A 70,295-nucleotide genomic window follows, 5' to 3' on the forward strand; every position below is an offset into this window, starting at 1 on the left:
GCCGTCGCGACCAGGGTTTACAAAACCGGTGGAACCGGTTCGGTCAAACCGGTCCGGTTCGGTTCTGGTTTGGGCCGGTATCAAACCGGCCCAAATTCAAAATTCAAATTTGAAATAAAGAAATGAAAAATTTTCAAAAAAATTCTAAAAATACTTCAAGGTGCGACGAATCTAATGGTGTCAAATTTCCTCAAAAATTCAGTCGTTTAACATACTTTTCGGGCATTTAAAGTTAAATCAAAAAAGAAAAAAAAATGAGACGGCCCATTAAGGCCCACTTGGTAAACCGGTCAAACCGGCCGTTATACCATTCCAAACCGGTTACACATGTGATTTTGAATTTGAATTTGAATTTGAATTTAAATCGGTCAAACCGGCCAGTAAACCGGCCGGTATACCGGTACGAACCGGTTGAACTGAGTTTTTTGAATTCAAATTCGAATTCGGCCGGTACCGACCGATTTCCGACCAAACCGGATCAGTATACCGGTACCGGATCCCGGCGGTTTGTCTGGTCCGGTAAATTAAACCCTAAATTAAACCCTGGTCGCGACTCGCGCGCTCATCCGCCTCCTAATTTTGGCGGTGGGGTCTCTGCGCGCCTCTCCCCGCCTCTTCGCCGCTCGCTTCCCCAATCTCTCTCCATGACTCCATCTCCACCCACCAACTCGTCCCGCCAGCCCGATCCGCTCCCCTCGCCCCCCCCCCCACCACCACCACCACCGGAACGCTCTCAACCGCGGGCGTGGCGATGCAACCCGGGGACCAGACCTCCGGCGGCGACGCGGCCGCCGAGGCGGAGGCTTTCGTCCCGCTCGGCGGCCTCCACGGCCTGCGCCGGCGCACCGGGCCGGTCTCGCTCGACTCCAGTCCCCGCAGCGGCCGTGCGGGCGACGGGAGGCGGTCCACCTTCCGGGAGGACGTCGGCCACGCCGCCGCCGAGACGTACCTCGTCACGGGCCTCGCCTTCACCCTGCTCGGATACCTCGGGTGATCTGCGTTTACCAATTACTGGCGATTAGCGATTCCCGCTTTCTCTGAATTTAGCTGACTCCGGTCTCTGCTGAAATTTCGGATGCTGCGATCACGTGGTAGTTATCGAGTTGGATGCTTCGATCTGCTTCTATGCGTTGCTTCAGTGTTAAAATTCGTTTACCGTTTCCTTGATCGACAGTGGGTTACCGTTTGAAGAATCGCACATACACTCCTCTCCGGTAAAATCATTATGGGAACCGTTAGAGCAACTCCAACAGATTGATCTCCCCCTTTCCCCTTTCTCACTGTATAGGGAAATCCACTTTTTTAATTTCAACATATATGGAAGAAGTGCTCCAGCAGATTGATTTTCCCTCCTTTTATATGGAAAGGGAGATGTGATGTCTCCCCTTTCTATTGGGGATTGGAGAGAAATTATTGGGGATTGAGAAAAAATAAAGGGGAAAGGGAGATGGAAAATCAATCTGCTGGAGTAGTTTTTTTCAACATCAATCCCCTATATTGAGAAAAAGGGGAAAGGGGAAAGGGGAAGATCAATCTGTTAGGATGCAAGTGGGAGTAGTTAGTTTTGCTGGGTCACTCCCTTCATTTTATTTCCGCCTTTTCTGTTTTGGAACATGAATTTGGATGAGTTTTGGGCTGGCCAGGGTCCAGAGGGGAAAAATTTACATACCTGTGTACAGTTGATGTCTACTGTACGTGGAATGTCAAGGGTAATAATTTACAAGGACCTGCATGGCTGCATCCCTATTTTTTAAGATGATAAGAACCTGTATTATTGGGAGCAAGTTATGAAACATTGCTTTGCCTTTTTTTTACTATTTAAGGGGGATACCATTGCATCTTTTACATGCGTGTACCAAAATGTTAATTTATGTTGCTAGCTAGAGATTCATATTACAGTATATAAAGTTTCTTGTCCTTTCACCACAAATCCACAATGCACAAATGCATAGCTCCATGATCAAATTTTTTACACGCTTTCTGATTTTTCAGGGTAGGCTATCGGTGGATATCGCAGCTTATTGCGCTCCTTCTCTATGCAGTTCTACTCATGCCTGGTTTCATAAAAGGTGCACAATAAGTAATTTAGCTTTTGGCTGTTCTTGTCCTGTCCATGTTGAAAAATTACGGTTACGTATTCTTTGCCTCTTTGCTGTTTAATAATTCTTGCATCTGCAACCTTGTTTCTTTATTCTATTGATATATAGATGACACTGAAGTATGGTTGGCATAACATATTCTAACAATTGTGTTCTAGAAAAAATATTCTAACAATCAATATTTATCCCTTTTTTCCTTTGTTTTCAGTTGGGTACTATTATTTCTTTTCAAGTCAGGTTTGTAGAAGTGTAGTCTATGGAGAACAACCAAGAAACAGGTAAGTTATGTGCTATATAAATGCAACGAATTTTGTTGTACTAGGATGGATTTACTGAGGATTTTAGTATGCAGGTTGGATCTGTACATACCCAGAGATCACAGCAAATCTTGTCCAGTTGTGGCATTTGTAACTGGTGGAGCTTGGATCATTGGGTAAATGACAGTCTCCTCACAATACATTGTAAGGTTCCTTCATGGCGACGTTGATGATCTCTCTTATATTTAGTTACAAGGCATGGGGTGCTCTCCTTGGAAGGCGGTTGGCAGAGCGAGGAATTATAGTAGCTTGTATTGATTACAGGTGCTGATGCCTTACAAGGCTTTTGTGATGTAGTTCACTATGTACCTGTCATTCATATTATGTTTTTGACCTTTATTTTTTAATTGGTGAGTATTAAATGATTGATTTATCTTCACTTGCTTGGTGAAAATATGAATATGTCTTGCAGAAATTTCCCTCAAGGAACAATAAGTGACATGGTCACTGATGCTTCTGAGGGGATATCATTTGTTTGTAATAATGCTGCTAGCTTTGGAGGGGATCCTAATAAGTAAGTGATACTTCGCCATTTGTTTGCTAGTACTTGCAGTTATCTCTTTTGAGCTTTACAGCCTGCTTTAGATCCATTCAATTGTACTTTTAATAAATCAAATTATGACAAATCTGCAGAATATACTTGATGGGTCAATCAGCAGGAGCACATATTGCGGCTTGCGCTCTCTTAGACCAAGCAATCAAAGAATCTAAGGGAGAGCATACTTCTTGGAATATGGCTCAAGTAAAAGCATATTTTGGTTTATCTGGAGGGTGAGAACTTGAATTCCTAGGCTAGGCTGCTGTTTTTATTATAATAGTAAATGCATATTAAGAATACTAGCACTTTTTAAATATTGTATCATTAATCACTTCTTAAGAGTACTAGCACAGAAAGTTATTTGTCCAATGCAAACACTAAAAACGTTTGCACCATGCTAGAATGATGAACCCCAATGTGAACCTGTATCTAGCCCCTCGCTTGACTTTTGGCCATCTGAAATTTCCATTTAGCGCAAAAGAATGTACAATAATCTATTGGATAAACAGTATTACAACCACTCTGTTTTCGTTGGTCTCAAACTGAGACACTAATATGGTGTTACCAATTCTACATGACATATATGCTTATTTATGCTTCGTAGATACAACATCCAAAATTTGGTCGATCACTTCCATGAACGTGGGCTTTATCGTTCAATATTTCTCAGGTAAACAATGTGTTATACTTGTGTTGTAGATGTTTTCGTTCTTTACTAGTACTAATTGAATAAAAGTATATTTCAGCATAATGGAGGGAGAGGAATCGTTGCCACATTTCTCTCCTGAAATTGTCACCAAGAAATCAAGTGCTGAAGCGATAGCTCTACTACCCGAAATTGTACTAATGCATGGTACAGCAGATTACTCCATACCATCATCTGCCAGGTTTGATTGTTTTTCCTTCTGGGCTGCTCATTTTAATTGTGTTATTTATACTTGAACCGGTTACATATTTCTATTCCTTTATCAGGCTTTCATTTTTTATCTAAAATTCAAATTGAATACATAAACAAAGCTGAAGGCACACTTCAGCAGTTATTCTCGATTGGAATTCTACTTCCAGATAGGGAACAGTATACCAATTTAGACTCTGGTTTTTAATATCATTTGGAATACTTCATAATAATGGCTAATTGGCAAATGCTTCAAGTTCCAGAAATGCTTAGACTTTCCAGCTGTATCGTTGTTTGCAAACACTCTTGTGCTGCTTGTAGCCTTTTTTTAATGAAAATTAGTTTGTGCGTTTTTCTTTTCTGAAACCAACTTTAGAACTGTATTATTAGTTGGGCAATCTATGTCTTTCTATTCAATACAATCATTTCCTGCTCCATCTTCAAGCTGTGAATAACTCTGTTTATTTTCTGTGCAGTGAAACTTTTGCGGATGTCCTTAAACAAGCTGGTGGGAAAGTAAAGCTACAGTTGTATGAAGGGAAAACACATACAGATGTATTTTTACAGGTATGTTATCTTGAATGTCCGAATATTATTAGTGCTGAAGTAGACATGTCACTTTGGTTCATACGCTTGATCAACATGCTGCTATGTGAATTGCTTTTGTGAAATTTCATGAATTGGTTGTATAACTCAAACGAGAACGATTTCAGAACAATGCTCATTTTTACATATATTACTGCATTGAACTTCATCATGTCTTTTTCCAAAGGAACAAAAAAATTTCAACATGTGCCTGAGCTCATGATATTTGTAGTTCTGAGTGTCGTCCCTTTACTGAAATCTTAAGCCAAAAATGATTTGACTGAAAATTATCTATATTCTTTAAGTGAGCATGCTTGAACTCTTCAAGAAACCGCTGTAAAACACTGAAGACCTATTTGAATGCTGGCATTTTACAGGAGTTCTGCACAAAATTCATTGGAAAAATTCTGCCATCTAAAACTTCAAATACTTAACCTTTTAACTTGCCAAAATCCACCGATCCAAAATACATAAGAAAAGGATAACTTTGTTCTTAGTCTTGACTTCATGCTCCATTGTAGGATCCACTTAGAGGTGGCAGAGACCAACTGGTTGAAGATGTTATTTCTGTTATCCATGCTGATGATGCACATGCGCGTGAGAAGGATGCTTTGGCACCTACCCCTGAGCGTCTGGTTTATGAGTGGCAAATAAAGTTGGCACGCCAAATTAGCCCCTTCTAACAGGTTTTGTTTTATTTCAAATCAATACTCTGCAGTCAGATTGATCTTTGTGGTTCCGCTTAGGTTTTCCTGTTCCTCTTCCGTTGTTTGTGATCTGTGCTCTTTTCCTCTTTCGTTGTCTGTGATCTGTGTGCTTTTGTGCGCTGCTGAGATATTTTAGTTTATTTTGTGATAGGTCTGCACGCAGAAAGGGGTTTCTCCAAGACATTTGCTCGTTGATACTATTTAGCAATTAGCAATTTATCATGCATGCAGAAGAAAGGTATGCGTCTGTGAATGTGTGCCAACTTGGGGTTTCAGAATCTGGGCCAAGCGAACGGAGCTTCAACTTCAGTCCTTGCTTAGGGGCGCCAGGTGGTCACTGATTGAAGAAAGTTTTTAGGGATCTCTAGGCTGTAGGCAATGCTCTACTGCATACTTACTTTCTTATGCTTTACACGTATTTTTTCTGTTTCTTTTGACAAATGCGTACAAAGTATATAGAATGACTATACGACCTGTAAATACAATAGGATGTATCATAAGAATGTCACCAATTCATGGGAAAAATTGTTAGATGTAGAAACGCACTGCAACAGATTTACAGATAATGACATTCCATTTAAACAAAGTTAACAACAGAATTTTTTGCAGCAGAAAATACCCTACAGGAGCAATATATCTGTTGCCATTGAGCTCAGACATTTTTGTAGTACATAGCCTGCCACTGTCCTTTGTTTGGTCGAGCAGCGCACGGTGTCGGCAACCGCCGTGCCCGCGTGCCGGGAGGTCGGCGCCGCCTCCACGCCGTGTCGCCAGGCAGTGGCCTCTTCTCCCGGCCGCAACCTCTTGTAGGAGGAGAGGAGCAGCTCGTGTCGTGCGATGGTCGCGCTCCTGTCACCCCCCTTCCTGTGGACTCTCACCGTGCATTCAAGCATGTTAGGTGATAGCCCTGCTAATGGTGCAAAATCCACCCCTAACCCACCCCAACCCGCAGTTGTCCGGGCAATTCCTCAACCCGCCCCAACCCTCCCCCGACGCAGCTACCGCCCGCCCCAACCCACCCCTACGCCGCCGGCCAGCGGCCACCCTCCCGATTCGGGAGTCGTCCCCATCCCCGACCGCCCCGTCTGCCAGGGGGCCAGCGGCCAGCGCCCCGTCCGCCAGCGCGCCCCATCCCCGAGACCTTGACGCGCCTCCGCCAGGCCGCCTCCCGTCCCCGACGCACCTCCGCTCGGCCGGCGGTGGCGACGCGAGTCCGTGGCGGCGGTGCCGGCGGATGCCAACATCGGATGCCGGCGGCGGCCGTGCCGATCCGATTCGATCCGCCGTATCCGTCTCTGACGAAATCTCGTCCAAAGGATTCTTGTTCGCCGTATGGTCGGTATGGCTAGCTGCATCGCATCACGTCTGCACAACTCATTAGGTCACCTAATTGCAAGCACGCCTTCGTGTCAGGGAGTCAAATCTTGCTCCTGATGACACATGTAATCCTTGTCACCAGGAGATTAGGCCTCATTTAGTTGCGGGTGTAAAGTTTTTGAAATGAAATATTTTCACATTTGAAGTACTAAATATAGACTAATCACAAAAATTAATTACAGAGCTCGTTTGTAAACTACGAGATGAATTTAATGGGCCTAATTAATTTGTCATTAGCGCATAGTTACTGTATCAATTTAGTGTCTAATCATGACCTAATTAGGCCAGTCTTAGTGGAAGGGTCATAAAAGTGTCATGGATATTAAATTTGATAACATGTACCAATAATATGAGGAGAGAGAAGAGAGGAGTGTCATCACTATGACCCTCCACTGGCACAGTTCTTAATATTCCAGTCTAGGTAACTGTGTCGATGACACTCCCACTGAGACTGGCCTTAGACCCATTAGATTTGTCTTGTAATTTACAAACAAATTATGCAATTAGTTGTTTACTTCGTCTAAATTTAATATTTCATACATATAAAATTCCCGTTCGATGTGATAGATTTGAAATTTTGAATTTTGCAAGTAAACAAGGCTTAGTTCCCTTCAAAATTCCAAAACTTTACAAGACCCCCATCACATCGAATATTTCAACATATGCATGAAGTATTAAATGTAGTTAAACAAAATAACTAATTTTTTTAGAGGAGAGGGTTGCCCCCTGTTTCATTCAAAAGAAGGAAACTGGTTTGAAACATGAGGGTTCAGAGCGTATTCGAAGGCGCGCCCGCCACTAGTTCAGAGCTAACATGTAACACTGCAGAGCTTAATATGCTAGCTAAAGAGTCACTGAGATGAATGCCAGAAACTAATGAACTTTCCACATTCTCCTGGTGAAGCATCTCCCAGCTTGCTAGTTGGGTTACATCCTGCAACGAGTGATCTTCCCACATGATCGACAAAGGTCTTCCCACATGATCGACAAAGGTCTTCTGCAACTTGCTTCCAAATGGGCGATGACCTCCTCCAGATGGTGTGCGTTTCCTTCCTTGGTGAGGCAGGTCCACCGTCTGAGCATTCTTGCCACCTTTCTCTTTAACATCCTCTCGTCCTTCCAGCATCTCTCCTGAAAACAAAATTCATTCCTCGGTTTCCAAATAGACCACAACGTAGCAGAGGTACACATATTCAAAACAGCGTGATTGTTCCTACTGATCCACCACTTAGCCACACACTTAAACCCACCAGTGAGCTGAGTATCGAACAACTCAGAGAAGAAAGACCAAACAGGGAGAACAACACAACAATAAAAAATGATATGACCAATAGACTCATCATCAGACCATAACAAGCAAGTTTTGTCAAAAACTTCCCTTCTCTTGGACAGGTTATCTCTTGTCAGGAGTTTATTATTGCTGAGAAGCCAAAGGAAAACCTGGACCCGTGGAGGGATATATAAACCCCAAATAGCACTAGGGTACACTGGCTTGACCCCACGGAAATTCACCACTGCATAAAGGGACTGAACTGAGTAAATGCCGTTGGAATTGAAAGACCAAACTGGAGTATCTGGTTCATCAGTGAATTCAATAGACTCCGCAATGCTAACTACTTCCCACCAGACATCCATCAGAGCCGGTGGAAAGGTTCTCCTAAAGGAGAATTTCAGTACAGAGCCATCCCAGGCATCTTTGATAGTCTTACCTTTCTCATTCACTAGAACATAAACATGCCAGAATTGAATTGCCAAACTGGAGTTTCCAAACCACCTGTCTTCCCAGAACCTAACTTTGTTACCATCCCCCACGTTCCAAGCATACCCCATCTGAGCAGCTTGCATAGCCCAGAGGACCCCCTTCCAAAAGGGAGAAACACCTTTGTCTGGGCAACAGAAAAGATTAGGAGCATCTGATTTATATTTATGATCAATGATTTTTCTCCACATAGACTGATTATTCAAATGATAGCGAGCAATCCAGGAAGCTAACAGACACATATTCATTTGTTGCATGTCAGGGATACCTAAGCCCCCATATTCCTGTTTTTGGGACACTGAGTGCCAATTAGCCAAATGGTATTTATGTTTCTCCTCCTCTAGATTATTCCAAAGGAAATGAGCCATCTGGGAGTTAATTAACTCGAAACCCCACTTGGGAAACTTAATGATAGACATGAGATAAGTAGGAATACTAGCAAGGCAAGACTTAAGCAGGGTCAGCCTTCCTCCATAAGAGAGGAGTTTACCCTTCCAACCAGCAATCCTCTTAATAACCTTGTCTACCACAGGTTGGATGTCCACTCTCCTAAATTTAGCATGATGGAGGGGGATTCCCAGGTAGGTAAAAGGAAAGCAGTCGATTTGGCAGCCAAAGAGTCTAGCAAAGAGCTTACATCTCCCTTCATCCAAGCCCAGCATGAGGACATTACTTTTATCAAAGTTAACTTTCATTCCAGACAACTTCTCAAAACAGGCCAAAAGCCATTTAAAATTCCTAGCCTTATCAAGGTCATTTTGAAGGAATAGTAGAGTATCATCTGCGTATTGCAGACTAATGATTCCCCCAGGGAAGGCTTCAGACATCAGGCCTGTTATCAGACCATGACCAGCTGCTTTAATCAGCATTCTGGTGAAAACATCAGCTACTAGATTGAACAAGAGGGGTGACAAAGGATCTCCTTGTCTCAAGCCTTTCCCAGTCTTGAAATAGGAGCTATCCTCATCATTGATCCTTACACATATAGAGCTATCCCTAACTACACTATTAATCTAACACCTCCATTTGGTTCCAAAACCCCTGGTGGAGAGCATTTCCTCAAGGAAGTTCCAGTCCACCCTATCATAGGCTTTTTCATAGTCCAGCTTTAGGATAATTCCTTCTTGTTTTTTCCTGGCAACCTCATGAATAAGTTCATGAGTTGTGATCACACTTTCCAGGATGAATCTACCTTTAATGAAGGCAGATTGGTTAGGAGCAATGAATCTATGGATGATCCTGGTCAGTCTATTATTCAGGGCTTTAGAGAAGATTTTAAAGCTGCAGTTCAGAAGACTAATAGGTCTGAATTTTTTAAGGGATTTTGCGTCAGGTTCCTTAGGGATCAAAACCACAGTTGCATAGTTGAGTCTTGCAAGGTTCAACTCTCCTTTATCAAAGGCATTGAAAAGACCCGTAAGATCCATCTTAATCAACTCCCAGAACCTCTGATAAAAGAGAAAAGAGAGGCCATTAGGTCCAGGGGCTCCTTCAGCATAGGAACCAAAGACAGCCTCTTTTACTTCTTCTGAAAAGTCTGCTTCCAGAAGAGAATTCTCTTCCTCAGAGACTTTTTCCTCCTCTTTCCAAAAGGAGTCACCTAGTTTAAAGCCTAGACTTGGTTCAAAACCAAAGAGTTTACCATAATACTCAAGTGCAAGCTTAAGCATGCTAGATGTGTCTTCTACTAAGCCATCAGGACCCTCAAGAACATTAATGGCTTTCTTCCTTCTTCTTTGGTTGGCTACAACATGGAAGTAGGCTGTATTTCTATCACCCTCTTTAACATCCCTATCTCTTGATCTCTGTCTAGTCTTAATTTCCTCCATCCTCCAAATGTCATCAAGTTGGTCCAGAGTTCTTGCCATTTCCTCTCTTTCTAAGTTAGAAATGGAGCCATCCTCATATTTTTTTATCCAAGAGATCATATTTCTCTTTGAGCTTCTTCTTCTCTTTCTTGATGTCAGCATCTATGTTCTTGGCCCAACCTCTCAGCTTCTTCCTCAAAAGTCTAACCTTAAACTGCCAGACATTCATAGGGTTGTCAAGGCAGCAAGGGGTATTCCAGATCCTCCCAACCATCTCAGGAAAGTCAGGTTGGAGGAGCCACCAATTCTCAAATCTAAAGGGGCTCTGTTTAGGAGTACTGTTAATGCCAAAGTTAATGACCAGGGGTACATGGTCACTTCCAGCTCTAGAGACACCTTTAGCACTAGCTAGGGGATATAACAGATCAAAGGAGGTATTCACCAGGATTCTATCAAGAGTAGCCATAATGGGGTTATCCTGGTTGTTAAACCAGGTAAAGCTTCTAGAAGGATTTCTAATTTCTAAGAGGCCATAAGCATTAATCCAATTATTGAAGGCATGACCAGTAGTGGTCTACCATACCATTACTTTTTTCCTTCTGATTTCTAACTAAATTGAATTCACCACCTATGATCATAGGGCCATCCCAATTATTAGAGATGGTATTTAGTTCATCAATGAACTCCTGTTTCCCTTCCTCATAAGGAGAGCCATAAACCACTCCTAGTCTCCAAACTTTTTTGTCAACCACATTTCTAATTACAGAAGTAGAACAGAACTTGAAGTTTTGACAACCTACAAACTCTAAAAGGCTTTCCTTAATACCAATCAGAATGCCACCAGCTGTCCCATTAGCTGGCAGCCAGTGCCAAGCAAAAGAAGGATTAATGGCTCTTAAAAGAGCATCACTAAACATTTCTTTTTTTGTTTCTTGTAGACCAACAAAACTGAGATTATTGTCAACAATAAAGTCAGACACACATTTTATCCTACCAGCCTTATTCAGGCCTCTAACATTCCAAAAGGCACCTATCATTATTAACAGTAGATATAAAATTACCCTGGCCTACAATCCTGGCCCAACTTTTCTCCCCAGCTACTAAACCATCATCCTTTAAAGGGGGTGTTTTAGAAGCTAAACCATTGAATAATGGAGGGAGCTCTTCATTATTTATAACCACATCTAAATTTACTGGCAAGGCAATCTCAGGATTGCTATCATCAAATCTATCATTTTTAGCAACCTCCTCAGATTTCATTATAGTGATGTTATCATCAGCTATAGAAGCATTTTTCCCTAGATTCAAGTCAACTTGATTTTCCATCTCAAACAAACAATTATTACTCAGGAGGGCAAAGGAATTACCAGATTTGCTCTGAAAAGCCAACTCAAGGTTTTTGACTTTCAGCAGGTCTTCAGCCCTCTGCAGCATAGTTCTCCCATCGTCAGTATGCCTCCTTGGCCTGAGATCCCTTTGAACAGGTGTGGCAGAACCACCTGTATTATCCCGGCTCAAGTGCGCAGGCCATCACCATAAATGCATCACCAGCTCAAACGCACTTCAAACGGAACAATTCTTGGTCTGTCGGGTAACGTCCGGATACAACCACCGGTTCTCGGATCGAACAAGCATACCCCGCACAAAGGCGAGTCCAGAGATATTACAACCACAATTTTACAACACGGGCATAATAATGATTACAAACCAGTTCAAACCATAATTACAAAACCAACTTTAGTAAAACAGTTATACAAGCCTTAAGTGTAAAACTTCAGAGTTAAAACAGCGGAAGATAAAACACGACGGCTACAACACGTCGCAAAAGTATACCAAGCAAGCCCAAGCATGGTATCACTCATCATAGTCATTGCCGGTCGAAGACGTATCCCACTCTACGGACTAGCCAGGAGGCAACGAGCAAGGGTAGGTCAAGCTAGCGATCTGATCCTCAAAACTCATACCTGAAAAAGGGTTTCAACAGCAAGGCTGAGTATTCTAATACTTAGCAAGACTTAACCGTCAATGGGTATAAGTAGCCCACTTTAGCTAGACTATGCAAGGTTTTGTGAGGCTCTGGTTTTCCATTTGCTGAAAAGCAATAAAGAGTAGATCCTTACTTTCAAGTTTTAGCTTTCAAGATTCTAGTCGATTAACCATCTATGTAAGCAACTACTATCCAATCATGGTAGAACTTCTAAGCAAACATCAAGATTGATCATAATATTGTTGCTCTTATTACTCTGTGTGGCAAAGGGATCAAGCAGTCCCAAACTGTGAGAAGCAGACGATTCGAATCGAATTTCTTAATCTGGCCAGGCAAACCTAACACACACGTCTGGAACACCGTCAGGTCATTCCCAAACAACCGTTTACCTTTCTTTCCGGCTTGTGGATAGGAACACTCTCCCCGACTACATGGCTCCACGGTCCACCCTTGTCCCTAGAAGTCGTAGTGTTGCGCAACATAAAAATAAAACCTATCCCTAAGAGAGAGTGTCAGGTATATCCACTCCCCGGTCCAATCGGTTACTAGGCTTACCGCGTACCATATTTACAGCATGTGGCTAGTACGTTAAAAAACTTAACCACCGCAACCACACACCGCGACCTTAGCAAGTTCATCAACACAGACGGGGTCTCACACAAGGTCATGATATCGAACACAACCCCGTCTGTCGTCCTTATATTGATAACAGAAAGGTAAACAATCAATTCCTATAAAACTCGTGAGTGACAGGCAATCACTCGACTTTTACCAGTCCTATAAGCTTAGCAAGTAGTCGAACTCAAGTCTAGTGTTCAGTACATAGGTTCCTAGGATCATGCATCTAGGGTTTCAATTCAAAACCTAAGAACTGTAAATGCACAAGTAAATAATAACAGTAAATGATAATAATTTGAAATATAGGTTATGTCCGGGGCTCGCCTTCTCGGTAGTCGCTAACTATTTCAGCCCTATGCTCTTCCGAACTTTGGTCCGGGGCTTCAGTTAGTACGGCAGTGTTCGCTTGAGCTTCGAGATCACCTCCTTCGGAATCCGGGATCATCTCGTACGTCCCGTCCGACAAAGCAGTCGTATCTATATGCAATGCAAGAACAGTATTATAAACACACATGGGCAATCATTTATAGAGTAGTTAATTAACAAATCTAACTACACAAAGCATCATGGTCAACAGCACAAGAAAGCTATACTAACTTCATAAAGTGAGTGGTGGTTGATTCCTATAGCAATTAATTCAAGGTTTGCTAATAAATAAACAACTCAAAGCACAAATAGTAATAAATTTAGCAAAATTTAACCTAAACATAATATGAGCAGATTAAGATATCCTGTAAAATTCATGCCAAAATATGTAGTCATTTAATCACAACAATTCATTCATCCAGATAACACCTAGAACAAGATTGAATTACACAGGCTAAACCATAGCAAAAAAAAAGCTCAAAATTTAACAGCAGGCCTACACAGAGATGAATTAGCTACTGTAAATTTTTCATGATTTTATCTACAAAGAATCAATTCTGAGAAAATAAACAAAACAGACATCAGATTAGCAAGATTCATTTTTAGCTCCTATTCTAGTCAGGAAATGGGGTTCAAACTTTATGTACAAGCTAAACTATTCAAAAAAAAATCACTCAGAAATATTTTCATGATTTATCATCAGCATAAGCTATTTATCATAATTAAAGTCTACTAAACATGGATTAAATCAAAGAAATAGCTACACATGAGAACTAACCACGAAATTTTTATAACAATACTAGTGTTACAAGAAAAAACTACCATAAAAATTTCACTACAAGGCATGGCTTCAATCATCAGTTAAGAAAAAGATAAAACACCTAGTCTTTATGTACCAAGTGACATAAAACAACTTGTACAGCAAAAACTTGCAACAAACATACACCATATTTTGATTCTACTGCAAAGAGCTACTCTCAAGGATTCCAAAACATCAAAGTTTATATTTTCCTGAATTTCCTATGAATTTCTATGGAATTTCAAAGTTCACTGCAAAAATTACAAAGGAGTCCCTAGAGATAATATTCATATGTGTCTACGACTATTCAAATAACCCCCTGGGGTTTTGTTTCTTCCAACCCAAGGTCCTTGGCCGGGTCAGAGAGGGGAGGTGGTGGTTTGACCGGCGAATCCGGCGTCTAGGCTCGCCGGCGGCGAGGAATAGGTGGGGGAAAAGGGAGAGGAGGCCGAGGCGAAGCTCTAGGTACCCTTGGTTCGCGGAGAGATGGCCGGAGATGGGCGGTCCACGGCAGACAGGGACACGGCGGCGGAGGCAAACGACGGTGAGGGTGCTCCGGTGAGGGTTGGGAGAGGGGAGGTGGTCTGGGAGCTGCGCGGGCTCATGGCGGAGCTCGCTAGGGTGTCAGCGCGGGCGGAGGAGCTGGGAGAGGTGGGTTCGACGGTGGCGTGGAGCTCACCGGTGTTCTATGGATGGCGTTGGTGTGTTCTGGGGCGTGGGAGCGAGGAGCAAGTGAAAGAGTGAGTAGAATGGCTTGCTGGGGCTTTTGTAAGGCTCGTACGCGCGCTAGGAGAGGGCGGCGGCCTATGCAGCGAGCTCACCACCGCGGCGGCAAGGTGGCGGCCGTGCAGGCGGCTCTGCGCTCGGCGGGGGCGTGTGGCAGAGCAAGGAGGGGCACAGCGCGATGGCAAAGGGCGGTGGGAAAGCTCCGGAGCGACGCGTGGGCTAGCAGGCAGGAGGTGGCGCGGGGAGGCGGCTCTCCATGGCGGGCGGGCGGCGATGCACTGCACAGCGGTGGCGAGGCAAAGCAGAGGAGTTGGAGGAAGGGGAAAAGGACCCAAACGCAATTTCTAAAATTTCCAGGGACCAAACTGTAAAGCAGAGATAACTTTTAAAATAGGGCTCAAATGAAAAAGTGCCCAACATGAAAGTTGTTCAACTTTTCAGGATCTACAACTTTGATGTTGTGCAAAAATTTATTTGATCATAGATTCAAGAGCTAATTTTGAAAACATAAGAGGGATTTTGAATTCTAGGAATTTTGTCTTTTTCAATGCAATTTCACTTCAAACTTAGGCTGATTTGAAAAGTTTCCTGCCATGTAATGATTACACCACATTTTGCAAAAATCACTAACCGTCCTAACCCCGGCCTAATTATTGGTCATTTTCACACTTGTGAAAGGCTCTTGTTTGGTTTTGGTAATTGAGTGACAACTTATGTGGACTAATAAGTGTTTATGTTGAGATACACAGGAGATTAGTCCACACAAAGACACTAGTATGAGCAACATGTGCCATGGAGGAGAAATGGCTAAGTGTTGATGCTATGCTCATATAGTGTGATCGAGGAGCTCATTGCATATGAGACGTGACATGGAGTTATGTGACCAAAGTGGAGAAGATCAAGACAAGGCTTGGCTTGATGGACCGGTTGCAATGGAGAAGGGCAAGTCAAGGCTTTGAAGCGAGGGACCGCGAGGCGGTGAAGCTTGGGCAAGATTTGGCGCCGATGGACCGAGGCAACGGTGAAGAGCGAGCAAGGTCAAGATCGATGGACCAAAGAGGTCATGTGATGATATGGAGTGGATCATATCATTTAAGAAAGATCAAGCCAAGTGTTGACTCATGATGATGATCAAAAGGCTTGATGGAGTTTGGTGCTTGTGTGGCATCAATATTTGGGAAGATGAAATGGAATGCGCAAGGCAAAGGTATGACTTGTAGGGTATTTCATTTCACCGGTCAAAGGTTGTGTAGAGAAGTGCATGACCGGATTTAGGATAGATGGCCGTACTACCAAGAGGGGCAAACTTGTTTGCATATCGGTCATCTAGTGCCACTTGAGCGATCTAACATTGCGATGTTGCTAGGATCGAGTGGCGTGGTGAGATAAAGTGAAAATCCTTTGAAAACGTTTGTGAAATGCTAACACACATGCACATGGTGTTGTTCACGTGGTGGTGTTGGCACATTTGCAAAGGAGAAAGAGTTGGAGTTGATATTGATCAACTTTGGGAAGCAAGAAAGGTTTTTCGGTTTTCTCCGGAAATTAGGTGGTCTCTTGGAGTGGAATACTGCTTTGATCCATTGTATTTTGGATCAAGTATTCAGTTGGGTTGTGTAGCCCTCTGAATTAGCTTTCCATAGAGTCCAAGATCACCTGATTTGGACTTCGGAGCTAAGAGTTATGGCCGTTTTACCGAGGTACATTTCTGTTGAAATTATACCTGCGGACAGTTCGCTCAAGGGGGGCGGACGGTCCGCCGTTATCTCGGATGAGCTCGAACAGAACTGTTTTTGGCTCTGTTGGTGGTCCAAAATGAACTGCGGACCGTCCGGTCCATGGGGGCGGACGGTCCGCCTTTAAAAGCTGAAACGGGCGCAGAAACTTGGTAGTTCTGTCTTGGGTGTCCAAAATGAACTGCGGACCGTCCGGTCCTTGGTGGCGGACGGTCCGCCTCCTACTGAAAATTCTGGGACAGAAACACTGCGGTTTTTGTGTGTGCTCACATTTTGAACGGCGGACAGTCCGCCCCTGGGGAGCGGACAGTCCGCCGGTCGCTTCCAGTTTTAGTCAGAGACGTTTGCAAATCGGTTGGTTCGAAGTTTTGAACCGCGGACAGTCCGCCCCAGTGGCGCGGACAGTCCGCCCGGGGCTCTAACGGTCGACTCTGACACATAATCATTGCAGTTCTAGACGTTGGTTTTGAATGGCGGACAGTCCGGATTTTGTGAGGCGGACAGTCCGCGAAAACTCTGTTTTCACGGGTTTTGAGTGTAACGGCTAGTTTGGGGCCTCCCTCTATAAATAGAGGGTGTGGCCGGCCATTTGAAGGTGCTGAGCACCTTGGGGACTTGGTATCCATGTGTGAGAGTGCTTGAGAGCCCTCTACTCACTCTAACTTGATAGTAATCATCCGATCGAGTGAGAGAGCGATTCTAGTGCGATTGCTTTGAGAGTTTTCATCGAGTGGCACTAGGTGATCGTGTTGCAAGCCGGTGTGCTTGTTACTCTTGGAGGTTGCCACCTCCTAGACGGCTTGGTGGCAAGAGGCTCCGTTGAATCCCGCAAGAAGATTGTGCGGTGCTCCGGAGAAGAGATTGTGAGGGGTATTGTGCTCACCCCGCGGGAGCCGCGAAGAGCAACTCTAGTTGAGCGAGACGTGAAGAGCAACAAGTGGTCCGGCCGGATCATGTGCTAGAGCTCGGTGTGAGCACTCCACGTGGGAGAGTGTGACTTGAGAGTCACCACTAGCAAGAGAATCGGCGGCAACCTTGGAGCTTGTCTCAACGGGGATTAGCTTGGTGGCAACCAAGTGAACCTCGGGATAAAAATCACCGTGTGATTTTTGTCTACTCTTCTCGGTGGTTTGCATTCTCCAAATCACAAGCCTTGTATTTACATTCATCTATATCTTGTGCTTGTGTAGTTGCTCTCTAGTGATTAGTTAGCTTGTGTAGCTTGCTAATCATCTTCTTGCTTGTGTAGCTAGAAGTAGAGATCCTAGTGTAACTAGTTAGCTTGTGTAGCTAAGCAAGTTGAGCTCTTGGATTTGGATTGTGTATCCTTGTCCTTGAGCATCTAGTGAGCTTAGGTTGGCTTTGTGCTTTTGCTCATTAGAATTGTGTAGGAGCTCCCCCGGTTTGTGAAGTACTAGTGCTTAGGCTTGTGTGACTTGGCTTTAGAATTGTTAGGAGAGCTATTACTAGCTTGGCACTCTATTTGCTTTGTGTAGGATCTTTTTGGAGGTGCCTTAGAGTTATAGTTAGAGGGGTGTAGTCTTGACTAAGCGAATAGTTTCAATTCCGCATAAGTTTCGGTTAGCCGGCGCAATTAATTTTAGAAAGGACTATTCACCCTCCCTCTAGTCCGCCATCTCGACCCTACAACTTGCACATATATTTTGGAGGAACTTTGTTTTTGCAGGTTTTTGGCCTATTTTGGAGCATGAAATGACGAGGCCCGTGATCGAGCGCTAACACGGAGAAAGACGAATGCCAAAGCCCAAAGGAAGGACCAAAGCCCATGTTGATTCGAAGCCCATTCACGCACATCCATCCTCCAAGAGAACCCAAAGGACCGAGCCCACGAAGATGAGATCAAGATACTTCGGGATTAAGCAAAGCAAATGAAGATTTAAGGAAGGATTCCCTATCCTATCCTTTCCTCGAAGATATCTCCAAGATAACGACGTCCAAAGGGGTGCAATCATGAAGGACATAAATTCTAAAAGATGCGAGGAGTGTACACGCGAAAGATGAGACCGAGGCGAGCCCGAAAGGGGGTAGGCCGGCCGGCCGGCCCAGCCCGTTTTCGAGGCAGTTTGGCCTCCCCTTCGACCGGTGGCTTCCTCGGCTTATAAATAGCTCGCACCTTATTCAACTCGAGGCATCCATCCACCCAGAACTCGACGAAAACCTAGGGCCGAGACCGGAGGGAGACGATAGCCGCCACAAGTCTTCGAAGTTGTCTAGGAGATGGCTTAGGCCGACCCTAGCCGCCGTGGCCTCCCTGTGTGGTTGTGCCATCGCGGAGTTCATGAGCTAGTTGGATTCATCGATGGTGTGCACATGGCGGTGATGATCCAACCGAATCTATTATGTGAGTAATGATAATCATGTCTTCCGAATCTATTAGCGATCATGTTCTCTCTTTCGATTTTGTTCTTTTCTTTGGGTTTGCTTCATCTTAGATCTATTATCGAGATAGATCGCATAGCATGATCTTGTAGTCATGGTGGCTAGAGGTTCATGGCAGAACTACCAAAGGGGATTCGACTTGCTTCAGGGTATTTCGTTCAAAAAGGGGGCGTCGTGACAGGCCGTCTCCACAGAGTAGGCGGAGTATCGAGGGATCGGATTGGAGATTTTGAGTTTAAAGATGCTTTTGATTGAGATGCATGATTTATTTGATCGAGATAAATCTCGGCATATTTCTTGGCATTATAGGTGGTGTGCACTGGAATGAAGTGGGCCGTCTTTGTAAGTCTATCCACGATAACCCAAATGGAGTCGTGCTTCTGGGACGTGTTTGGCAATCTAATAATGAAATCCATACTTATGTCTTCCCATTTCCATGATGGGATAGACAAAGGTTGAAGAGGGCCGGCTACCTTCAAGTGGCTAGCTTTTACTCGCCGACAGGTATCACATTCGGAAACATATTTAGCAATTTCCCTTTTCTTCCTAGTCCACCAGAAGTTTTGTTTAAGATCTTGATACATTTTGTTACTGCCTGGATGAATGGAGAACTTGGAAAGGTGTGCCTCATCGAGGATTCGCTTTCGGAGCTCATGATTCTTTGGAACGACTATGCGGCTTTCGAACCATAGAATTCCATTGTGGTCTTGGCGGAAACATTTATACTTTTCTTCCCCTTGGGAGAGCTTCTGCTTGATGATTTTAATACCTTCATCATGTAGTTGCGCCATGATAATTTGATCGTGGAGGGTTGGTTCAATGGAAATGTGGTTTAAAGTGCCTTGGGGAATCATCTCCAAATTGAGTCTTCTCATTTCAGAACACAGTGTCTGGTCATAAGATTCCACAGCTAGGCAATTACAATGAGTCTTGCGGCTTAGTGCATCCGCGACTACATTGGCCCTGCCCGGATGGTAGTGCACCTCGAGATCGTAGTCTTTGATTAATTCCAACCATCTTCTTTGTCTCATATTTAGATCGGCTTGGGTGAAGATATATTTGAGACTCTTATGGTCTGTGTAGATATTGTAATGAGTGCCCATAAGATAGTGTCTCCAAATCATTAGAGCATGAATGACGGCTGCTAACTCGAGGTCATGAGTAGGATAGTTCTGCTCATGTGGCCGAAGAGATCGTGAAGCATAGGCAATGACTCTATTGTCTTGCATGAGCACACAACCCAGACCCGTACCCGACGCGTCACAATACACGTCAAAGGGCTGGGCATTATCAGGTTGAGCTAAGACGGGGGCCTTAGTCAGCAACTCCCTTATAGTATGGAAAGCTTTCTCACATCTTTCATCCCAGACAAATTTTATTCCTTTCTTCAACAGTTCGGTCATAGGCTTAGCAATTTTTGAGAAGTCCGGAATGAATCGACGATAATATCCAGCTAGACCAAGAAAACTACGAATTTGATGAACGGAAGTAGGAGGTTTCCAGTCCATCACTTCTTACACTTTACTAGGATCAACGGCTATGCCTTCACTGGATATAGTATGACCCAAAAATTTCACCCTGTCTAACCAAAATTCACATTTGGAAAACTTAGCATATAACTGATGATCTCTAAGACGTTGAAGAACGATGCGCAAGTGTTTGGCATGGTCCTCCTCATTCTTGGAATAAATAAGGATGTCGTCAATGAAAACCACGACAAACTTGTCAAGCTCTGGCATAAACACCGAATTCATGAGATACATGAAATAGGCAGGTGCGTTTGTGAGGCCAAAGGACATAACTAAATATTCATACAGTCCATATCTTGTAGAGAAGGCGGTTTTAGGAATATCACAGGGTCGGATTTTGATCTGATGATATCCAGAGCGAAGATCCAACTTGGAAAACACCCTAGCTCCAGCCAACTGATCAAATAAAACATCAATGCGGGGAAGAGGATATTTATTTTTGATTGTCACCGTATTGAGAGGCCGGTAGTCCACACACAACCTCAAACTATCATCCTTTTTCTTCACAAATAGGGCCGGACAACCCCAAGGTGATGCACTAGGGCGAATAAAACCTTTGTCAAGAAGTTCTTGCAGTTGAATTTTTAATTCGGCCAATTCCTTAGGTGGCATTGTATAGGACCTCTTTGAGATAGGTGCAGTGCCTGACTGCAACTCAATAATAAACTCGATGTCCCTATCCGGTGGCATTCCTGGCAAGTCATCCGGAAAAACATCGGCAAACTCGCATAGCACTGGGATTTCTTCTAATCTGGATTCGCTCATGGCATATGCGCAAGAATTGGTGCACTCTTGGGAGGGTAAATAAAGAGTAGTGGCTCCTTGGATCGGGGAATTTATTTCAACGGCCCTGGAGGGAATGTCCAAAGCCACTCCATGCCGAGTCATCCAATCCATTCCCAATATTATATCTAGGCCTTCTAGTGCCAACAAGATCAGATCGGTTTTGATGACTTTACTACCCAGTTTGATTGGAACGTTTCTTATGATTTGATTTGAAGCAATCTTCCCACCCGGTGTGGATATCATATAGGACCCTTTTGTGTGACAGAAATCCAAACCCACTTTTGCACCAAATTTTGCATTAATGAAACTATGGGATGCACCGGAATCAAATAGTATAACTGCAGGCTTGTTGTGGATAGAAAAGGTACCCGTCATCACTGGTGCACCCTCAGGAAGTTCTGCAAGAGTGGTGAAGTTGACTCGCCCTTGCCTGACCTGAATAGTCTGCCTTCTTCCCTTGTTCTGGTTGTTTTGAGTAGAACCTTGACCCTGGTTTTGTTTCTTAGGCTGCGGACACTCTCGGGCAAAATGAGCTGAACTCCCATAGTTGAAGCAACGATTTACTTCACTTGGACGGGCTGGCTGGGGAGCATTTGGCCTTGGGCCAGTTAACTGAGGAACAGGGGGTCGCATTACACCCTACTGCTGTGGCGGCCTAAAAACCCACCGACCTGGCTGAGGGGCCTTCTGAGGAATTTTAGGAGAAACATTCTGCACGAAACGATACCTCGGTGACTGAACACTCAAGGGTCCAGGTGGAGCCTTTCGCTTCTTCTCGGCCCGATGAGCCACAATGCAATCCTCTTGTGTAATTGCCAGATTAACCAACTCATTGTATGTATCGACTTTAATGGGGTTCAGACATTCCTTGAGCTTGGTATTAAGTCCTCTGCGAAAGCGGTCACGCTTCTTAACATCTGTGTCAGCATGATAGCCTGCGTACTGACAGAGACCATTAAAAGCTTGGGCATATTGGATAACCGTACGAGTCCCTTGAGTGAGAGCCAGGAACTCATTCAGTTTCCGTTCCATAAGACCCTCTAGAATATGGTGGTCCCTAAATGCATTTTTGAATTCGTTCCAAGTAACCACGTGATTGGCAGGGAGCATGCCATGGTAGTTGTCCCACCAAAGACGCGCAGAACCGCGAAGCTGTTGCGCGGCAAAACGAGCCTTATTTTCCTCTGAGCATGGTACCGGAAGTAGTGCAAACTTGGACTCGATTGTGCGAATCCAAGCATCCGCATCCAGTTGTTCTTCTGTCCTGTTGAACAGAGGAGGCTGGGTTGCAAATAATTCCTGATAACCAGCAGCTTGAGGTTGATGGGCGTGGTGTCCTCCTCGCTGCTGCCCTTGGACAAGTTAGCGAAGCAACTCAGTCTGGGCGGACAGGACTTCCGCAAAGCCTGGTGGTGGGGGTGGCGGCTGCTGCGATCCGCTACCACTTGCGTTCACGAAACCCTCCAGATTGCCACGTGTAGATCCCACCATCTGGAACATGCAAAAACTCTTTTGTGAGCAAGTGGTATACAATGCCCCAAAGTACAAAAGAATAAATGCAGCAAAATAGAACTCGCATGAATTATATAACAACATGGACAGAAGATTGTTCGTTACAAGAACAATCATAGTTCACGTTTTGTTCAACCAAATCCTCCCAACTTTTGACAGCCGAGGGGTAATTTAACATTCTACAACTTTTGTATTCTACTCAAGCACTTCGGCAGATGGAGTCATTTGCTGAGTTCAGTAACTTCCTATGTCCAGACACGGCAGACAGAACAGAGTCTAGATAGACCTTAATCATGAAAAATAACACGTGCTCCGGTGCAAACCTCAGTTTTCCCCATTACCACATGTACTTTTATTGATTTCCAGTTTAAAATCATGATGCATGCATGACCTATTCGTCCTCACAAAACAAATAACTGCCAAATAGCTTTGGACTTACGTCTCTCCCTATATATGTTTAGCCGAATTCTAACCATTCTTAACTTAACGTAATCGCGATTAGCGTACCTGCAGAAAATGCATAGCATGTATATATATATTCACGACTGGACCCTTCGTGCCAGCACTCACGAACGGCCCCCATGTGTCCTACGCCACATGGGTAACACATATGCAGTTGCCCACATATTCACCCATACATTGCCATTCACTATAGAAATGGCAGGCATACAATTTTTCACCGTATGGCCAACGTTAACATACGCCACTGAGATAGCGTATTCACGAGTTCCTTTACTCCCAATATAATCGACTGATGGTCGATATATTGGCAGTAGCTCAAGTAGGCCACTGCTTGAGCACAACGTTCGGTTTGCATCACCGATGGGAAGGTCAGTCTCCCTCAGCTGACTGAGTATACTTTACTCCCAATATAGTCAACTGATAGTTGGTATATTGGCAGCACCTCAAGTAAGCCATTGCTTGAGGGCAATGTTCGGCTCGCATCACCGACGGGAAGGTCAGACTCCCACAGCTGACTGAGGATCCTTACCTTCTTACCTTAGCGTAGGTGCGTCGTTACAAAATTTAAGGGTTGATTGAGCACAAAAATAAGGTCTGACAAAAAGTAAAGTACTGGAAGTCAGATATATAATGACATAAGTTAGATAGCCACCTGGTAACTTTCCATAATTCCCCTAGGGCTTTACGAACTAAGCACCATCCTTAACGAACCAACGTATTTTGCAAACGCAATTTTTGTGGTCAAATTTTAATAAAATTCTTCGAAAACTCGTCACTTTCTCCGGTGCACGCTTTGATCGGCTCTGATACCAGCTGTGGTAGAACCGCCCGACATAAACCGGCTTAAGTGCGCTAACCATCGTTGCAAAGGCATTTAGGTTTAACTCGCACAGCAGACGGAGCACATCGGAGGTCTGTCGGGTAAATTCTCAATAAAACCACTTAAACCTGGATCGAACAAAGCAGCATAACTCACACTAAAGCGAGTCCAGAGATTGCAACACTACACCATATATTACAACACAGAGAGTTTAACATAACTGTAGGATTACAAACCAAGTTCCACACTTAACAAAGAGCTTTGTAAAGCCAACATAAAAGAAGTTCACCAGAGTCCTTTATTTTAGCAGAAAGTAAACACGAGAACTATCGATGATATGGGTGTCACGATGAAGCCCGATTCATGACATCACTCGTTCTTGTCATCATTGGCCGGGGACGTATCCCACTCCACGGACCAACCAGGTGGGAGAGTGCAAGGCCAGGTCAAACTGGCAAACATATCCTCAAAGGTTTCACCTGAAACAAAATATAGCCATAAGCAAGGCTGAGTACACTAATACTTAGCAAGGCTTACCCGTCTGAGGGTATACTTAGCCCACTACCTAGACATGCAAGGCCTTTGGCTGGAGGGGTTTGTTTTGTCGAAAAGCGATAGAGTGTAGGTCCTTACTTTTAAATTTTAGCTTCAAGGTTCTAGTTCAATTAACCTTTCTAGGTGAGCATCTATCCAATAGCATACATGGTGAGAAACATTTATCTTTCATCAAACAACCATATTCATCTTCATCATCATGTTCCACTTCTTACTCTATGTGGCAGAAGAGTTAAGTAGTCCCATTATCTGTGAGAGGCGGACGATTTGAATCGAATTTGTTAACCTTGCAAGGCAGACCTAAACACACGTCACGTGGTTACTCCCAGAGTCACACGTGCAACATTTCCCCTTTCTTTCCGGGTTGTGGATCAGGGTCACCGTCCTCGACTACAGAGTACGAAGACTCTGCACCCGCATGTGCGCGCATGAGAAACGATGTTCAAAGAAGGTGAAAGTAAAGTCCACTTGCCGGGCCAATCAGGTACTTATGCTTACCTATTACCATATTTCTCGGCATGTGGTTAGTACGTTCAAACGCTTAACCACCACTACCACACACTGCGGCCTTATCAGATTTCACTAAACAGACGGGGCATCACAAGTACCACAGCCCCGCCCGTAGGCCTTATAGTTACAGCAGGTAGTAAACATCCAACTCCTATAATTCTCGCGAGTGACAGGAAATCACTCGACTTCTACCGAACCATTAGCATAGCCAACTAGCGACCTACACATACTAGTGTTCAAGCATAGGTACTTAGGATCATGCAACTAAAGTTCCAATCAACTCCTGTGACTTAAATGCACAAGTAGATAGAAACAATAATAAATTGCATAAATTTAAAATAGTAGGACATGCTCCGGGGCTTGCCTTCCTGGGCGTAACTAGTTCTGGGCTCTTCCGAGATCGGGTTCAGGTCTTCAGTAGCTTCAGTTAGATTCACTTGAGCTTCACGCTGCTCACTCTCGGACTCGAGCACCAGCTTGTATGTTCCGTCAGCGAGAGTAGTAGTATCTATATGAGATGCAATGCACATGGGTGAGTCATTGTGATGGTAATAATTTATGAGTTAGTTCACAATAAAAGTGTAATACAACAAGACTCAAATTAGAAAATAAAACACTATCATTTTCCTTTCATTGGGCAATCGTTTATAGAGTAGGAAAACAATATTAGTTAGTTCATATAGTCAAGGTGGGGTTTTCATCATAGACCAAAACACCCAAAAGTTGTTTCCTTATAACAACACTAACGATAACATGCTTTATCCAAAACTAGTTATACTTAGCTTCTGAGTCTCAAAATTTTACAGAGGAGTCTACATACAATTCTAAACACACTTTAAATTTATCCGAATTTTCTTAGACATATAACATGAGTAATAAAATTGACAAATTTCACTCACATACAACAAGACTAATTAGTACAGAGAGTTACAAGGTGTTTTTGGAACTCAAAATTTGTATGCTAGCTTAACTTCTGAAAACTAAGCCACAGTAAAATTTTCAGATTTTTCCAGATGCAACAACTATTTATAACAAAATAGCACTATTTTTAAGGATTAATTCACAGAGCTAGCTACACAAATCTAAAAATAACTAAACTTGGACAATGGTGTTCATCTAATATTGTAAGTACACAGAAAAAGTTTCATACATATATCTATATGAGAACATCTAGAAATAAAAAGTAAGTTATTCCACTAGATCTAGACAAGACTAGGGTTTCATCTAGTTATAGGTGTTAACGGGTGCTCAATTTTTTACACAACACTAAGCATGGCATGGATTAGCTACCAGCCAAAAATCACCTATAGATGCTAAGTAGAACTCCTAGAATAATTATAGTCTATGAAATATAATATTTTTCCTAGATTAAAATATATACAGAAAATAAACATGTTCATGTAATGAAAGTTGTAGATCTAGTAACAAGGAACTCAGATCAATTGAGTTTTCATTTTTATGATTTTTCTACGAATTTATATCGAATTTACAAATTCACTGCTTTGGAAAAACAAAAAGGAAAAATGATCTTTTTGCGCAGAGGCCCCTGGAAGAATTGTTTTCCTCACAGATACGCCCCTGGCCGGAGTTTGAAGCAGGGGAGGCGGCGGGCGGGCGGTGAGGGGAAATAGGGGGAGGAGCAAGAGGGCGGCGAGAGCAACCTCGGGGTGGCCTCGGTTGAGCGCGGGACGGCCGGAGGAGGCTCCTCCACAGAGCAGGGGCTCCGGCGGCGGTAGTTGGAGGCGGCGGCGGTCCGGCGAGCCTGGGCGGCGGCGAGCGGGTCGGGGAGCACCAGTGGAGCGTGAGGGAGCTAGCTGCGGGGCCCGTTGGGCACGAGGAAGGGCGGAGGAGGGGGCTCCGCGGCGGCCTAAGGGGTGGCGGCGGCCATGGTGGTGGCGGCGGCCGTTCCAGGCGAAAGGGGCGCGCTGAGCGTGGCTCTCGTGCTCAGGAGGGGAGAAGGAAGGGATGGAGACGTTGTGGAGCTCACGGGAAGGGTCTAGGCGGGTCAAGGGCAAGGGTAGGGCGGGGAGCGGTCGGCCGGGTCGTCACGACGTCGCCGTGGCGGTTCGGCAGCCATCCTCATCTTGCGTGCAGGGAACGTCGACATCTGGCGGGGTCGAGAAGCTTCAGAGAGGAACCGGGGGCGGAGCGGGCTGGGGGCGCGGCGAGGGAGCGGCGCGTGGCCGGCGGCCTTGACTCGGTCGGCAACCTCGGCTCGGCACAAAACAGGGGAGGGAGAGAGAGCAGAGAGAATAGAGAGAGAGAAATAGAGGTTTGATTCAAATTCGAATTTTTCTCAAAAATTTTCTTTTGAAACATGGAAAACTTTGAATATGAAAGTTGTAGAGAATTTCGAATTCTACACTTTTTGTTTCAGGCACCAGTACGTTTGAGACTCAACTCAATAGTTAATTTGAAATCCCGACGAAAGTACGTTATTAGTCGATTTGAGTTTGAATTCAAATTTTCTTCAACTTTTGTATGGAAACTCGAAAATATTTGAACATGAAAGTTGCTTCACATTGAAAATGCTACCACTTTGGTTTTGGGCAAAATTTCGTTAGAGCTATGGTTCAAAAATTATTTTTAGATCACGTTTGGTAAAATTTGAATTTATTCAACATTTCATGTGACCTTATTCAACATTTCATGTGACCTTATTCAATTGGAATTTAATTCTTCATGCCAAGTTTCTAACATCACCTATCCAGGATATTGATGCATTTTATTTTGCATTTCATGGTGAGTAGGAAAAATTACACTACTACCCTATACCAGATGTATCCCACCCAAATACAAGCACATACACACACACACACATGCATTGCAACCATAACTGTATTTAATTTGGTTTTTCTTGGTTACCGATGCATGATGCTTTGTTTAATTTCTTCTGTTTAGCATTTTTAATTACTTGGGTTGTCACAGCAAGGCCACAAGAAATAACCAGAATGTGATTTATATCCATCTTTAAGTTTATTAATCATGTGAGGGACAAGCCGCTCTTGACAGTGAGCACGGCTAACCGGTTAGTTTTAACTCTGCAGAGGTTGTACACTTTCATCACAATTCGCGTAAAAGTTCCGAAGAACTTTGAACCCAACCACACAATGTGCTAGCTAGGCACAATACCACACTTCCGAGGTGTGATTGCATAGGGACGCTACGAGGCCTTTACAAAGAATCACTATATGTACGCATTGGTCCCTTGCTTTCTGCGGTACCTCAGAAGAGGAAGCTTCCTTCACCCGCTCCTCAAAGCTCGATAACCCAAAAATCCACCAATCAAACGCCCCAGGCACAACATATAGATCATCTAATTACTTAGCCAAGACTAGTGCCATATAGTATTGTGGTTGTACGGTTTTCTTGGGTGGTTCTCCATGTTCCAATTAAATCATATCATCTTGTAAATAAAGCATAGATAGAAGTATGGTTAGGGTCACTAGCCTTTCTCCAACAAAAAACTACTCTTACTGCTCTTCAGCTTTTGCTCACTTGGAACTCTTGATCTTCAATCTTCGAACGGCAATCCTTCTACTCGGAGCAATCATCGAGCAAACATACAAAGCAATCAAAAAGATACATCTAAGAACAATACACCAAAACAAAGAAAGGCTTTAAAAGAACGCACTAAAAGATAGGGCTCGCTGCTATGGTTATGAGAGCTCAAGAAACGCGGAAAACGGAACTAAAACGGCGATTCTATAGACTAAACGGTGCTTCAGGGATCTAGTCGCGATTAACAAAAAGGTTAAGAACTAACAGAAAAGATTTGTGAGACACAACAAAGTGTGCTCACAGAGGATAACAAGGTGATAAAGCTATCGCACACGTTGCAAGGATCACGTGAGGGCGAGAATCGATGAAAACGGAGTTAAAACGTAGAAGTTATAGCCAAAGCAGGGTTCTAGGGGCTCATTTGTAAAGAAACAGAGCTTCCAGGGGCTAGATCTGAAGAAACCAAGGGTCTAAACATAATTAAACCTAAACTTTAGGGGCTAGCATGCAAATCTTCAGGCTAAGGACGGCGGGTTTGATTTTAGAAAAGCTCAGGGTGTTTTCTGTAAAGATTCGGACTAAAACAGAAATAGTTTTGAACTGCGGTGGACGGAGGGTCGATTTCCTAAAAGCCTAGGGGCTCTTTTGCAAAAAGGCACGGCTGACCGGTGTTGACTCGGGTCAGATCTGATCTGGGTGCGGTTTGCACTGAGAGGTAGAGCGCGCGACTGCGAACTCGATTATGGGCTCGGGCGGCCGAGTTAGGGCCAGGACTGGGCGTGCGGCGGTGCGAAGCGGCGTTGCGGCGACGGCGAGTCAGATTATGCGGCACAGAGAGGGAGGAAGGGAAAGAAGGGGCCGACGAGGCTCCTCACCGCAAGGAGAAACTCCGGGGGTGGTTGAACTCGACGAGGCGGTTGCGGAACGGCAGCGCAGCGAGCGACTCCGAGCTCGATTCAGCTCCAATTGTGGCAGCGCTAGGGCTAGGGTTTGTGAGGGTGGAGTGGCGGCCGCGGATTTGGGGCACGGAGGGGCGGAGGCAGCTACTATTTATAGGGCGGATGAGGTCGGCCTCGACGTGCGGGTCGCGGCCGGGCGACGCGGCGTGCGGCCACAAGACTCGGGCTCGGACCCGAGTCCGGCTCGAGGAAGGGGGCGACCCCGACAGGTGGGGCCCGCCTGTCGGTGGCAGCAAGAGAGGGGAGCGACGGAGCGGGCCATGCGCGGAGATGGGCCGGGAGAAAGAGAAACGGGCTGCGGTAAAGGGAGGCCAGGCCGGCAGTTGGGACACGGGGGAAAAGAAAAAGAAAACGGGCCGGCAGAGGGAGTGGGCTGAAAAGGAAGAGAAGAAGGATTTTTTTGTATTTTTCAAATAAATTCAAACAAATTTAGATTAAATTCAAATTCAAACTGAACAACAAACAATAAAACTATGCAAGGACAGCATGAATGCATAACCAACAAACAACCTCATTTAATTTAAAAGTCAAACGATTATTTTCTTTATACTAAATTCCCTGTAACGAAAATAAATGTTGACAAAATTTTAAAATTATGATAAAATTATTGTTTTATTTTTAATTTTAATCACATCCTGAAATTCAAAAATTTCAGGGTGTGACAGTATTAAATGTAGGTAAAAAAAAACTAATTGCATAGTTTTGATGTACGTTGCGAGACGAATCTTTTAATCCTAGTTAGCTTATGGTAGAACAATATTTACCACAAACAAACAAAAGTACTACATTATGCTACAGTATCCGATGTATTTTCCCCCTAAACCATCTCACGGAGAGCAGACGCGAAATTAAGAGGGGGATGAATTGAAGGAGGCACGGTCATATGCATCCATCAGTAGCAGCAGCCATCAGATCAGATGAGCAGCAAGACTACACTCACCCAGCGGCGACAGAGGTAGCTGTGGCCCGTGTCTCTCCCAGTCACCCTGCCGAAGGAGTAGCACAGCGGCGGCGCAGCGTCGTGGCCTCGTTGCGTGGAGGCCTATCAGGCCTGATCGCCTACTCGCCTGTAGCAAGAAGAGGGAGGGCGGCTCGTACGGCGTGTCGCGTCCTCACCTGGACCCGGTCTGCACCACGAGCTGCGCCTGCGCGCCTCCGATCCCTTGCCGCCAGCCCGCCACCGCGCCACGCATCGTCGCCGTCGGTCCCCATGGTCAAAGCAGCAGCGCCGGCAGCTTTCGCTCTGTAATCTAGCTGCACCTTTGGGACCCGCCTCGCACGGCGCCGATCCCCAGGCGAGCTCAGAGAGCAAGGAAACAACAACGGCCACCTCCTCTGCTTTCTCTGCTTTGCGGGCTCTGCCCTCGTCGTCTTTCTGTCCTGCAGTCTGCTGCGGCAGTCACTGCAGGCGCCATCAGTTTGGACTTTGGATCTCACAAATCTCGTTCCCGGTTTCAAAAGAAATAAAAGTTGTACACGATTGAAACGGAAAGGAGCTACAATTGCATGTTACTGGAATCTCTTTCAGGAACACGGTGCTAGTGTTCAGCTCATCGACTCTCATAATATAGATACAATTGTCGGTGAAACGATGAGGACTCTGATTGTCCCATGGCAAGTAGTTTTCTTTGATAAGCTTATCCTCTGAGTCTCTCTGGGAGCAGACAGCAATTACGAGCTTCAGGTCGGTACAGTTAGCTAAAGTTGCTTGCTCATGTGTTCAAGTATCTTGTTTGATGATTGTAACGAACATGGCACCATTTATGCCATTTCGAGTGATTTTGGTGATCGAATGACAACACAACACTTGGACTAATATAATTGTTAAGATGATCATTCTCAGACTTTTAGATTCAAGTGATGACAAAGAGAAAGAGAAAATAGGCGTAGCAAGGCCCGAAGGGCAGCCCCTACGGGGGTTCCGCTACCCGGTTAGCGGACGGGGGTCGAGGGGGAGCCGCCCCTCGCGGGTCTCAGGGCAGCGCCCTGAAAGCTCTTCGGATCAGGAGCACCGGAAGAACCGACGCCAGGGGCACCGGTGCATCCGACGCTTGTCGGAAGAACCGACGCTACGATGTTTGGTGCAGGAGGAAATCGAAGCCAAGTCAGCCTACAGGCACCGAACCGACGGGTCAAAATGGGGCATCGGTGCATTGGCCGTCCTTTATACCAGAGGCGATGTCAGTGCCCAGGAGAAGTGTCTTCAGCACCGGTTCAACCGATGGGGCATCGGTGCATACCACCGGTGTAATGATGTCAGCGTCCAGGAGAAGATTCCTTCAGCACCGGTTGAACCGGTGAGGCATCGGTGCAAAGCATCGGTTCAACCGGTGGTCTCTGCGTCAGTCGTCAGGAGTCCAACGGCTACTTCGTGTTATGAGTGACCGGATGAACCGACGCTACCCTGCCAAGAGGCATCGGTTCTTCCGGTGGTACACAGATTTTCAGCTAACCGTTGGAGCAACGGCTACAAGACTTGGTGGCCTATATATACGCCTCACCCCGGCCATTTGAAGATTTCTGGAGTTGCTGAACATCCCACACACACCCAAGAACATCTCCAAGCCATACAAAAGCATCAAGATCATATCCTTAGCCCTTAGCACACTTTGAGAGTGTTGTGTAAAGGATTAGCTCTTAGTGAGTGAGTTTGCAAGGCTTAGAGCCTTTGTGCTGTGGTTCATTAGTGAACCAAAACAAGAGCTTGGTGCGCCGGCACCTTGGAGCGTGGAGCTCGCCGGCAACGTCATCGACCCTCCGACTTGGTGTGGAGCGGCGACGACACCTTTGTGCGGGGGACGTGGAGACCCCCATCCTTTGTGGAGAAGCTCCTTAGTGGAACCCGGGGCCAAGGTGACCGTGATTGTGTTCACGGAAGAGACTTGGTGGCCGAGTAGCAATACTCTTAGTGAGTGCTACAACAACGTGGATGTAGGTGTGCCTTTGTGGCTAACCGAACCACGGGATAAACACCCGCGTCAAGAGTTTGCTATCTCCTATCCCGCTCTTTAAGCTTCCGCATTTCATTCTAGTAATTTGTATGCCTTTACTTTCATAGAATAGTTTCTTGATAGGAAAGGCTATAGGTTGCTAAACTCTTTTGGGATAGGGGTTTTACACTAGAACAACCTAGTTGCACATCTAGATAGCTTGTTTTAGTTTAAGCTTTGTGCAAACTAGTTGGAGCCATAGGTCTAAGTTTTTATTAGTGCCTAATTCACCCCCTCCCCCTCTTAGGCTAGAGCACCCGATCACTTTCAATGATAAAAAGTTCGCGTAAAGGAAGGTGCTTAGGTACTTCAGCATCAAGGCTTGCAGACGCCACTGTCAGAATTTGCTTACACAGATAATGACACGCTTATAGGATCATCTCTCCTCCATATGAATTCTCAGCAGAACAGCCATAGTGCCAAGCAAGTGATCACGTCTATCACTCTATGTTTAACCAAATGGCTGTATACACTTTGTAGTAGAGGCCGGAACTGGTTTTTATTATCTAAAAAAAATTGTACTACAGTACTAGTAGTACTGAACAGACCTTGGTAGCTTGTTTAATCTCTTGGCCATGAAAACCGCTGAGAACCTGGAGGTGGAATCTTCTGACAAACCAATGCACACTTCACTCCAGCCTCATCAGTACATCATCATCCACTCACATAATCACATGTACTCCCGAATTAACAATCCCCTTCATCACTTCACTAATAAAGCAACGCTCGTAGGCATCAAACCAGGCATGCCTCTCTCCTCGCTCTCTCTTGTTTTTTTAAAAAAAGAAATCGCCTCTCTTGTCACTCTCTACCACAGAGACACACAGGCAGCCTCAATTATCTAATCAGCCATAAATTTCTCAAGCCTTCCCCCCCTGCCACAGTCTCAGTTCCTGTCTACCATTTCCTCATAAAAAACAAGGACAAGGGCTGCAGGGCCCAGGGCCTCAGCCACAGCACAAGACCGAGGATTAGGAACTACTCGCTGTTTGCTCAGTTCTGGTCTGGTGGAATCTGGTCACCAGCCTCCTCCCCAGTACAAAAGCCCCAGTGGCCAGCGCTAGCTGCAGGGACAGAGGACGCTAGAAACGAGTGGAGGTGGAGTAGAAGCTCAATGCTTTGAAATAGTACACACCTCGCGCACACAGCCCAACACAAAGCACAACTCTCTAGTCAAGCAAGCATAGGTCGTCCATTGCATTCCTCTGATTTGCTTGCTTCAAGAAGCCGAGGCAGCTCAGGCAGAAGAAGACAGCGAGCAGCATGAGAACCATCACGGCGAGAAACCCCCACGACTCGCTCTCCTTCTCCCGGCGGCACTTCAAGTGGCCGGTTCTTGGCAAGAGCAAGAGCCATGGCGCCACGTTTGGGGACGAGGAGTACATGAAGTGCTCGGAGGCGGAGGAGGATGAGGCGACCATGGCCTTCTCCTCCGCCTGCCCGTCCTTCCACTCCGAGGACTTCGTGTCCCCTCCTCTGAAGGCGGCGGCGGGCACCGCGCCGGCGCCGCAGCAGCAGCCCCCGCGGCGGAGGAAGGTGCGGACGGCCGTCTCTCGCCTGCGCTCCGCGCTGGCCAATGCCGTGGCCGGCCGGCACCGGCAGGTCGGCCTCGGCGCGCGGCTCACCGGCACTCTGTACGGCCACCGGCGCGGGCACGTGCACCTCGCGTTCCAGGTCGACCCACGCGCGTGCCCGGCGCTGCTGCTGGAGCTCGCCGCGCCCACGGCGGCGCTGGTGCGCGAGATGGCCTCGGGCCTGGTGCGCATCGCGCTGGAGTGCGAGCGCGCCAAGGGCTCCGCGCTCCCGACCCCGACAGCCGGCCCCAACAGCGGCAAGAAGCTGCTGGAGGAGACGGTGTGGCGCGCGTACTGCAACGGCAAGAGCTGCGGGTACGCGGTGCGGCGCGAGTGCGGCGCGGCGGACTGGCGCGTGCTCCGTGCGCTGGAGCCCGTGTCCATGGGCGCCGGCGTCATCCCCGCGGCCAGCTGCGGCGGCGGCGAGGGCGACGTCATGTACATGCGCGCGCGGTTCGAGCGCGTGGTGGGCTCCCGCGACTCGGAGGCGTTCTACATGATGAACCCGGACAACAGCAGCGGCGGCGGCGGCGGCGGCCATGGCGGACCCGAGCTCAGCGTCTACCTCCTCAGAGTCTGATCGATCATGGCACTTCAGCTGTCCGTCGATCACGTCCCCTTTTTGTGCATGGTATGCTGTGAAATTGGATTAGGCGCCTAGGTGGTAGATGGAAACGTAGCTGATGGGGTTGGAAATGGAAATGTTTTTGTGGTTTCTTGTGGTGATCAAATGTGCTGCACTGCAGAATAGGATGAATCCATGCTGTGCTGTTTCAGGTTGTGATGGCTCTGAAGCTGAATAGTGCCCCATTTAATCAGCTAGAGTTGTAGCAGTACTTGTTCTGCATATGGTGTAATGATCAATAAAATAGACATATTAGTTTCCTTGTTCTCATTTGAGATCCTATTTAAACTTTGGTTTATGTTGCAAACTCCCACGATGATTGAGCTGTTTTTTTTTTGTTAAATTTCTGAAAGAAAGACTCAAAGCTCTTCATTTCAAGCAGGCATAAAAGTTCCTTACTAGTGCTTGACTGCTTGTCGTTTAAGTCGCTGCTTGTATAATCGTACGTGACACAAAAACATGTCAAGTTGGGCAGGACAGTCTGCCATGTTGCTCTCAAAAGACTCAATTTTTGCTTTTGTGTGGGGCCTGTTCCATACCAACATGCAACTACTTTTTTTTCTCAAATTTGTTTCCTTTTCTTTTTCATCTTTACGTCCTAATTTTCTCTTTGAACATTATTACGGAGTAAATCTGTCTATCCGAGCTGATAGCAGAAGCAGCGGGCAGTGAGCGCTCCTCAATTCGACAGGTTGATGACACTGCCGTGCTTCGTGGTGTTCTATTTCTGCAGCACGGCGGCACGCTTAAGCATCCGACCAGAAGCATCAGTAGTTCAGACAACGAGTCTCCTCTGCCGTGGTGTCATGCGTCCTTGCTTCTCCCAGAGTGTGCAGCTTCGTCCTCGTCCAGGCTAATTCCAATCCCATCAAATTATCCATCGGATATGACACCGAATTCGGGGATCATCGCTTCTGATCAGAGAGACAAGAGGCACCAAGACAGAGTACAGTGAGTCAGTGATGACTGATGAACAACTGAACGTACATCGTGAATACAGTGCAATACAGACTGTTTTTACGTGTGCTTTACGGTAGAGTATGTGTCTTCTTTCTTTCTTTTTTTCTCGTGAAAAAACTAAAAAAAGTATCGGTAGGGTATGTGGTTCAATGATGAAATTGGAGCAAAGGGGAGAGCAAAGGAGTGGACGGACGGACGGACCTCTTGGTGGGGGCGAGCCGGTGTAGTAGGCATGCATCATGTTTGCCATCCCGAGGCAGGCATGGCGCAGACTGCAGCGGCATGCCGGAGTAGAGTACTCTACCAGGCTACCAGCAAGCAGGCAACGCACCGCAGTACCGCACCTCAGGTGGTCCTCAGCACAGTACCCTGGCATCGGCGGGGCCGCGGGCCGCGGCGGCGGCAGAAATCATCAACGCAGAGGATAGAGGTGAACAGCTTTGCTTCCGACCGAGAGGCCATGAGCCTTTCATCAGCAATGGCGATCGAGGGCCTTGCCGTCTCCAGACCAGGCCCCCCAGCTCTGAAATTTTCTGAACGCCAACAGCCAGCACAGTGGCTGCTGGTGTCCTGGCCTGGCCCCCATCATTCTGGTATCATTATCGCTAGATGCTGCTAGCTGATGATGATTACCAGGGATGGTGGCACCTGCTTTTGCAGCCTCCTCCTCCGTCTTCCTAAGGCCACGTCCAACGGCGGGCTCTTCCGGTAGTTCATAAATTTTTTAATGGATGAACAGTAGCTGAACAGGACGCGCTAGCCGCGCATGTTCTCCGATGCATCCTTCTCACTGCTCATCTACTGGAGCTACTCCCTCCGTCCTAAAATATAAATATTTATCGACTTCCGCGATTCACATTTGACCATTCCTCTTATTTGAAAAATTTGTGAAAATATTATTTATTTTGTTATGACATATTTTATTATCGTATCTATTTTAAGTATATCATAATTATTTTTACATTTTCATAATTTTTTTAAATAAGACGAATGGTTAAACGTGATCAGTAAAAATCAACAAATACTTATATTCTGGGATTGAGGTGGAGGAGTACTGTGTAGTACTGTGCCGTCAGCCTTTACTGTAGCCATGAGACCGCAGCTACCTCTTGCTGTTGGAGGTAGGGGTGGTAATGGGCCGTGGCCCTAGTGGTCTCTTCACAGCCCAATAAGACCCTTAAATTTTTTAGTTCAAAAATACATATGTTTAGAGCCCGATCTTTTTAGGGCCCGATCCTTAGATTTTCTAGTTCAAAATGTTGGGCCCTTTACCACCCCTAGTTGGAGGAGGCTAGACCTGTTTAGATCAGACTCTGTATATCTCGTAACGCAAAAAACCTCACATCAAATATTTGGACATATATATGGAGTACTAAATGAAGTCTGTTTATAATTTTTTTTTCATGAATGGACGGTAAATTGCAAAAAAATCTAATAAACCTACTTAATTCATGATAAAAAAACAGGAGTGAGGCTGTGAGGTCCCTCTCTGTGTCAGGCTCTCTGACCCCTGCCTACCTGCTTTCGTGCCTTGCGAGATCGAGTACGGGCGAGAAGCCGGCATGTGATTTGATGCGATGTGATCTCTCGCTTTGGTCGATCCGAGGAGCATGGAGCGGTACACAGCACTGCTAGCAGGGTTAACAAACCGGTGGGAACCGGTCCGGTTTGACCGATTACGGGTCAAACCGGTCCGGCCCGGTTACGGTTTGAGCCGGTATCAAACCAGCCACAATTCAAAATTTAAATTTCAATTCAAAAAAATAAAAATTCCCAAACCGGTCATATCGATCGGTAAATCGGTCAAACTGGCCTGTAAACCAGTCTACCGGCCCCAATTCAAAATTCAAATTTGAATTCAAAAAAATAAAAAATTCCCAAACCGGTCATACCGGCCGGTAAACTGGTCATCCCAGCCGATAAACCGGTCAAACCGGTCGGAACCGGTTGCACATGTGATTTTGAATTTGGATTTGAATTCAACCGGTTTCTACCGGTTTTCGGTCAAACCGGTCCGGTAAACCGCTACCGGAGGGCGGTGGTTTGACCGGACCGGTCAGATTTGGAAACCCTGACTGCGGCCAAAATCTTAGGAGGAGTTGTTTGGTTTCACGGGTTAAATTTTAATCCATATTACATCAAAGATAATGTTAATATTTTGAAGTATTAAATAAAAATTAATTATAAAACCAGCTGCATAATTCTAGGGCTAAACTGCGAGACAAATCTAATGAGATATATTAATCCATAATTAGCGGATGATACTGTAGCATCAACTGTAACAAATTATGGATTAATTATGCTCATTAAATTTGTCTCGCGAATTAGCACTCGGTTGTCAAAAGAAATTTATAAACAAAATTTATTTGATACTCTAAAATAGTAAGATTTTTTTTATGTGACAAAAACTTAAAAAAGTCACTGGAAACAAACAAGGTATGAGACTCCACCAACCAGTTCAGCTCCGTGTAAAAATTTGAACGAAATTCACTATAATAATTTTCAACTGAAGGTGTCGGTGTCCTGACTCGGTGGTCCGGACCCCAACTAGTAATGCTGTGTGTTTTCTCGTCCCAGATGTTGATGCAAGAGGCAACACAGTAACACACGGGTTTATCCTGGTTCCGGCCACGGGGCCGTACGTCCAGCAAGAGGGTGTGCGAGGGCACTGTATTATCTTGCACCGGAGGTGCCTGTAGTAGGGGGTACAGGCATGGTGAGAGAGGGAGGGAAGCTCCCAGGTCTCTGCTAGAGGTGAAGTTGATTGAGGCGAGTGCCAATATCGGGTGCTCAGTGGTGCTGAGTGTTGCGTTCTATCGAGTGGTCTGAACGTGCGATCTTGCCGACGTCTAAGGTGACGATCCCCCTTAAAGGAAGCCCGCCTCCTCCTTTTATAGTCACAAGGTGGGACGGTGTACATGCGCAGGGGATCGTGGAAGTCGTCGTTTTCCCCCGAATCGCGGGGGTGCAGTGGTCGAACACTGTAGGAAGTACATTGTGGGGCATGGCGTCGGGCGTGGTAGTCGTCCTGGGTATCGTCCTTGATCTTGCGGAGATCGCGCCGGCGTCCTGCCAGCCCCAGCAGGCGGCGTGGTCGTCGCTGTAGGGTGTACAGTCCTCCAGATGTGGCGTGGTGGCGCTCCGTGGGTCCTGTAGGTCAAGGTCTTGCATATATACGTACACCAGCGGTAGCGGGGCACGCGGCGGTCCCGGACCCCCCTGGACGGAGTGCTGGCGTGTGCACTAACGAGGTCCGGGAGTCACATGGAGATCCCGGACCCCTCGAGGGGGAGGTCCGGGCCCCCGGCTGCTAGTGCTGAGCGTCCCTCCTTGAGGGGCACATGGCGACGCCGCACCCCTTCCCGAGCAGGGGGCGGGTCCGGAGCCATACGTGTGGTGAGGTGGAGTCCGGACAGCCGGAGTTAGTGGAATAGTAACAGGAGCTGTGCCGAGCACGTCTCGTCCCGCGTCGCAGGTCCCACAGTGCTGCCACAGTGTCCGGGATGGCAGAGCAGTGATCGGAGTTGGTGGACGGGACTCCGGTCACAGCCACTGTGCGGAATGGCGGCATGACGCCGTCTGTCCTGGGTGTTGTGTAGGAGTGGTTGGCATTTAATGCCTCCTTACGATGGGTGGGTGAGCGGAAGGGCCGTTTGTCCTTTACGTCGCCGGGTGGCCTCGAGCGAGGCGGAGATGATTCGCCCTGCTCGAGGGTAGGTTCGCTACCGTCGAGCGAGGCAGAGATGTTTTGCCCGATCGAGGTTAGGTTCGCTACCCTCGAGCGAGGCGGAGATGCGGGGCGCAGTCGAGGGTCTCGATGGGAGCCCTCGAGCGAGGCGGAGATCGCCACGCAGGTCCGAGGGGGTGTGGATGGGCCGTATACTGGGCTTCTTTGAGTCCTTTCCCTTCTTCTAGGTTGGAATGCGGCCGTGGGCCTTCGTGGGCTCAGTCACCTAACATGTGTCTTGCATTTTTAGGGTGATTTGGGTACCCCGATTAGGGTGTCCCTAATCGTGGCACCCGACAGTAGCCCCCGAGGCTTTGGTCGAGTCATGGGACTCGGCCAAAGGGTATTTCGGCGATTTTACCCCTTGACGTGATCAATCGATGCAGCGCTCCCGCCGGGCGCACCTGGGTGCCAGCCCAGCGGATGTGACAACTCGTCGGTCGGGGTAGTGCGCCTGCGGAGAAAGTACTTCGAGGCGCGCGCCCCTTCTTGTTTTGTTCCAGGGACAAGACGCGTCTGCGTGCCGAGCAGGCCAGGGCCACGATGGTGCCTCCTGCTCTGCAGCCGGTGTGTTTGCCACGCTGTCCCACGCTCAGGGTCTCGGCCCTGCTTTCCTTGGTTGCCTTACGACGCGCCGTTCGAGGGCAGTCGGCCAGCGCCCATGCTGCGCCGCTCAGCGTCCAAGGGCTCAGCTTTGCTTAGTCGCGTCGTGTCTCAGCACGGTAACTGAGGGTATCTCTCGTTCGTGGAGAGCCGTGCCGTCACGGGCGGTCCAAGCCTTCGCCCTTCGACAGGCTTAAAGCTTGGCGGCTGACGCAGCTATAAATAGGGGTCGTGGAACTCCCTCTCCTCTCCAACTTCCCTGCTCCTACTTCTAGCATCGCCTAATTCTCGTAATGTTTTCCTTCGCCTTTCACAACCGGCCCCCTGATGGGGTGGCCTGACTTTTTTAGGCTTTGGTGCTAGAAGAATACTTGCGAGCGGCGGGGGAAAGCCGGAGAGGGCATGCGCACCATCCCTTAGCTTCAGTGGGATCAGCAGAGGAGCACTAGGCCTGTGGGGTCCTGTTTCTGCGATGTCCCCTAGCCTGAAGGGGGATGGAGGCGCCTGACCATGGCGTTGGTGCCAGATTTGGTGGCTGTTCTTCGCATCGTCCCCCTGGCGACAGGGTTGATCTCGGGGAGACAGTGTGGAGGGTGCTGTCCGCCAGCTTGACCCCCCGCAGGGTCTTCGGTGGAGGAGATGCTAGAAGAAAGCTTGCGAGGAGAGCATCCCGCTGGACCCGTGCGGTCTGGGGGCTGTTTCTCGCAATCCCTAGCAGCCTGGCTGTCGTGCCAGCCAGGAGCTCGGTGCTCTTCTTCGTCGCTCACTCGTCCCCAAGACAAGGACCAATGCATTTGTACTTTTCAACAGCTTTAAACCGGTAGCCCTTTGTAATCTTTGTTTGTAAAGAGCAATGAAGTCTCCTTCTCCTTCGCAGAGAGGACGACAAAAAGTGTATGGGTGGGTGCCACCCCTGCAGGAGATTTTGGTCCTCGAATGTGTGAAGTTTCCTCCGTGGGGGCGCGTCAGCGCACCCGCGGGTGTAGCCCTCGAGGCCTTGGAGGAGTGTTTGTACTCGTCCAAGGGCTATAAACGTCGTCTCCCTTGGTTGCTTTATTGAGGTGGCCGTCCAGCGTCTTTTTCAGCCGGCATCGGCACTCTTTCCGCCGGCCTCGGCATTCTTCGTGCTGGCACAGCGACCCAGTGTCCAGCTTAACCATCTAGCAGGCGTGCGTTAAGAGTGGGAGTTTTGGTTAGACACGGGGAACTTCATAATCGACGGTCGTCGACCTATTCGAGGGTGCGGCCTGAGCCGCAGTGTGCGAGGAGCCCCCGAGCCCGGCCTACGTAAAGGCGTTCAGGGAACCCTCGACTTTGGTTACGGCCCTCGTCGCCCTTCCGCAGGGAGGAGGGGTGAAGCGTACCATGCTACCCATGCCCGGGCCGCGAGCTATGGCTGCTTCGGTGAGCTGTTATCGGGTAGTTCAAGTGGACGTCTGTGCCCCGTTCGATAAGGGTCGACTCGTGGTCCATGGACACGTCACATAAAGCGCTCGCAAAAGGTTCGCTAGGCGGGGCTCAGACCCATTTGATAGGGTCCGAGGGCTCGATGCTCTCCCTCGATGGGATCCCCCTGCTAGGCACCCTCGACTGGCCTTGAACACTGCGTAGGACGTCTCGAACTCCGCGTTCGAGGGTAGCTTGTACGGCACGTCCATGCAGTCCCTGACTCTAGCGATCTGGGGCACCTGTCGAACCCTCGACGGGCCAGGCTTCGAACCCCTGATCAATAAGGCCTCGAAATAAGGTTCCCTCGAGGGTGAAAAGCCCCCGAAAAAAAAATATTCCGTCACGGTTCGCAAGCGGCGCGGAGTCGCTTGGTCGTGTGCGCGGGTCTTCCGCTGGTCGTGGGCGGGCGCACCTTTTCAGGCGGCTACCTCGGGTAGACGAAGCGGCATGGGTGGCGGCTGACGGATGGAACAGCGCAACAGTCGTGCCGCACCCGTCGGTTACCACACCGTAGTTATTGCCGAGTGCGCACGTGGGAGACTCTGCAGTCGTGGGATCATGCTATTGGCACGCTCCACTTGCCCGTTCGTCTATGGGTGTGCCACAGCCGACCAGTCCACTCGTATGTGGAAGCTGTCGCAGAACGCCAAGAACTTCTTGCCTGTGAACTGGGTGCCGTTGTCGGTGATGATCGAGTTCGGGACCCCGAACCTGAAGACGATGTCGGTAAAAAACAGAACAGCTTGCTCGGATTTAATCTTGCCGATGGGTCGAGCCTCGATCCACTTGGAGAATTTGTCGACTGCCACCAGCAAGTGGGTGAAGCCCCCGGGCGCCTTCTGCAGCGGGCCAACGAGGTCCAGTCCCCACACGGCAAACAGCCACATGATGGGGATGGTCTGCAGAGCATGGGCCGGGAGGTGTGTTTTTCGAGCGTAGAACTAGCAACCCTCGCAGGTCCGCACGACGTCGGTGGCGTCGGCGACCGCGGTGGGCCAGTAAAAGCCTTGCCGAAACACGTTACCCATGAGGGTGCGCAACGCGGCGTGATGACCGCAGGTGCCAGCGTGGATGTTGCGGATCAGCTCCTTGCCCTCGGGGATGGGGATGCATCGCTGCAAGACGCCCGAGGGACTGCGTTTGTTTAGCTCGTTGTCGATTAGGACGAAGGACTTGGCCCGCCTAGCGAGGCGCCGCGCCTGAGCGCGGTCCGAGGGTAGGACCCCTTGAATCATCCAGTCGCGGTACTGGGCGCGCCAATCTTGCGAAGTGGGGGCCTCGTCGATCTCCATTGCTTCGGCCTCGTCCGCGGAGGAGGTCTCGAAGTCAATGTTCATGGGCTCAGCCTCATCTGCCAGGGGGTTCCCGCCGGAGGGCCCGGCGGTCGAGAGGCTTGGCTCCGCCGGATCCTTGAATTCGACGGAGGGCTTGGTGACGTCGCGAGCGAAGATGTTCGAGGGGACGGTGGTCCACCCCGACGTGATCTTGGCTAGTTCGTCGGCATCCTCGTTGTACTTGCGCGGGACATGATTGAGCTCTAGGCCGTCGAACTTGTCTTCGAGGCGGCGTACTGCTTTGCAGTATGCCTCCATCTTCAGGTCATGGCAGCTACACTCCTTCATCACTTGGTCAATGACGAGTTGAGAGTCACCGCGCACGTTAAGGCGTTTGACGCCAAGCTCGATGGCGATGCGGAGGCCGCTGAGGAGGGCTTCGTACTCCGCCATATTGTTAGACGCAGGGAAGTGCAAGTGTATTGCGTATCGCATGTGATCTCCGAGGGGTGAGATGAAGAGGAGGCCAGCGCCGCCGCCGGTATTCATCACCGACCCATCGAAGTACATGGTCCAGCATTCAGCCTGGATTTGAGGTGGGGGTAGCTGAGTGTCCGTCCACTCAGCCACGAAGTCAGCCAAGACTTGGGACTTGATCGCTTTGCGGGGGGGCGTAGATGAGAGTTTCTACCATCAGCTCGACTGACCATTTGGCAATTCTACCCTCGGCTTCCCTGTTGCAGACTATCTCTCCCAAAGGGAAAGACGAGACCACGATGACGAGATTGGCCTCGAAGTAGTGGCGCAGCTTGCGCCGGACCAAAACCACTGCGTATAGCAGCCTTTGAATCTGTGGATAGCGTGTCTTAGTTTCAGACAACACCTCGCTAATGTAGTACACCGGCCGTTGGATGGGCAGAGCATGGCCCTCCTCTTGTCTTTCGACAACGACCACCGCGCTGACCACTTGGGTCGTCGCGACTATGTACAGATAGACGGGCTCGCCATCCGCAGGTGGCGTGAGAATGGGGGCGTGAGTGAGCGATGCCTTCAGCCTGTCGAGGGCTTCTTGAGCTTTGGGGGTCCACGTGAAGCGCTCGGTCTTCCTCAGGAGTCGATACAGGGGTAAGCCTTTCTCGCCGAGACGCGAGATGAATCGGCTGAGGGACGCTAGGCATCCCATGACCCTCTGTACCCCCTTTAGGTCTCGGATCGGTCCCATCCGAGTGATGGCCGAGACTTTCTCAGGGTTGGGTTCGATGCCCCGCTGGGAGACAATGAAGCCCAAGAGCATGCCTCGAGGGACTCCGAACACGCACTTCTCGGGGTTGAGTTTTACCCCTTTAGCCCTTAGGCAATCGAATGCGATCCTGAGATCGGCAACCAGGTCGTCCGCCTTCCTGGATTTTACAACGATGTCATCAACATATGCCTCTACGTTCTGCCTGAGATGGTCCCCGAAAACGTGGAGCATACACCGCTGATATGTAGCTCCGGCGTTTCTGAGGCCAAAGGGCATCGTGACGTAGCAGTACATGCCGAAAGGTGTGATAAAAGAAGTCGCGAGCTGGTCGGACTCTTTCATCTTAATTTGGTGGTAACCAGAGTAAGCATCAAGAAAGGATAAAAGTTCACATCCCGCAGTTGAATCTACGATTTGGTCAATGCGTGGCAAAGGAAAGGGAACCTTCGGACATACTTTATTTAAACTAGTGTAGTCTACGCACATCCGCCAACTCCCATTCTTTTTCTTCACTAATACAGGATTAGCTAGCCACTCAGGATAGAATACTTCCTTGATGAATCCGACCGTCAGAAGTTTCTGCAGCTCCTCGCCAATCGCCCGGCGCTTGAGCTCGTCGAAGCGTCACAGACGCTGCTTCACCGGTTTGGAGTTTGGTCGGATATCATGGGAGTGCTCGGCGACCTCCCTCGGTATGCCAGGCATGTCCGAGGGGCTCCACACGAAGATGTCTGCGTTGGCGCGGAGAAAGTCGACGAGCACCACTTCCTATTTGTTGTCGAGGGTGGCGCTGACTAGCAACGCCTTGCCGTCAGTGCGATTCAGGTCGAGGGGCACCTTCTTGATACCCTCGGCAGGTTCGAAGCTTCCCGCATGTCGGTGCGTGGAGTCCAAGGCCTCGCTTGCCATTTTGTCGAGAGTGGCTGCGAGGGCCTCGTCCTCCGCTTGAGCTCAACACACTCGATGTCGCACTCGTAGGCGTGCTCGAACGAAGAGCTGACGGTGATGACACCCTTCGGACCCGGCATCTTCAGCTTGAGGTAGGTGTAGTTGGGGATGGCCATGAACTTGGCGTAGCAGGGACGACCAAGAATGGCATGATAGGATCCCCGAAACCCCACCACCTCAAAGGTGAGCACATCCTTGCGGAAGTTGGCTGCCGTGCCGAAGCAGACGGGTATATTAATCTGGCCGAGGGGTTGGACTCGCTTCCCCGGCGCAACATCGTGAAATGGTGACTTGCTGGGGCGAAGCTTGTTCAATCCAATCCCCATTTGCTCCAAGGTGTGGGCATACATGATGTTGAGGCTGCTTCCTCCGTCCATGAGCACCTTGGAGAAGCGGGTGTTGCCGATGATGGGGTCGACAACAAGCGGGTACCGTCTCGGGTGCGGGACGTAGTCGGGGTGGTCCTCGCGGCCAAAGAAAATGATATCCTTCGACCAGTCGAGGTAGGATGGCGTGGCCTTGGTGACGGAGAAGACCTCCCGGCGCTCACGCTTGCGCTGCCGAGAGGTCATGTTCGTCATTGGTCCTCCAAAGATGAAGAAGGCGTTCTCCACCGGGAGAACTCGTCATCTCCACCTTTGTCGCCAGCATCCTTCTTCTTTTCCTCGTCGCGATGCGTGACGCGGTTGTAGTACTTCTTGAGCATTTCGCACTGCTCAAGGGTGTGGTTGACCGAGCCCTTGTGGTAAGGGCACGGTTTCTTCAGCATGTCATAGAATATGCCGCCTCCACCTCGAGGGGGGCCTCGAGGTCCTTTGCGGTCCGGGGCGGCGATGAAGGCCTCGTCGAAGTCTTCCGCCTGCCCTGGTCCATGCTGAATTGGTGGGGCCTGCTTCTTCCCTTTCCTCCCCCGCTTTTGTTTCTTAGCGGGGGCGTTTATCTTGGAGTTGCCGCCCTTTACGGGCGCATATTCCTTGCGTTTGTTCGGCTTGTCATCGAAAATGGCACCAACCACCTCCTCGCCGGCGGCGTAGTTGGTGGCAGCGTCGAACAACTCGTTGGTGTTGGCGGGACGGCTTTGCGCAAGCTCGTGCACCAGGTTCCTGCACGTCGTACCCTCGAGGAAGGCGTTGATGACCTCGACGTGGGTGGCGCTGGGGAGCTCGGTGCATTGCTTGGAGAAGTGCCGCACGTAGTCGCGCAGGGACTCATTGGGCTTCTGGCGACACCCTTTGAGGTCCCAGGAGTTCCTAGGGCGCACGTATGCGCCCTGGAAGTTGCCCACGAAGATCTGGACCAAGTCGGCCCAGTTGTGGATCTGGTCCGCGGGCAAGTGCTCGAGCCACGTTCGTGTGGCGTCAGCAAGGTGAAGGGGAAGGTTGCGGATAATAACCGCGTCTTCCGTTGCACTGCCCAGCTGGCACGATAGGCGGTAGTCGTTGAGCCAGACTGCGGGATCGGTTTCGCCCGAGTACTTGACGAGGGTGGTGGGCTACCGAAAGCGTGGGGGAAAAGGAGCGGTTCGGATCTCCCGGCTGAACACCCGGGTGCCCGGAGGCTCCGGTGACTCACCCCTGTCGTGGTTGGGGTCGAAGCGTCCACCCCATCGAGGGGTGTACTTCCTGCCGTTGATGATGTAGCGGGCGTCACCGTCGCCGGCAAGCCCACGCGTGTCGTGGAGTCGCTCCCTTGCGGGAGCCTTTTCGATGTGGTCGTGCACCGAGGGTACCTTCGCGTCGTGCGCTACGGCTGCCTTTCCTTTCCCCCCTGGCGGAGTGTGCACCGAAGCCTCGTGGTCCTGGGGTGCAGTCCCACCAGGCTGCTTCAGGGCTATCGAGCGCATGCGAGACACAGAGCTCTCGGCCTGCTGCACAGCAGCTTGCTCGATGAGCGCCTGTGCCTCGCGGCGCAGGTTGCGACCCGAAGTCGTTGACGGCTCGGGCATCGCTTGGAGTAGGTAGGCCGCAGTGACGAGTTTTTTGCCGGCTGTTTTCAATTCCGGAGGTTTGTCGACGTTGTCATCTGCAAGGATCCGCTCCCGGGCAATGCGTGCCGCCGCCTGGGCTTGCGCGCCACGCGCCGTGCGCTGTTGCTCGAGTGTGGTGCGCAGCTCTTGAGTCTGCCGACGCTGCTCGTCGAGCTTGGCTTGAAGCTCCTTGAGCTGCGCCAGCTGTGCCTGCCGCGCCGCCGAGCTTGATGAAGAAGAAGGGGCCGCAGGCAGCACCACTGGTTGGTTCGCCTGCGCGTCTGCCCCGCCGTTCCCGTCATCACCCGGAGCGTTGTCCTCTTGCCCATCTGCGAGCTGGACCATGAAGCACTCTCGGGCGGGATCGTAATCCCCTTCGCTAGAGTCTTTGGAGCAGGTGAGGCAGTAAGCCGTTGCTAGCTGGAACGAGCGGAAAATGTCGGGGTCGCGGACCCCGGAGTAGTCCTCGGCCGTGAAGTTGTTCATGAAGAAGTTGATGTCGTCGGCGATCGAGCTCGCCGTCTCGGGGTAGGAGTCATTAGGAGATGATGCGATGAGGCTGCGGATCGATAGGAGGTGATGACCCGGAAGATCCTCGTACTCGGCGAAGTTGGTGCTGGATGAAGAAGTGTATGAGGCAGCGCTACGCATCCCGATGGGGAAGGGCGACGCCGCAGTCGCGCCCCCCCTGGGAGGCACTAGGGCTGCAGTCGATGAGGGTGCCGGCGCTGCCGACGCCGAAGCACGTGATGACGAAGCGGTGGCCCCATCGGCCGCGACGCTGAGCCGCGACATAGCAACCTCAACCCACGTGGGGGAGGTGAGGCGTGCTGCCCGTCGCCGCTCTGCGCGCGCTTGTCGCTAGTGCTAGCCCGAGCGCCTGTTGCGCCGGGCTGATGAAGTCGGAATGTCCGGGTTGCGTCTGGGCGAGAGGTGCTTCATGAGGTAACCGTTGCCGGTTGCTCTGAACACGAGACTCCCGAACCTGATCATGTATCCTGCTGGGAGTGGATCCGAGACGCCCATGGGAAATGGGTTGGATCTGCTCGCTATCCCTGGAAATCAAATGGGAACAAAGAAGAAAATGTCACGCAGCGAGCCCCTACCTGGTGCGCCAACTGTCGGTGTCCTGACCCGGCGGTCCGGACCCCAACTAGTAATGCTGCGTGTTTCCTCATCCCAGATGTTGATGCAAGAGGCAACACAGTAACGCACGGGTTTATCCTGGTTCCGACCACAGGGCCGTATGTCCAGCAAGGGGGTGTGCGAGGGCACTGTATTATCTTGCACCGGAGGTGCCTGTAGTAGGGGGTACAGGCGTGGTGAGAGAGGGAGGGAAGCTCCCAGGTCTCTGCTAGAGGTGAAATTGATTGAGACGAGTGCCAATATCGGGTGCTCAGTGGTGCTGAGTGTTGCGTTCTATCGAGTGGTCTGAACGTGCGATCTTGCCGACGTCTAAGGTGACGATCCCCCTTAAAGGAAGCCCGCCTCCTCCTTTTATAGTCACAAGGAGGGACGGTGTACATACGCAGGGGATCGTGGTAGTCGTCGTTTTCCCCCGAATCGCGGGGGTGCAGTGGTCGAACACTGTAGGAAGTACACTGTGGGGCATGGCGTCGGGCGTGGCAGTCGTCCTGGGTGTCGTACTTGATCTTGCGGAGATCGCGCCAACGTCCTGCCAGCCCCAGCAGGCGGCGTGGTCGTCGCTGTAGGGTGTACAGTCTTCCAGATGTGGCGTGGTGGCGCTCCGTGGGTCCTGCAGGTCAGGGTCTTGCATATATACGTACACCAGCGGTAGCGGGGCACGCGGTGGTCCCGGACTCCCTTGGACGGAGTGCTGGCGTGTGCACTAACGAGGTCCGGGAGTCACATGGAGATCCCGGACCCCTCGAGGGGGAGGTCCGGGCCCCCGGCTGCTAGTGCTGAGCGTCCTTCCTTGAGGGGCACGTGGCGACGCCGGACCCCTTCCCGAGCAGGGGGCGGGTCCGGGGCCATACGTGTGGTGAGGTGGAGTCCGGACAGCCGGAGTTGGCGGAATAGTAACGGGAGCTGTGCCGAGCACGTCTCGTCCCGCGTCGCAGGTCCCACAATGCTGCCACAGCATCCGGGATGGCAGAGCAGTGACCGGAGTTGGCGGACGGGACTCCGGTCACAGCCACTGTGGGGAATGGCGGCCTGACGCCGTCTGTCCTGTGCGCTGTGGAGGAGTGGTTGGCATTTAATGCCTCCGTACGATGGGCGGGTGAGCGGAAGGGCCGTTTGTCCTTTACGTCGACCGGTGGCCTCGAGCGAGGCGGAAATGTTTTGCCCGCTCGAGGGTAGGTTCGCTACCCTCGAGCGAGGCGGAGATGTTTTGCCCGCTCGAGGGTAGGTTCGCTACCCTCGAGCGAGGCGGAGATGCGGGACGCAGTCGAGGGTCTCGATGGGAGCCCTCGAGCGAGGCGGAGATCGCCCCGCGGGTCCGAGGGGGGTGCGGATGGGCCGCATGCTGGGCTTCTTTTAGTCATTTTCCCTTCTTCTAGGTTGGAATGAGGCCGTGGGCCTTCGTGAGCTCAGTCGCCTAACATGTGTCTTGCGTTTTTAGGGTGATTTGGGTACCCCGATTAGGGTGTCCCTAATCGTGGCACCCGACAGAAGGGTAGAAGGACTAAACATAATTTAATTATAAAACTAATTATATGAATGGTCAAAAAATTACAATACGAATCTATTTAGTCTAATTAATCCAGATTATTCTCTGATCTAAAAAAAGAGATTGTTTTCTGGAGCACGACATTATCTAATTATGATCCAAATAGGCTTAAAGAATTCGTCTCGCATTTACGCTTAGAGGTTATGAAATGAGTTTTGTTAATTATCTATATTTAATAATTCTAATTAGTAGTCAAGCGTTCGAAATTAATGTAGTATTGGAAAAAAATTGAAAATCTAAACACATCCTAAGATTTTGCAGTTCCCCAACTGGACGGCAGCCGCCGACCCGGGCACGAGGCGCGTTGGGGACGCACAGGGTTGAGCTCGATCGCGCGCGATCTTATCGGTACTCCGCGATCCAGCGAGCAAGGTCATCTTCCCTCCCCCTCCGTGTCGCGGAGGCGGTGGCTTTCTGTTGGCATGGCAACGCGCGCGCGGCCTGCGCGAGGGCTACACGGAACCCGGTGGGATGGCCGGTTCGGCGCCTGCAGCAGCGAGGGCAGGGGAGGTGGATGGGACGAGAGAGAGAGAGAGAGAGAGAGAGAGTTGGCAGGCACTGGGCTGGCGGTGAAAGGCTCGCAGGTATCGTAGTCCCGTATGACATGAGGCTCGGCCCGAAATGTCTACGCGCTTGCTTGCTATGCGGGTTGGGATAGCCAGCCCAGCAGAAAATCCGTGGGCTTCTTTCTTCTGGGCTGCCGGTAGGTACTACGACTTGACTCGTTCCTGCTCACTCCTACCTCTCTGCTGCATGCAAAACGACTCGTTCCCGCAGAACTACCTCATTGCACGCGACGCGAACTGACTGCTCCTGCACTCTCGACCAACCACATTCAATCAACAAATTTCCCCCGGCGCGACCCAGCAGGGATCGGCAGATCGATCGAGAGGGAGTTCTCGACCGCCGCCGGCGGCAGGGCGACGCCATGATCTCGTGGCACGACCTGTACACGGTGATGTGCGCGGTGGTGCCGCTGTACGTGGCCATGATCCTGGCCTACGGCTCCGTGCGGTGGTGGGGCGTCCTCACGCCGGACCAGTGCTCGGGCATCAACCGCTTCGTCTCCGTCTTCGCCGTGCCGCTCCTCTCCTTCCACTGCATCGCCGCCAGCAACCCCTACGTCATGAACCTGCGCTTCGTCGCCGCCGACACGCTGCAGAAGGTCCTCGTCCTCGCCGCGCTCGCCGCCTGGTCCTGCCTCCCCGCGCGCGGCGGCGGCAGGGCCGGCCGGGCGCCGCCGATCGACTGGTCCATCACGCTCTTCTCCCTCGCCACGCTGCCCAACACGCTCATCATGGGCCTGCCGCTCCTCGTCGCCATGTACGGCCGCTACTCTGGGGACCTGCTCGTGCAGGTCGTCGTGCTCCAGTGCATCGTCTGGTACACGCTCCTGCTCGTGCTCTTCGAGTTCCGCGCCGCGCGGGTGCTCATCGCGGGCCAGTGCCCGGGCACCGCGGCGTCCATCGCCGACGTGCACGTCGACCCGGACGTCGTGTCGCTCGCGGGCAGCCAGGCGGAGGCGCAGGCCGAGGTCTCGCCGGATGGCAAGACGCGCCTCGTCGTGCGCCGGTCCACGTCGCGGCGGTCCCTCGCCGTCGCCGGGACACCGCGCCCGTCCAACCTCACGGGCGTGGAGATCTACTCGGTGAGCTCGTCGCGGAACGCCACCCCTAGGGGATCCAGCTTCGCGCACGCCGACGACGTCTACGCCGCCGGCTTCGCGCCGCCGCCGCACAGCGCGTCGACGCGGGTGTCCAGCTTCGGCGCGGCGGATCTCTTCTCGCTGCACTCGTCGAGGCAGCACACGCCGCGCGCGTCCAACTTCGACGAACACGCGGTCCGGGCCAGATCGGCCGCCGCGGTGGCGCCCAGCTGCTACGACCCCAAGGACATGCCCACGTTCGAGTGGAGCTCGTCCGGTGCCTCCGCCGCGTCGGAGGTAAACGGCTTGCCGGTGTTCCGCGGCGGCGATCACCGCGCCAAGGATGTACGCCGACTAGTCGTCCCCTCCGAGGCGCCGCCTGTTGGCCTGTCGAGAGGTCAGCCTCGACACCCAAACTCCTTTCCATGATTCCAAACTGTCGAAGCCAATGGAGAACATGCATTGACCGATGCAAGTGCATGCGGCCGGATTTGGTTTCAGCGATGCGGCCCGAGGAGCGTGTCGGCAGCTTCAAGGCGGAGGCCGTGCAGGACGCGCTGGCGAAGCTGGAGTCCGGCTCGACGGAGCAGCGGCAGAATAACGTGATGAAGGATGCCGGCGGGGAGAACGGCGGCGCGGGCGCGGGAGGGCATCTAAAGGCGCCGGCCGGCGTGATGATGCAGCTCATCGTCACAATGGTGTGGCGGCGGCTGATCCGCAACCCCAACACGTACGCCAGCCTTGTCGGCCTCACTTGGTCTCTGATCTCGTTCAGGTAAATCGACTTCCTAGTGTTGCCATTGCTACTGCATTTGAGTTTGCGGTATCAGACAGAATTTCCCAAGATTCCTATGGCATTATTATGTATTAACTGGAATGGTTTCTGCAGATTCCAAATCGCGATGCCGATCATAGTGAAGAATTCCATCTCCATACTCTCCGATGCAGGGCTAGGGATGGCCATGTTCAGCTTAGGTCTGTTCACCTCCAGAATCATTTCCAGAATAAAGTTTTTCTTTTTTTTGGGTTTGGTCTAGTTCAGTCCGGGCTATATATCACTGCAACAATTCTTTTCCTTCCAGGACTCTTCATGGCCATGCAACCGAAGATCATCGCATGCGGAAACTCGGTCGCGGCCATCACCATGGCCATCCGCTTCCTCTTCGGCCCCGCAGTCATGGCCGTCACGTCTGCCGCTGTCGGCCTCCGAGGCACGCTCCTATGCATCGCCATTGTTCAGGTAGCCGCTTAGTCGAGGATAGGTTTTTTAGTACACATTGATCCATTCCGGCCAAAATGCTGCTGATTCCGTGCGTACATCTTGGCAGGCCGCTCTGCCGCAAGGAATTGTGCCTTTTGTGTTCGCCAAGGAGTACGATCTGCACGCCGCCATTCTCTGCACCGGGTATATAAGCCAATGCAAACAGATCATCTTGGTTGCCAGCAGCTAGGGTCGTTGTTACTGAATTGTGTGAAAGAGTGGGTGTGTGCCTTTTTTTTTTGCCAAATGTTTACATCCTTTTCAGGGTCATATTTGGCATGCTAGTCGGTCTTCCCATCGCCTTGGTCTACTATATCATCCTCGGATTACTATGACTGGTGGCCAAGAACGACTGCGACAAAGCTCATTATTCCTAGCACGTGCAGATTAGAGACGATGCAAAACCACGGACAGAAACAAAACTGTGCATGTCCAGGAAGTTGTAGGCATGAGGCCTACAAAGCTGCTGACTCATCATCGGCGTTCATTTGATCTTAGCAGGTCATGCCGAGACCGAGAGACTGCCCATGGAAGCTGATGGGCCAAGATAAATGAGTTCACTAGCTACAAGAACGACAATTGCTGGCTGGAGGACCAAAGGAATAACACTCATTGCAACGGCAACTGAATTGAAGTTCGAATTTGTGTTGGCAGGAAGTAAGTTAAAGATTGTCCACATTTTGGTTTCCATATTCTTCTGACCTGATCCGCACGATGAATAGCTAGCTATTTGCGCCTGTTCTCCGTTATATTTGGGTTAAAAATTGCCATATCTATTTTCAATTTCCCGGCATAGTACGTGATACCATGATGATGTGTAAATGTGTAATAGCTACATAATTGGCCACGATGTGTAGTAATCACATAATTGCACATGATGCGCATGATAACCACATACCAAACACGTGTTAATGCAAAAAGTAATTTTTGATAGTATTTATCAATACTTGACCATTGTGTGTTGTGCACGTAACTGTGTGTCATTTCTGCCGCACACGTTGTGTGTGTACACCACATACAATTCCATGTTTCCCATGGAATGAAGGAAATTGGGATAGGTCAAACGAAAAGCGGGAGGAGAATTTGTTACCTGAGAAGGTCTGATCCTTAAGAGTTTATGATGGAGGGAGCTATAGATAACAGCCGTTTTTTTTCTTCCAAGGAACCAAATGGGTTGTGTGGATATAAGCGAACAACCATAGACGTGTCTGGTGATTTTGTGATGATATGTATTCAGCTCTTCAATACCTTCTGTTCTGTTTTGTTGGATGGTGCTTATCTTTAGCAATCTAGTTACATATAACAAGTTTTTAATCACACTGTATTAGCTTATGATATGATTGGAGTTAATGACAAAGGTGAAGCATAAGGAGGGTCATGCTTATGTAATAAGCACACAATTAAACATATAAAATTTGAAGTTTGAGAGAGATTTATCATGGAGAAGAACCTTGGTCTACTATGTTATCACTCTCACCCGATCGAACTACAGGTGCACGTCATACTTGTAGGCAGCATGCAGCTGCCAACTCGGGATTCACATAATCATATCACGCATGTATAGAGTCTCGCGGACAGCATCAATATAGTTCACTAGAAGAACTTGTTGCCATTTAACACTTGCTAATTGGCAGACCAACAATTTAATACCAAACAATAGCGGCTGAATTGAAATTTAAAGTTGTTGGGAACTGAAGCTTGTCCACATGTGTGCTATCTGTATTCTTTTGATCTGAACCGTGCAATTCATACCTGAAAGCTTCTTAATAAAAATGCATTCTTTTTGTCTAAAAATAATTACGTATGTATCCCAATTTTTCAGCAGACCAGATCATAACATCTTAGCATAGTTATTTGAAACCACATTTTGACACAGTTCCTTCTAGTTTGAGATGGGGGAAGCTAGCATAGTTTATAATAATTTGTGGTTTATCTGTACTTTTCCAACTGACATGATTGACAGAACCAAATCTGATGTCGGTCGTGGGAAACGGCCAATCAGTTGAGAGTTTAATTTGAAACTTTCGAAAGCTTAAACATGTAGTTCCTTCTTCCTTGTTTTTTTAATCTGATCGTTGCAAACCCCAAGTTGTTTGCCATGTGTATTCGCAACAGAGCATGATATGTAGTAACCACTCAACTGAAACCTTGGAATTTTATTTCTAGGATAAAGGATGGTGGTGGATAATAATGTATAGTCCATGTCACATGCATAAACTAAGCTGATGACATCACTGTTGATCAATACATGATCGATAGCAGTACTGAATCATAGACACATACATAAGTTCAAAGGAAGGAATTGAAGAAACAAAATGATCTAGTGAAACTCCCATAAATGCATGCGGCTGAATAGTTGACCAGCCACAACCTCAAATGATACGAGGGACGAACCTAGTTCCATCCCAGGTGAGCATACACTCCCAACACATCAGATGCTGGAACGGCCGTCGGAAGGCGGCACTGGTGGAGTGCTAGAAGAGGGTAAAGCAGCAGCGGCCGCACTGCCTTGCTGTGTGTTGAGGGCACCTGCACCCGTGGCTGCCATGTCCGTCACCTTGCCCTCGAAGCCGGCCGGGTACAGTCCTGCAAGTGTGTTAAGCCCCGCCGGGAGAGGGAGCAGCATGACTGATGGTGATGGTTGCTTGTGGTTGTGGTTGTGGTGGTGGCGCCGCCGCCATAGTTGCCGTTGCTTCCTTAAGCTTAGCTTTTAGCTTCTTGTTGCGCTTCTTGAGCTTGTCTATCTTGCGCCGGAGGCGGTCCTTTTGCTTGGTCAGTTCTTCAACTTTCTGCTTATGCTGCGTGAGGTCCTCCTCAGCCTGCTGCTTCCTCAACCTACAGTCACATACAAGATATGTAGGATTTTCTTAGATGAAACAAGATATACATGATGCAATAGTGGTCAACCGTGAACACTGTAACCCATCATAAGCTAGAGACGCGCGCGCGCGCGCGCGTGTTGTTGAAATGTGTGTGTGTGTGTCACTCTTCTAGTCTTCTGTTGTACTATGATCCAGTTAGGCTGTCCACAATGGCAAGAGCAAGAGCAAATTTGCTCTTGCCTCGTTTCCCACGCTCTCTCTGTCTACAGTGCCAAACAGTACATCTACAGTGCCAAACAGTGAATTTACTCCTCCATTTCCTCCTATCGCTGTGGACGGTCTTATTACCTGGATCGGCGGTTTAAAAACCAGACATCCACCTGCTTCAGCGTTATCTCGAGCCTCTCGGCCAAGGCCTCTTTCGTCCTCTGAAAAGTGTTCCATTCATTTCATAGATCATTAGAGCTAATGACTTGATCGATCCATTCGGTTCACATTGAACAGTACTGCTATATGATGAGTACCCGTTTCAGAACAACGCGCTAGAAATATTTCATGATTTAGAAAAATACATTTTTTTCTGTCTTAAGAAGACGACAACAATAACAGATGCACATAGTTTCAGAGTCTACGAACATTTCCAAATACCTGAATGAAACTACACCATATGCGTACACTTTAAACAGATCGAAATCGAAGTGCTAATAATAAATAAAAATAAACCTGCAAAACCACTCTTAAGTCCAAGATCTACCCAACGGAACTACGAAACATCGAGTAGTGGATCTACCACAGATCATGAAAAAGTTCGTTCAAAAGAGGGCTCGCTCTCGACGGCTCTGGATTGGAAACCAAACTATAGAGTTAGGAAAATCGATATATCTCACCTTGTCTATGAAATTGTTTTGCTGAAAGGCTGCATCCAGCTCGTCTTTCTGCTCCTTTGAGAGCTTCCTGTACTGGGTGCGTCTCACAAATGACCCGCCACCGGCATCGCCCTCCGCAGCCACGCCGCTCCTCGTCAGCACGCCGGCCTTTCGTCCGGCATGCTGTGGGTCATTGATGGTGTCCACGAGGGCCAGCTCCATCGCGTTCTCGTCGCTAGACCCGTCGTTACCCCTGTGTAGTGCACACACAAAGAGAAACGATCGATCATTTTTTGCTACGCTAATCATTAATCCATCATCACTGCATCTTGATCGATCCTAAGACAAAGGAGATTGAATAACAAACTACAGGCTCGTGCCTCTATTTCTTTTTCGAGCAACAGGCGTGTGCATCTAGTTTCAATTTTTTTTAAAAAAACAGGCGTTCTATGATTTCTTTGCAAGCTTACTGGATCCGAAGGAGTTGAGGTCGATTCCTGCTGGGGTAGCAATGGTGAGCTCTGAGCCCGAACCGAGCTCGCCGAGGCCATTCAACTCCGGATCCATTATATATTGGGTCACACGGAGGTAGCAAGCACAAGAACCACCTAGGGGGGGAGGAAACTGGAAATGACTAAGAGGGCTAAGGAAAAGAGAAATAATGGATGCGGGCCTGAGATGATGGAAGAGCAGGTACTAGGAAGGCTTTTATAGGATGATGGAGGGAGGTATCGAATGACAATTTTCACGAAGGGGCCAAATGAGTTGTGTGCTGATAAGCATACAGCCAACAAAACGATTTGGTGATTTCAACACATCCTGCTTAATCTGGTGGGTAATGATGGTCTCTATAGTATCAACGTCTTAGCTAGCACATGCTAATGAAGATTTTGAAATACGGGAATATTTGTTTCTGGTTAAGGCTAGTGACAAGAAAATTAAATAAGCAGATGAAGGACCATGCATGCTTACATTTTTGTTTACATTCTGGTTAAGGCTAGTGACAAAAAATAAGCAGATGATCGAAGGACCATGTTTACATTTTTCGTTCTGCTAGAAAAATCATGTACTTGTTGCATGTCTCTAACAAGAACCCCATGTTAATTAATTAATCTATTATATTAATAAGGGAGTGTTAAAAAAGCCACCACATTCGCTGAGAGGGTCTAGAAATTCCCACATTAATCTAAAAACGAGAAGGATTTCAGCCGTTGGATTTTATGAAGATCTAACGGTCTAAACTAACTCAAAGAGTCCATAGCAAATACGATTAATAAATAGCTTATCATGGAATTAAATCTATTATATTATTAAAAAGTGTTAGAGCAGTCCCAATGTACACTATCTATGGATGGTGTCTATGCTGCTAAATTTAACCATACGGTTTCTTAACGTGGCTCCATTCTCTCTCCTCAATCTAATCTCTATGCTTCATCCGTCCTCCCATCTCTCTCTCAGCAACGCAAGGAGAGCCTAAGCCTTGCTGTTTGGACCTCACGATCTCCTCTACATATGCTCAGCCAAGCAGCAATTTCGGCAGCTAGCACTCCATCCCGCCCCTCGGTGCCATGGGCCCGTGTGCATGCGTGTCAAATTAATTCTGCTACCGCCAGGTACGGTGTTACCAGCATGTATCACTCTTTCCTATCAATTCATTCCAATAGCTAATGATTCATGTAATCAGACTTCAATTTCGAACATCCAAGAGTCAATTTCTCCTAAAAAAAAGGAGAGTCAATTTGCTAGGCATTTGATTTCGGACACTATGTTTGATTTTTCATCTATGGGCGTTGAATGCGACAAGGCTGCCATGGCCCCAGGCCTTGGCAGCGATCTTCTGCATGAACCAGGCCTCGGCAGCGAGTTGCGCACGGGCACGCGAGCAAGCACGAAGGTGGCGAGGCCACGTGCGCACGCGCGAAAGGCGGCAGCGAGGTCTGTACGTCCAACGCTAGCATGTGCGTGCGGCTAGGTCGAGTGTTAAAAAATCATTATATTTGTTTAAACGAGTTCAAAATTTCCACATTAATAAGTGACACCACGTTCATGAGAGAATCTAGAAATTTCTACGTTAACAACGAAGTTTGAAAATAAACTATCAAATTCGCTGAAAGGGTCTAGAAATTCTCACGTTAATTGAAAAATAATAAGAATATATACTGTTCAATTTTATAAAAAATTACATTCTAAACTAAATCAAAGTGTCCATATCAAATATGATGAATAAATAACATATTATACAATTAAATTTGTTATATTAATAAGAGGGTATTAACGTCGAGAGGGTCTATAAGTTCCCATCTTAATTGAAAAAACATAAAAATATACATTATTAGATTTTATGAAGATCTAACGGTCTAAACTAACTCAAAGAGTGCATATCAAATGCAATTAAAAATATATTATTATGGTTTTTTTAATAAAAATTAAGACTTAGGATATGACCGAAGAGTTATTGCCGAATACGATTAGTAAAAGCTAAATTCGGAATTAAAAAAAAAGAAAATTAGGACCAAAGAGTCCACGACGAACACGATTGGTAAATAGCTAAATTTCAAATTAAAAAAATAGCACTTGATAAAAAAGTACATGTTGAATACTACTGTAAATAGCTAATTCGAATTAAAAACATAATAAAACCATCAATTGATCCAAAAGTTCATATGGAATATGACTAATGAATACATATATTTAGAATTGAAATTAAAACATTAGTAATTGACTTTTGTAGCGATTAAGAAGCAAATTAGAAAGAAAAAACAGCTCAATAAATAGTAAATGTCAAAATCCAACTAATAAATAATCAAATTCAAAGTTAAAAAAAGAAATTACAAGTTTAATAAGTGTTCAAGGTCAAATATGATTAATAAATAGTTAAATTTAGAATTAGAAATAAGGAAATAGGTATTTAATTTGTATATGAATTGTAATGTAAAATAGCTAAATAAAGGTATGTATCAATATAATTAATGAAAATGAATATTTTTATTTGGATTAAGCTGAAAAGCAAATTACATATGTAATTAGTCCATATAGAATAAATTTAAGTAAGCTACATGTACAAGTATGGCTTGAAATTAGCATGATAATAGAAAAGTATATAGAACTTTGATTTCTATAATCATATAATGGCTAGGTTAATGGAAAGAGTTCGTCAAATATAATTAATGCTAACTTGAAATTAAAAGGAAGAAGTGTATTTTTCACCTCTTAAGAATGGAAATAGTATGATATTCAGTCTTTATATTTTGATTGGTAGTATGATATTCAATCCCTTAACTAACTAAACCTGTGCACCAATCATCCAACCTCAGCTTAACACTGGTTTAGTGACATCTTGCAATCATTTAGGCCATATAATCATATGACTAATCACTCTGTTGCCACATGGACTGAGTAAAAGAATATTATAAAGTCTACCAATTTTTTTTGAAGAAATTATTTAATTAGGAATCCTATAAAAGTTAACACGTGTCAGATTTTGAGAGGTGATGATGACCATTGAAGTGGTGAGCACAAAATAGAGGAATGCATCTTACCTGCTGCAATAGTGAATTTATAGATCCCGTGCACGACAATGATGCACCAGCCGTAAGATAATATGTGTGCATGTATGCATCAAACTTTAGGAATAGAACATCGGAGAATAAAGAAAAGAAAGAAGATTATTTACTTCTACTGGTATACATTGAACACTCATCTAGATCTTTTTTCTAAACTTTAAGGATATTTTTTTCATGAACTGTGACTGAAATTATCAAGTGAAAAGGTGCATAGCCAATGAAAATTAAAAAAATATTCATACAACAAATATTTCAATGAAATATAAGTATGAGGGGTAAAAAATATAAAAATATATGGTTATATATAAGATATTCAACCCCCTGAATTTATGTTTTAAAAAATATTTCACGAAATATGACTAATGTAAAAGGCATAAATAACTTTTCAGTTTGGGACATCTCGAAAAGAAATTATAATGATACTATCTGGAAATATATAAAAATTATCTAATGACTAGCTACCCGCGCTATTAGTGCGGGCCACCTTGCTAGTTATTATTATTTACTGGACAAGGACGTTGTTTTGCTCCAGTCATCTACTTATATTAGCCGAGTACATAATAGAAGCACTTATCGGATTTAGCACACAGCATAGTATATATCGTTAACAACATTACCTAGTGAACAATTTTTTAAGCTGTGCATAAAAACATTACCCATAATGCGGCATTATATTTTAGATACGTCATGTCATCGTGAAATTAGAACTCATGACCTATAGCTGCAAAAATAAAATTACTTCGCCTAGCTAGATGCCAATCCATCAGCAAGGTGCATATGAGTAAACATCAAAGTCTCGGCGTGAGCTTAACGGCTCGCGCTGTTGCAAACTCTATTTCTTCCATGTTAATACAAAGATACGTAGCCCTCCTGCGTATTAGAGGGAAAAAAAGTAAACGTCAAAGCTAAGCTTAGGTGATTTTTTTCATGTGATGACGCATATATCCAATTCTTTAGTTCCTTAGGGTATGGAAGGTGCTTATTATCTTTAATATCATCATTTTAGCCATCCTCTTGTGCTCGCTCGAATTAATAAAAATCACAACTAAGTTGAAATGGATTAATAACAGTAACTATATATTAATCTATATATGCACGTAACCAACGGAACCGCACTTCCGACAACTTAGGTTTCTCCATATATATGGCCGTAAATATAATCATTGCTCATAATGCGTCATCGTACCTTAGTAATTGAAAGATTGTTTTTAAATTACTGCAGAAAACGGCGTTGATGACTTAAAATTATAAACATCATGTTCCAAATAAATATTTTTATTTTTTTGAAAAAACAAATCATGATGGTGATCTCTCTGGGACGCATGAGATGTACTGTGCATTTATGTCAAAAATCTTGACAGCTGTGCTTTGAGAAATTCTCATTACTAACATGGTCATCATCCAGTTAGACACATAGCGTGCAGCAGAAATTAATAGCATACAAAATCAGCAGTCTGATGAATCCAACCCATTTTTGAACTTCAGCAACGTTGCAGTGTAATAGGTAAAATGCGGCAGGTCACATTATACAACGTCTCCATATATATGAACGCTCGTTTGGAAGCCAGACACGTCGCAGTCCGGCATTATATTGGAGGCTGCACACGCTGCCATTTTTTGTGCAGGGCCGGGTAAGCCATTATTGGGAGACCTGGCCACATATTCCCATCGCCCAGATGCGAGGCTGCTATACTGGGAGACCAGCTGATCCATATTCACGAGTAGCTAGAGATCGAGAAAAGGTTGGCCACTTTATTAATAAATCATGTTATTTTTTTTAGGTAAAGGAAAAGTTAGTTCCAGCCTTTTGCATATCGTGATGTATACAGCCATCATCGTTGATCGACACTCATGGGGTGTGTCAATGATCAGTTTTTGCTCCCTTTTAATAGTGATGAATAGCTCTTTTGCTGATGTTTTTCATCAACGTGGTAGGGTTTGGGCTGCGAAACTGAAGAGTAAATGTGAGGAGTTTATTCAGTGTTGCAAAAACTGATGAGACGAGGTATGTAGCTTAGCCATATATGTTAGCTGTGTGTTGACCGTGTCCACCCCGGCCCAATCGTCCTTTCTGTAACGGTTTCGCTATGCACTCAAACTTTCTGGAGAGAATAGTCTGCTAACATACAGTTCACTTGCTCCATGTGTCTGCATAGTGTATTCTGTATGAGCTACCGTATAAGTGTACCAGCAAAAAAAAAACTATCGTATACGTGTACAAATGATATATTGGGTTCCGATTTGATTGGAAGGGATGATACATAGTCGATACCAGTAGTGGCTATGGATGCCTGGATAACCAGTAGTACTACAGTAGGGGATACAGTACCCCGATTCTGTTTCCGTTAAAAAAAAGAGAAAAAGAAAGAAACCGGAAAATGCATAGTAGAAGAAAGAAACCTGCTCTGCCTCCAGTAGCTCAGTGGACGATAGACCAGTCAATGAGTTGACAGCGTCCACCCAATCGTCCTCACTTTCTCGGCTTCCGCCTCGCCGCCCCGATCAGCACGCCGACGCGGCGATGCCACTCTCGCCATCATCCAGGTGCCCGAGGACCACAGGTCCTCCGCGTCCCGAGTCCCGCGCCCGGCCCGGCGCCGTCGTCTACCTCATCTACCGCCACCGCGCGCCCACCTTCTCCGTCGCTCGCCTCCCTCGCCATCCGCGGCCTGGACAGCCTCACCACCCCTCGTCCACGCTCTCCCCTGAGCTCGACGCCGCCGTGCGCGCCAACAACGGCAGGAACAAGAAGGTCGGCATCGAATACCGCGTCGACAGGAGCGTCACGGTCTCCTACTCCGGCCAACGGCTCGCCACGGGGCGGTGGCCCGTGTTTCGGCAGGAACCGCGGAACGTGACGGTGCTCGTGGCGGCGATGAGGGACTAGGGCGTGCGGCTCGTGGAGGAGCAGTTGGGAGCGAGACAGCTCACCGCGGAGCAGTCCGCGGGCGCTGTGACGCTGGCGGCGCGTTCGGGACACGCTATTGGCAGTTGCCTGCCGCGGCGTATCCACGCGCCAGCAGGTTCCGGTAGCCACCAGTCAGTCCAGGCGGCGATGGGACAAGCCTCGCCGGAGCCCCGGATGCCGAAGCGAGCGAGGGGCCTCTGCAAACGAAGACGCCCTCCGCGATGTGCCTAATCTGGGCCGCCGAATCCCGATCGCATGCACCCAGGGGTCGACGGTATTTGAAATACCGTCCCCACATCCCACCCTTGGAGTCCAACTCCGCGCCCGCGCTGCCTCAAGCCGCGGCTCGCCGGAGCGGCAGAGCCCTCAGGACGTCCCTAGCTGACTAGCGTTGACAGCCAAATTTGGCACCTGTCGAGGCCGACCGGTCGGGCCGACCAGTCAGACCGGTCTGTTCTGTATAGTCCGAGTAGAATTAGGGTTTTTGTAAAGAGTCCTCATGTAATCCTACTCATGAAAGGGTACATCTTCCCCGGCCTATAAATATAAAGGCTAAGGCCAATTGAGGTTATTCCCAATCGAATCAATACAAAAAATCACATTACTTTTTATCTCTCAAACCTTAGCCTTTTCCAACCCTAGATTGCTTTTTTCCTTCGTCTCGACGGCGTTTGAAGACGTTCTGAGTGGCCAGCCGACCTCAGGACAACTCTACATTCACGAGCTCCGACGGGGTCCCTCTCGAGCTCACTGTTCTAGGTCTTTGTGAAGCCCTGCCTTCACCGGTCAGACCGGTCGGCGACACCGGTCAGACCGGTCCGCCCAGAGTTTCACTGTGTTGATCATTTTGATGATCGTTCGCGCGTTCTAGTGCATTCGAGTGTGTTGGTGCGATTCTATGTCAACATGCTTTTTGGCGACTCCGCTGGGGAACAGATTAATCTAGTTTAAAATCAATCTAATCTAGCTTCCCCGAGAAGATGGGTACTCATGGTAACATCCACAACGACAACGTCATCAAGGCGACCATGGAGGAGCTCACCGAAGAGGAGCGCAAGGCCTACCTCATCGCTGAAGAGCACCTGAGGGAGCACTTCCTTCGGGGATTCAAGAAGGAGCGAGGAGGCCTATTCAAGAGGGTCGTGGAGTTCGTGATGCCATTGTTCAAGCTGAACCAAGACAAGGTCGAGGTACTTCCTAATGATTCCTCTGAATTAGTTAAGCACTTCTCTCTTATGATAGATTCGAAAATATCTGCTGCACAAGTAGCCGCGGGAGAGAGTTTTGCTGGGCTTAATGATCAGATTGTGTAACACCCTAATTTATTTTTCCTATTTAATAATAAATTTAATTGGTTTTATTTAATTTTCTAGGATTTAATTGGCTTAGCCTTGCATTTATAATTTATTTTGCTTCATAAAGTAATTAAAATTTCTTTTAGGGCTAACATGTTTGTGCATTCATGCTGGTGCATGGTTTTACTTGAGTGTTGTAGGGTTTGAATTCAAATCCTCTTGAATTCAAATAGTTAGAGTTGAGTTTGAAAAAGGAGAAAGAAAAAGAGGAAAGGAAACTAGAAACCCAAACCGGACCCAAAACCCAGCGAAGCTCAGCCTTGGCCCAGCCCGCGACCCCCTTTCCTTTTCTCCCGAGCCGGCCCAAAACCCGCCTTCCCAGCCCAGTGCTCCAGCCCTTTCCCAGCGCGGCCCGACGGCGTAGCTCAACCGGCCCAGCACCGCGCCTTCCCTCAGCCGCAGAAGGGCCAACGTCCCTTCTCTCTGACCAGGAAGCCCCACCGCACGGCACCACGCGTAGTGCCCTCTTTACCTCTCTGACAGCCGGCCCCGCTCGCCAGATCTTCAGCGCCCGGACGCACTCTCGCCAGTCCGAGCACGCAAACGCGATGCTGACCCCACGTGCCAGACACACAGCAGCACACCCTGGGCCCGCTGACAGCCACTCTTCCTCCCGCTTCGGCCCACACGCCAACTGCGTGCACGGCCCAGCTCCTTTCCTTCCCCGCTCGATCCGTTTCCCTCATGCCAGCCCGCACCCCGCGCTTGCCCGCTCGCGCGTCACCCACCCTGTCCCGCACGCGGCCCACACCTGTGCCCCGGCCCAGCAGTGCCGCTTCCCCAGGCCTGCCCCGCACGCCGCTCCCCGCGCGCGCCTTCTCTCGCTGCCACCCCGGGCCCGCGAGTCAGCCGCCCCATCTGCTCGCCGCGCGCGTCTCCCGTTGTCCCTTCGCCCGCTGACCGCCCGACCCCCACTTGTCAGTCTCGTCCCCGTCCTCCTTCCGCGTTCCTCCCCGCCATGATCTCCGGCCATGATCCCCGGCCTTTCCTTCCTTGCTCCCACGCCGAGATCCCCGGCTCCTCCCCTTTAAACGCAACCGCGGCCTCTCTGCGCCTCCCACCCATCGCAGCCGCCACGCCCAAACCTAGCCGCAGCCACCGCCTTGCCTCTGCTCGGAGCAGAGCGCCGCCGCGGCCACGCCGCTCCGCCGCACCGGAGCCCCGACCAAGCAGCGCAGTAGCCTCGCCTGAGCACCAGGACCCTCCCCGGAGCCTCCACGCTCGGTCTAGGTCCGCGCCGCGCCGGACTTCAACTCAGGTGAGAATGCGCCGCCGTCGAAATCCCTCGTCGCCGTTGACCGCTGGGCCTTTCTAACCTCTTGTGCCGCTCCACAGCATCGCCACGCGTCGAGCGCGAAGTTCAGGAGTCCGGAGGACCGATCCAACGCCCGGACCGCCTGCCTCCTCCCTGCGCCGCCGCCGACCTCGCTGTCGACTGTCCTACGCTGCAGCTCCGGCCGACCCAAGCCCTTGGTAAGCACCCCGAGCCTTCCTTGTCCTTTTTGCGCTAGATGTCGTAGACCCTGGCGCACCCTAGGTGCCCAGGCACCGCGCTCCGGCGAGCTCTGTCGCCGTTGAGCCGCCCTCGCCGTTGAGAAGCCCTTTCCGAGCCCCGCACCACCTGTCCGAGCCCACCTGTGCCTTACCCGTGCCGCGCTCGTTCTCTAGGACCCAAATCCGAGTCGAATTAGGCCCCGGAACACCGTTAGCGGTGTTCTCCGATGAAGCCCCGCTGCGGGAACGCCGCCCCGGCGACCTGCGCTGCCACTCGCGCGCCCAATCCCCCCCGAGCCGTTCGATCCAGAACGTGCGGCCGGATTAGATCGACCCGAAGTCAAAAAGAAAAGATACCGGTCAGCGCCCGCAAACTTGCAAAAGAGCCCCTCCATTTCTTTAGAATCAACCCGCGCTCCTGGCTAGTTCAAAACTATTTCCAGTTAGGTCCAGATTTTAATGTTTAAGCCCCTGACCTTTTTAGATTTTGAACCCACAGTCCAGCATGGTTGTTTTAGCACTTTAGCCCTTGGATCTTTTCAGTTTTTGTGTTTAGGTCCCTAGTTTGTGCAGAAAACCCCCAGAAACTTAGTTTTTCTTGCAGAAAAGCCCCTAGATCTTGTTTTAGGCCTAGTTTTCGCGTTCTAGCTCCGTTTTAGGCGTTCTTTATGTCCACGCGATCGTTGTAACACGTAGAATAGTTCTAGCTTAGTTTTTTTTGCTGTTTTTGTATATTGTTGTACTGTTTCTTAGTGTTTTCTCTTGTTTGCTTGTATGTTTATGTTGTGTATTGTTTTGGCCATGTGTTCGTGAGTAGACGTTGAGCTACCGGAGGAACCTTAGTACCAGTACCAGGAGCCATCTTCAAAGCAGTTTGAGCAGCAGGAGAACTTTGAGGAAGGCAAGCATAACATGAACACCACCTATCACTTTTAAATACATTTTCATACTGCATTTTAATACTGTATGCCTATAAGGACTTTCCTAGCCACTTTATATCCTTTATATATATCCTTTGGGTTGCATTTTGGTTAGTTGTGCTAGGTGCCGCGCTATAACACACTTGGTCCTTTTTAATTAATCTGATTAATGGTATATGCAACTTAATTCTGGGAGTGGCCCGTTTGAGTGGCTCACGTCTCGTTTAAAATTGGTTTTTCTAGAAACTTGGTTTAGTGGGCTCGCATTGTGTTTTGTGCTAGCTACTCTCCATAAGGACCGTACGTCATTAGAGCGACAACCTGGGACAACCGCGCAACCACAAGACTGAAATGTGACGGTCTTGGCTTACTAATTAGGTCATTTTGCTTCGGCAGTAACTTACCGACGGGGCAAGAGGGGGGGTGAGCTTCAATGGTCCCTGCGCTACTGAGGCTTGGTCTGTGTTATCTTGTACCCCCTCGAGGTGGGCCCCATCATTGCGGAGCCTGAATCCTTAGCGGTTACACCTTACCAACATGGTCCTTTGTAACGGCCTCGTAGTGGGTTTGCTAGTCATCTCACCTAAGGAAGTGTGATGAACAACTAGCAGTAGCTCACGACTTGTGGGTAAAGATGTGCAACCTCTGCAGAGTGTAAAACTGGTATACTAGCCGTGCTCACGGTCATGAGAGGCCTAGATCCTCCTTTTGATTAGTGGGGTTACCTTGGTGGTTTCGGTTTGGTTCTCAGTGGTTCATAATTAATTCTGATTAATTACTATGTAACTGAGTTATGATAATTCATCAACTTGTAGTAAATAGATTTAATAAAATTTTGCCAAGATTAAAAGCTAATGCAGTTGAGTCAGCCAACCTTAGAGCCTCATAGTTTGTGTTATACTTGTTGAGTACAAGTTGTGTACTCACTCTTGCCTACTCTACTCTTTTTCCTCTTGGGAATACTCTACTGCTGCTCAGTTCCTGCCGACGCGAGGGAGTTTACCCAGAGCTACTAGGAGTACGAGGACTTCTAGGCGTTCGTCTCCCAGTCGACGCCCCAGTGGCGCCCTGCTTCTGAGAGTTTCTCGTATATGTTTTTACGCTTCCGCTGTATCAGACATTTTGTCATTAATGTAATAAATAACATTCATACTCATTTTATTATATCTTTTTACGTGATATGTGCTGTGATATATTGTTCATTCTGTTGTATATATGTGTGACTTGATCCTGGCACGTATATGATTGCTCGGTTTATGTCCTTTTATAAACCGGGTGTTACAGATTGAGGCACTAAAAAAGGGCGAAAGCGTCGAAGATGGCACTTATGTTCCAGAGGTGAATTCGGCTGGTGCATCTGTTACCCAAGATCAATTCTATGGGATGCCGCCGAACTCGTTCCTAGGGCAAACCCCGCCGCCATCTACTGTCCACGCGTCATCGGTCCAACCGGTCTCGTCGACCGGTCAGACCGGTGCAGGCGGTCAGACCGGTTACATGACCGGTCAGACCGGTCTGACGGGGCAGCACCCAATGCCCTCTGCACCGCACACGTCCATCCCTAGTTCGGCCGTCCCTAGCCGAACCAATGAGATAGCGATGCATATAGGGCCTCATGCTACGTCACAGCAGGGATCTGGACCTTACCAAGGACTGATTCCTAACACCAACATGGCTTACACCTGTAACATCCCAGTTTTCATCACTAAAATAAAACTTATGTTGCAATTAAACTAGTAACGTAAAATAATAATAACATTATATGAGGTTTACATAATTACTAGGCAAACTATTTTATACTCTTGCCGTGTACATTCGTTCCCTCCAGTAACCAGCATACGCATGCTTGCACCTGCGACACAAATCATCTCGTCTCTTTCCGAAGAAGCCTCTCGGGTCACCGTACCATGCCATAACTCACAGTCAACCGATGGCAGCACCTACTCGCTATTACTCACACCTCGATGGCAACGTACCACGCCATAATTCCCAAACAATCATGACAACGCCTACCCCCTTCGCCATAATTTCATCATCCCCTGGAAGCCAAAGAGTACACACTCCATTGACCTTGAAATGATCCGTCATGGCAGCACTCACTCCATTTCCTGGAAGCCGGCAAGAGTGCTCACAATATTAAATAACTCGTCATGCAAATATGGTAGCACCCACCTCGCCATAAATCGGGGTCGTCGCGCACAGTGCCAGCTGAGATTTTTTCCGCCGCGCGAACCGCCTCACCTCGCCTATAAAAGAAGCCCGACGCCCCCCTCCCTGCCGTCCTCACCCGCGCCCGCTCTCGCTCGCGCACGCAGCAGCCCGGCCCCCTGCCGTCCTCACCCGCTCTCGCTCGCGCACGCGCGACACGCCGGCCCCATGATGGGACCGCACATTGCCATCGGCAGCATGCCGTGCTGCCCACCCCGTGTCCCCACCTCGCCCACGCCACTGCAGCGTCCTCGCCGGCTTTTCCGCCTCGACGCTCGTGCCTTCAGTGCTGCCACTGTTCGCGTTGACGACGAGCTGCCGCAGCCCACACCATCGCCCGTCCCTGCGCGACGCCGCTGCTGCTCCCCTCGCCTATAAAAGGTGCGAGGCCGTGACGAGACCCGTCACCAGCCCAAGCACACCGAGCCACTTCGCTCCGCTAGCTGAACCACTCCTCACGAGCCCAGCTCACTCACGAGACGAAGCTCCAATAGTTGACCCTCTTCCTCGAGCTGTTCCGCGCCAAGGTGAGATGGCATGCAGCTCCCCGACCATTAACTCCACAACACTAATAAAGGCCTAAAACACCCACCAAGCCGTGAGCATTTAATCCAAATCATTCTATTTTCATAATTAAATACCAACCAATACTGTAAACTCAATATCTCCTTCATATCAACTCCGTTTCACGTAACTCTTTTTCCTAAACTCTCCTAAAATCATATACTATCTATTCCTCCTATTTTCATCTGTATTTGAGCTTATTTTATTGCTTGCTTGTGTTTGTTTGCCGGTTGTCCCGTTTTTGCCCGTAGATCACGGAGTGACCGAGGAGGAGCCTGGCAAGGAGTACGAAGGCTAGTACCGTGACCCAGAGCCAGAAGACCCGTACCGTGAGTAGGAAGCCGCCGCCGCCGACACGTACGTAAGCGAAGACAAATTTCATCGACCCCTACGTGAGCGGTTGCATCCATGTGAGGACGTCTAGTTGTAGCCTTGGTTTAGGATCGATTACATCAACCGGTACTTGAGTGATTGAGTGTGCTCATACATGCATATGAGTAGTTATGCATATCCAGAGTTGAGACTAGGATATGAAGGGATTTGGCTGAGGCTAGGGCAGCTGGGTATGCTGGAGCCGGCGCTACCGTGGTGGTAGACTGGCAGGTGAGTGCTACCGTGGTGGTAGGCTCGAGTTGACATGTTGAGGGATGGTTGCTGCCCTGGTGAACCATAAGGACCGTATTGTTTTGACATCTCACCTAGCTTACTTTAGTACGACCACAGGTTCCGGTATGGGCCGGACTTAGCATAATCCCACTGGTTAGCCTGACGGTCGCAGGGATGGTTTACGGGTATAGACCATTGGGGTCAGGGCCCGAGGGTTTGTGCGGCCGGGCTGGGGCGTGACCATGGCTGGGTGTCGGCTATGTCGGTTGTCCGTTCGGGCAGTCGAGCGTGTGGGTACAATGTATGACCTCTGCAGAGTGTATAATCCATTCGAATGGTCCGTGTCCACGGTATGGATAGGCTACGGTGTGGTCCTGACAACTAGTGAGCTACCTTCTGTGGGTTGTGTCGGGAAGGGTTGCATACCATTAGTTGCATTGCTAATGCATTGTGCTTAATGTGCGTCGTGCATGTCATTCCCCTCCCGTAGGGCGAGATGGAACTTGCTGAGTACTTTTATACTCAACCCTTGTTGATTTTCTCCAGAGGATCCTGACTTTGTGCCAGAAGACTACGAGTAGATCGTGTCCGCACCCAAGCAGATCGAGTGGAGCCGTGATGGATGAAGAGCTAGTCCTCCATGCCGTCATGCTAGTCGTTATCCTATGGTTGTTCTGTGTA

General features: G+C 48.5%; 4 protein-coding genes across 5 annotated transcripts; 3 read left to right on the forward strand and 1 right to left on the reverse strand.

Annotated features, from left to right (window-relative positions):
* Positions 1-598: 598 nt before the first annotated feature.
* On the forward strand, positions 599-5,737 carry LOC120697754 (probable isoprenylcysteine alpha-carbonyl methylesterase ICME). Of its 2 annotated transcripts, XM_039981073.1 has the most exons (12): positions 605-990; positions 1,993-2,069; positions 2,308-2,377; positions 2,452-2,532; positions 2,606-2,680; positions 2,829-2,930; positions 3,050-3,187; positions 3,559-3,624; positions 3,701-3,841; positions 4,326-4,416; positions 4,956-5,120; positions 5,293-5,737. In XM_039981073.1, the coding sequence occupies exons 1-11, from the start codon at positions 752-754 to the stop codon at positions 5,115-5,117; spliced, it is 1,242 nt and encodes a 413-aa protein (XP_039837007.1). In that variant the 5' UTR covers positions 605-751; the 3' UTR covers positions 5,118-5,120; positions 5,293-5,737. The 2 variants fall into 2 exon arrangements, with proteins under 2 accessions (XP_039837008.1, XP_039837007.1); XM_039981074.1 differs by lacking the exon at positions 4,956-5,120 and having other exon boundaries at positions 599-990.
* Positions 5,738-33,336: 27,599 nt separating this feature from the next.
* LOC120697755 (protein MIZU-KUSSEI 1-like) lies at positions 33,337-34,810 on the forward strand. Its single transcript, XM_039981075.1, has one exon. The coding sequence runs from the start codon at positions 33,605-33,607 to the stop codon at positions 34,493-34,495; it is 891 nt and encodes a 296-aa protein (XP_039837009.1). The 5' UTR covers positions 33,337-33,604; the 3' UTR covers positions 34,496-34,810.
* A 15,457-nt stretch (positions 34,811-50,267) lies between these two features.
* On the forward strand, positions 50,268-52,954 carry LOC120701240 (probable auxin efflux carrier component 3b). Its single transcript, XM_039985365.1, has 6 exons — positions 50,268-51,444; positions 51,549-51,822; positions 51,937-52,022; positions 52,130-52,287; positions 52,376-52,452; positions 52,574-52,954. The coding sequence occupies exons 1-6, from the start codon at positions 50,331-50,333 to the stop codon at positions 52,641-52,643; spliced, it is 1,779 nt and encodes a 592-aa protein (XP_039841299.1). The 5' UTR covers positions 50,268-50,330; the 3' UTR covers positions 52,644-52,954.
* Positions 52,955-54,905: 1,951 nt separating this feature from the next.
* On the reverse strand, positions 54,906-56,218 carry LOC120700629 (homeobox-leucine zipper protein HOX3-like). Its single transcript, XM_039984875.1, has 3 exons — positions 56,018-56,218; positions 55,479-55,558; positions 54,906-55,143 (listed from the first exon to the last, which is right to left on the reverse strand). The coding sequence occupies exons 1-3, from the start codon at positions 56,216-56,218 to the stop codon at positions 54,906-54,908; spliced, it is 519 nt and encodes a 172-aa protein (XP_039840809.1).
* Between the last annotated feature and the right edge of the window lie 14,077 nt (positions 56,219-70,295).

This window comes from Panicum virgatum, chromosome 3K (assembly GCF_016808335.1).
Source record: "Panicum virgatum strain AP13 chromosome 3K, P.virgatum_v5, whole genome shotgun sequence".
NCBI classification, from domain to species: domain Eukaryota; kingdom Viridiplantae; phylum Streptophyta; class Magnoliopsida; order Poales; family Poaceae; genus Panicum; species Panicum virgatum.

Bases quoted from the DNA above. Each gene is read 5' to 3' on its own strand.
- LOC120697754 (XM_039981073.1), top strand. From the start codon at position 752: ATGCAACCCGGGGACCAGACCTCCGGCGGCGACGCGGCCGCCGAGGCG. The intron at 2,533-2,605 runs GTAAATGACAGT...TCTTATATTTAG, and splicing joins GGTGGAGCTTGGATCATTGG to TTACAAGGCATGGGGTGCTC. The intron at 2,931-3,049 runs GTAAGTGATACT...ACAAATCTGCAG, and splicing joins TTTGGAGGGGATCCTAATAA to AATATACTTGATGGGTCAAT.
- LOC120700629 (XM_039984875.1), bottom strand. From the start codon at position 56,218: ATGGAGCTGGCCCTCGTGGACACCATCAATGACCCACAGCATGCCGGA. The intron at 55,559-56,017 runs GTGAGATATATC...AACACTTTTCAG, and splicing joins AAAACAATTTCATAGACAAG to AGGACGAAAGAGGCCTTGGC. The intron at 55,144-55,478 runs GTAATAAGACCG...ATGTGACTGTAG, and splicing joins TTTTTAAACCGCCGATCCAG to GTTGAGGAAGCAGCAGGCTG.
- LOC120697755 (XM_039981075.1), top strand. From the start codon at position 33,605: ATGAGAACCATCACGGCGAGAAACCCCCACGACTCGCTCTCCTTCTCC.
- LOC120701240 (XM_039985365.1), top strand. From the start codon at position 50,331: ATGATCTCGTGGCACGACCTGTACACGGTGATGTGCGCGGTGGTGCCG. The intron at 52,023-52,129 runs GTCTGTTCACCT...TTTTCCTTCCAG, and splicing joins GATGGCCATGTTCAGCTTAG to GACTCTTCATGGCCATGCAA. The intron at 52,288-52,375 runs GTAGCCGCTTAG...ACATCTTGGCAG, and splicing joins TATGCATCGCCATTGTTCAG to GCCGCTCTGCCGCAAGGAAT.